Source organism: Glycine soja, chromosome 8 (genome assembly GCF_004193775.1).
Source record: "Glycine soja cultivar W05 chromosome 8, ASM419377v2, whole genome shotgun sequence".
Taxonomy (NCBI): Eukaryota; Viridiplantae; Streptophyta; class Magnoliopsida; order Fabales; family Fabaceae; genus Glycine; species Glycine soja.
In genome coordinates this window covers 5,929,169-5,999,866 of record NC_041009.1, presented here as the reverse complement: position 1 = coordinate 5,999,866, position 70,698 = coordinate 5,929,169, and the positions used below count along the sequence as shown (strand labels likewise).

General features: G+C 32.2%; 7 protein-coding genes across 10 annotated transcripts; 3 read left to right on the top strand and 4 right to left on the bottom strand.

Annotated features, from left to right (window-relative positions):
- Positions 1-2,362: 2,362 nt before the first annotated feature.
- On the bottom strand, positions 2,363-7,801 carry LOC114421439 (mitogen-activated protein kinase kinase kinase 1-like). Its single transcript, XM_028387350.1, has 8 exons — positions 7,017-7,801; positions 6,133-6,217; positions 5,981-6,043; positions 5,226-5,383; positions 4,064-4,136; positions 3,900-3,959; positions 3,530-3,643; positions 2,363-3,299 (listed from the first exon to the last, which is right to left on the bottom strand). The coding sequence occupies exons 1-8, from the start codon at positions 7,700-7,702 to the stop codon at positions 3,126-3,128; spliced, it is 1,413 nt and encodes a 470-aa protein (XP_028243151.1). The 5' UTR covers positions 7,703-7,801; the 3' UTR covers positions 2,363-3,125.
- A 4,572-nt stretch (positions 7,802-12,373) lies between these two features.
- LOC114423940 (probable WRKY transcription factor 9) lies at positions 12,374-15,490 on the bottom strand. The gene is made up of 5 exons (XM_028390842.1): positions 15,184-15,490; positions 14,755-14,892; positions 14,289-14,666; positions 14,058-14,171; positions 12,374-13,483 (listed from the first exon to the last, which is right to left on the bottom strand). The coding sequence occupies exons 1-5, from the start codon at positions 15,421-15,423 to the stop codon at positions 12,842-12,844; spliced, it is 1,512 nt and encodes a 503-aa protein (XP_028246643.1). The 5' UTR covers positions 15,424-15,490; the 3' UTR covers positions 12,374-12,841.
- A 9,148-nt stretch (positions 15,491-24,638) lies between these two features.
- LOC114421438 lies at positions 24,639-29,810 on the bottom strand. The gene is made up of 5 exons (XM_028387349.1): positions 28,492-29,810; positions 27,666-27,955; positions 27,493-27,582; positions 25,396-26,136; positions 24,639-25,293 (listed from the first exon to the last, which is right to left on the bottom strand). Exons 1-5 carry the CDS (start codon positions 28,595-28,597, stop codon positions 25,273-25,275), a joined length of 1,248 nt encoding a protein of 415 aa, XP_028243150.1. The 5' UTR covers positions 28,598-29,810; the 3' UTR covers positions 24,639-25,272.
- Positions 29,811-36,418: 6,608 nt separating this feature from the next.
- LOC114423429 lies at positions 36,419-39,459 on the top strand. Of its 2 annotated transcripts, none has more exons than XM_028390192.1 (2): positions 36,419-37,274; positions 38,750-39,459. In XM_028390192.1, the coding sequence occupies exons 1-2, from the start codon at positions 36,678-36,680 to the stop codon at positions 38,750-38,752; spliced, it is 600 nt and encodes a 199-aa protein (XP_028245993.1). In that variant the 5' UTR covers positions 36,419-36,677; the 3' UTR covers positions 38,753-39,459. The 2 variants fall into 2 exon arrangements, with proteins under 2 accessions (XP_028245993.1, XP_028245992.1); XM_028390191.1 differs by having other exon boundaries at positions 36,427-37,274; positions 38,561-39,459.
- Positions 39,460-40,857: 1,398 nt separating this feature from the next.
- Positions 40,858-43,368, top strand: LOC114421436 (SEC1 family transport protein SLY1-like). Its single transcript, XM_028387347.1, has 2 exons — positions 40,858-41,011; positions 41,127-43,368. The coding sequence occupies exons 1-2, from the start codon at positions 40,981-40,983 to the stop codon at positions 42,962-42,964; spliced, it is 1,869 nt and encodes a 622-aa protein (XP_028243148.1). The 5' UTR covers positions 40,858-40,980; the 3' UTR covers positions 42,965-43,368.
- Positions 43,369-44,821: 1,453 nt separating this feature from the next.
- Positions 44,822-47,808, bottom strand: LOC114422109 (pentatricopeptide repeat-containing protein At1g62260, mitochondrial-like). Of its 2 annotated transcripts, none has more exons than XM_028388314.1 (3): positions 45,522-47,808; positions 45,353-45,408; positions 44,822-45,179 (listed from the first exon to the last, which is right to left on the bottom strand). In XM_028388314.1, exon 1 carries the CDS (start codon positions 46,834-46,836, stop codon positions 45,733-45,735), a length of 1,104 nt encoding a protein of 367 aa, XP_028244115.1. In that variant the 5' UTR covers positions 46,837-47,808; the 3' UTR covers positions 44,822-45,179; positions 45,353-45,408; positions 45,522-45,732. Both variants share the same exon structure in this region, with proteins under 2 accessions (XP_028244115.1, XP_028244116.1).
- Positions 47,809-56,781: 8,973 nt separating this feature from the next.
- On the top strand, positions 56,782-70,232 carry LOC114421435 (probable helicase MAGATAMA 3). Of its 2 annotated transcripts, none has more exons than XM_028387345.1 (21): positions 56,782-57,000; positions 57,176-57,315; positions 57,408-57,564; positions 58,146-58,279; positions 58,372-58,581; positions 59,997-60,188; positions 61,340-61,375; positions 62,194-62,279; positions 62,501-62,545; positions 63,196-63,307; positions 63,381-63,486; positions 63,912-64,009; positions 65,371-65,487; positions 65,576-65,668; positions 66,708-66,761; positions 67,162-67,220; positions 67,321-67,405; positions 68,294-68,662; positions 69,143-69,265; positions 69,357-69,443; positions 69,703-70,232. In XM_028387345.1, the coding sequence occupies exons 2-21, from the start codon at positions 57,211-57,213 to the stop codon at positions 69,919-69,921; spliced, it is 2,487 nt and encodes an 828-aa protein (XP_028243146.1). In that variant the 5' UTR covers positions 56,782-57,000; positions 57,176-57,210; the 3' UTR covers positions 69,922-70,232. The 2 variants fall into 2 exon arrangements, with proteins under 2 accessions (XP_028243146.1, XP_028243147.1); XM_028387346.1 differs by having other exon boundaries at positions 56,813-57,000; positions 57,141-57,315.
- The last annotated feature ends 466 nt before the right edge of the window (positions 70,233-70,698 follow it).

The window sequence follows — 70,698 nt, the reverse complement described above, 5'->3', positions numbered from 1 at the left end:
GCCTCATAGTGCGCCTTCACGTGCTCTCTCACGTTCCAAGAAACCAAGCATATTCCATCGTACCAATTTTAAACTCATCTGGAATGATCTTTTCTTTCTTTTCTTTTTCTTTTTCTTTTTTTGAAAAACTAAAAATCATAAATATTGAAAAAAAAATCATGTTTTAACATATTAATTCATACAGATAAATTTTTAATAATAAGAATATTATAGTCTGTACAATATTATTAGGTTCGCCTAACTTTCACCCGAATAACATTTAAGTATTAAAATGGTAAATAGTTATTTTCATCCATAAATATATAAATGCTGATAAATTTATTCTTAAAAATGAAAATTTAATTATGAAAGTAAAAAAAAAAAAATTCATTCATTCATTAACTTTCATTAAAGTGACAAGAAAGAAAAGACAAGAAAGAGAAAGAGAAAGTACATTTTTGTAATAGATAAAAAAATAAAAAGTTTACATGACAAATTTGTTCTTATGACTCACTATTAGAGAGTCAATCAAAGAAGATGATGTTGGTAATCATTTTTGTAATATTTTTGTTCAAATGGATCGATCTGTCGTACTTTTTTCACTTTCAGGACAAATTTAAATTTTCATTTTTCGGGAACGAAATTGTTAACATTTTATACATTTAAAAACAAAAATAATTATTTATCCTTATTATAATGATTTTATTTTGAAATTAAATTTCAAAACTTGAGGATATATTTGTCATAAAAGTTAATGTGTAGATGTTAAACTTTTGTAGTGTGTTAGGATAACAAATAATAATTATATTTTTATTCTTAAAATATTTATTTAATTTTTTATTATTTTTATATCATTTTATATTTTTCATATACTTTTATCAAATATTTATAATTTAATGAATTAATTTAAAAGTTTTTAGATTAGTTATGTTTTCAATTTTGTGAAATATAATCTTATTATTAATCTTGTTCATAATAGACTTGAATACATTTATATTTTCTAATTAATTTATATCTTTAATTATTAATAATGAGAATTATCTCACTTGATATATACATTTTATTAGATAATTTTATTCTTAAATTATAATTTTTTTCCAACTTACATTAATTTTCTATTATTAATTTTGTTATTCTATTTTTTTATTAACTGTATTTAACTCCTATTTTTTCTATTATTTAAAAAATTTAGAGAGATACAGACTTACTCTTTTTCCCTGGTTTATATAAGAACAAAATGACCTTAAAAAAAACAAAATGACTGGTAGAACAGAACCAGTAGCTTTAATTGGAAAGTTTGATCTCACTATCTCACTATCTCACTATCTCATAAAAATGGAAGAGCACCCCACGGAACTTCAGCAGTCTTGTGTTGTCATTATGGCGGTTTGATGGAGTCCTGACTCCTGATCTGCACCAACCCGTATTCGCTGACCTTATCCCTTAACTCCGGAGACGGTTTTTTACGGTTTGTCATCAAGCAAAATCAATCATCCCATGTTTGAATTTTGACATGACTATACCATATCAAATAAAATAAAATAACAATTTTTTAAATGTATAGTATAAATTTTTTAAATAAAATAAAATAATGTATACAATTTTTTTATTTTAATATAACTTCATCTATTTTAATTTCTGTGAACAATGAAATGACAATTTTTTACAATATGATCGTCTGAAATTTCCCACGATTCATTTTTTTTTTACATCCTTTTGATATATACATCTTTGCATAAATATCATGAATGATTTAGAGAATAAAAATAAAATAAATAAAAATAAAAAAATTAATTAATGGAGAGGATAAAAGTTATAAGATTCATATAAAACTCATACTACAAAAATTTCTATTTTTCTCTTCTTTTCGTTTTTTCTATTCTTTCTCTTAACCAAATACACCCCAAGTGATAAAATAATAAATATATTAAGTTATATAATCACGAAGAGTGAACAAATAATAAATAAAAGGAGAAATATATTTAAAAGAATAATAAAATAATCGTGATTGAAAAAACAATATACTACTTTCATCAATATATTACAATTTCTAATTATTTAAATTGTTTCTACACTAGTATTATTGTAATCCTTTATCGTGACAAAAATGTTACAAAATCTGAATTTTGAATTTCACAAATTTGTCAAATTGTCGCGCTGTCTTGTTTTGGTCTTTCCTACCAATGGCAAGCAAGTCAAAACAACCAATAACTACTGTGTTTGTAACTTCCTTGGTTCCCACTAGGAACACCACCAAGGTCTTGATTTTGCCTTCAACTCTTCAACTTCTGAATGTTAGACTTGATAGTGGTAAATATTAAGTTGTTAAGTGCTGAAAAATTGAAATACATGTATACATGTGCCATCATTTTACAAAAAAAAATGGTAAATAAATACGAATGGTATTTCCTTGAAAAAGAAAAAAGTATTACAATTATATACAGTTTAATTGTGCTAAGGGGAAGAAGAAAAAAATCCAGAACTTCAACTTGCATTGTTGCTCTAACAGCACTTTGCTTGCACCCGTGCGCTTTACCCGAGTATTTACATGTTGGGCAGGCCACAGCTGAGACCAATTATCAGCAACCTGCTGATAGGATCAACAGAACATGAGCATGAGCTCCTGATGTACATTTTTTATGCAAGAACATGAGCTCTTGATAGGATCAAATCAAGTGAGTACAAGCAACATGGCCCGACAACTTCGCACCAGTGACCAACAACTGTTCTTAGCCTTGGCAATCTCCTGGTGGGTGCTTCTGCCTTGTAGAATAAAGAGCAACCAGTTGGAAATGAAAAGGTCCATATCCTCCTTAATTCTGCATTTCCCCAATCCAGTCATACCAAGATCCACACTGGGATTCAAAAAAGGCATTGCTCTCTCGTTTAGCATAGAGGTGAAAGTTTTGTGAAACACTTGATAATGCATTCTTCCCTTTCAATGAACCAACCTTTGGCATGGGATGGCAAGATAAGATGAAGTCCTTGAAATGTACTTGTCCTAGCTCCAGCAGATATCTGAAAACCCATTAAACTTGTCCCAGACATTCCACCAGTAAACCCAAGATGTGTATGGATAAAGTTCAGAAAAATAGGGGATAAACTTGGAAGTTCTCAGTGCCAATTTTTAGAGGTGATGCAAAACTTCAGGGAGATAGAACTGTTCTCCTTAGAAAAGAATGATAAAATAGCTGAGCTGCAGTTGGACGATCGTTTGGGTTAACTTGTAAGCATTCAAGGATGAAATCCCGGGCATCCTTAGATAAATATTCAGGAATAGGTGGAGGTTCACCCCGGCCAATCCGAAATAATGCTTGCATCTGTTGAGACAGAAAAGACATTTATATACATTAACCCAGTTATCCAAATTCAAAGAGAAGAGTAACCAACTAAATGAAAATCTTGAATATTTACGATTCAAAGGAGTGAAAAATAAAAAATGTAGGGTAAAATAAAATCCAGTCTCCAATAAATTAAAGAAGGAAAAATAGGAAAGTAACAAACTAGAGATTAAGAAAAGATGATATAAGAAGCATGACATAATACATACTCCTTCCAAATCAGAATAGGGAGGCTGTCTTGTCAACATCTCCAAAACTGTACACCCTAAGCTCCATATATCAGCTGCTAGCCCATAACCACCTTGATTCTTTAAGTTAACAACCTATAAACCAACAATTCAAAGTTAAACCAGTCACAATAAAAGCTCACTAGTCTAAAAATTCATTTGTCAGTTTACTGAAACATTTCTCGTAAATCACAAATGGGTGGAAAAACTACAGTTTCAAGATTCAGAATCTGCACTCTGTCAGAAGAAAATCAGCGGAAGCATATACCAAATTAGACAGCCATATGATTTCATCTAGTTCATTCCGTTGCAGGAATTACTCCAAACAAATTATACAAGAGCAGGGACAAACCTCTGGGGCCATCCAATATGGAGAGCCTTTGCTTGATTTAATATCATTAAATTTTGTTGCCTGAGAGAGCAAAAGACACAAAAAATATAAATTATAAGCAGACAGTATTTGGATTGTGTATGATAAGAAGCTGAAAAGAGAAATTCAGTGTTGTTGAAGATTACCTTTGCCAACCCAAAATCTGCAAGCTTGACTTGCCCCCTTACATTAACCAGTATATTAGCACACTTGATGTCCCTATAAAATTGAATATTTGAATTGAAACATTCAGAATGTAGCAAATCAATGCAAATTCAAGATATTTTTATATTTAAGAATTTAATTTCCAAGCACTGCATCAAACTTTCATCTTTGGCAATGATTGAAAGTCAAGCATTTTTCACTTCCAAATAAAATCTGTTAAAGCAAACTCATCTTCCCATGCAAAGAAACATACTCTGTATCTGGTTTCTCAACAATTTTCTCAACATAAATATGTGCAAATAGAGCTATAACATATAACATATCCTCTAATATAAGAACAGAAATACTATAACCATTGGTAACACGTCTTAAAGAAACTTCCAGGACTTAAGTAGCAAAATATTCTCTTATTCTAGGTCCTAAATAGGAACCTTGACCATTGATTTGTATTGTTGATGGCTTAATTCATAATGCATATTTAAGTTGCATCATCCGTAGGATTCAATAATTTCTTACATGAAATCAAGTTTTTAAGTGACCAAATAATTTATATGAATATGACCTAAGTTCATAAGTTACTTCTTACAGATACCTATTTCAGTTTTAAAATTTCAAATTCTTAGATGAGGTTGACTATAAGGTTAGGTTCTTAAATTTCTCACTTAACAAAACTCAAGGTTATTTCTAAAGGAAATCAGCATACTTTAACTTTTCTACATTTCCAGTGCATGTCAGACTTTGATAATAAGCTCCACACCCCAGTATACTTTGATCATGATAGACACTCTAAATAAGCTCCAAAGAAACTACAAATGCAGGATTTCTAAATGTCATAGTCATGCACTTTGAAAGGTATCTATTGTCATCCAGTTTCAAGCTGGTATAAAATATAGATGCACATATGCACAAACACACACACAGACTGCAGTTGTGAAGAACCCCTTTATTATCCAGAACATTCTACAATATATTTCCCTTTAACATTAAGAATGAAACAAAAATATACTGACTATTTACCACTAATCACTTTAACATCATTAACCAAACCACCTAACTTCCTCATGGAACTCACTCAAATGAGATTATTGTTATTATAGACACAATCATTGCTCGGTATCATGATAGGGAATTCGTCCATGTTACCTGTGGACCACATTATGATCATGAAGATACTTCAAGCCACATAAAATCTGCCTTGTGTATGCAGAAACTTGAGAATCGTTTAACCGATACTTTTGATAGAGACTTGCCAATGACCCTTTTGACATAAGCTCAAGGAATATATATAATTTACTTTTGTCCTGAAAAATATAAAAAATACAAATATATAATATCAAAGAGAAAGCAATGAAAACATAGGAAACACAATTTCTTTTAAATAAAAATAATTGAGCAATCCCTAATTTAGTCCTCAAAAAAACTTTTGAACACCAATTTTGTCTTCAAAAGCTTAGTGACATACCGACATTAACTGACCCTCCAATAATTTTTTTTATCAACACAAGACCATTTTTTTAACAGATTGGTAATTGAAAATTTTATGTTTTGCTTCATTAAATGTCAAAAAGAACAGTATTTATTTCTATCATCAAAACAATCCAAAGTATGAACAATGTATCTCCCTCCAATAGCCACATGATATCTCATCACTCTTTTTTTGTAGAATAAAGACATACCATTTCCTTCTCCCATGTACATATTAGTAAGTAAAAAAAATTGTTAGAAATGTCATAAACTCCAAGATGCTTAATGAACAAAGTGATTTTCAGCCATGTAAATGCTTTCAAATTTGAAAAATGCTTATGTCGATTGCCTAGGTCCTGGAAATCCAATTATTCTATCTAGAGTATCATATTCTGACAGAATAAAAGAGACCTGTTCCCTAGATAACTGCATACCTTGTTTGAGCCATAATATCGAACTATGTTTTTATGCTCAAACTTACTCAAAAGAGATATTTCCTGAAAGGGAGGCCACAGACATCATATATAAGAATACTGTCATATAAGAACTAATGGATAAATTATAAACTTTAATGAAGAACTCTGACCTGCTGAAGTTGAAAAAAGCTCTGTTTTCCCTGGCCACCTTCATCCAGCAAAGACACCTCCTTTACCGCAAAAAAGAATCCATCACTGCAAGAAAAGAAAATGCATATGTTACCCCTATAAGAACAAGGTAAACTATAAAGCTAAAAAACATGGACCTCCTAATGGTGTGTTTGAAAGAAGCTTGATAATATAATAATTGGACTCTTATGCTTTAACAGCTATGGATGCATAAGACATTCACGACCAGATAAGCCAACTTTCCAATGTCTTCAACTCCTCGTATGATAATTACCAAATGGACTCCTCAGTTCAATTTTTAGCACCACGATGGTTGTTGTTTCTCTTATGTGAAGAGATAAGCAATAAGACTCACTTGTAGATCAATGTATTAGACACATATCATTTCTTGTAAGTCACAAATTCTCTACTAAGGAGAAACTCTCCAAATCCATTTTCGTATAGAGCACTAGCTGAAGCAGTCAACCTAAGTCCTAAGTGCATGCCTTAGAATAAGTCTACACAAGAATCATCCTTAAAAACATACATGAAGGGGGCAGGGGCAGATAATAGCAATTATTAGATAATATTATCTGACTAGCACGCATTCAGTGGAAATTGAATGCAATCCGAACAAGATTATTTAAATCATGTTAGTCAGTAACCCTAACGAAAATAAGGTAGTCAGAGTGTCATTATTGGAAGCTGCAACTTAGTCCAAACAACACGGACAACTAATTAACTACCCTAATAAGTAATAACTACAAACCAAGTCAGATTTCAGAAGCTAGGGTTTCATTTCACCTAATAAGTCATTAAATAAACAACTAAACTAACCAATCAAAAAGCAAAGTACTAGAAAAAAGGGAGGAAAAAAAAAACTCACTCATTGAAGCCTTCATAGACAGTTCCGAAGGACCCATTTCCCAAGACGTCACCTTTCTGCCACGAAGCGAAAGTCTGTCTAAACCACTCGTTGGATGAGTTAAACGGAATAACCAACTCATCAGCGGCTGCAGAATTAGAAGCGAGACCCGCTCTCTCCCTCTCTCCACCAACATCACTGTCATCGTCGTGTGAAGTAGTGAAGGAATCGGAATCGGTGAAAAGCACGCTCCTTTCGCCGTGTCTCAAATTCAATCTACCGACACTGCCCCTGCCCACGTAGTGCTCCCCGGAAGACCAAGGGGAGGAAGAAGAAACCGCAGCGGGAACCGAAACGTCATCGTCTTGAATCTGGGAAGTGGGAGGAAGCGTGTGAGGGGGAGGAATGGTGGTGGGCCCAGATAAGCGGGCCTTGTGGGCTTCCCAGTCAGCGGTGGGGATGGAGAAGTCTTCTGGGCCGGAGAGGCCCAGGGTCTGGAAGATGCGGTCGAATTCGCCGTCGAAGCCGAAGAGGCGGAAGCTGGTTTGGCGATCCAAGTGAGAAGAAGAAGAAGAAGGGGAAGGAGGAGAAGGTGGTGATTGGTAATTGATGCCTTTTTTGGCGTTGAGGCGCTCCAAGCGCGGTTGCAGCTGCGGCGGAGGGTGGTGGTGGTTCTTCTTATTCTTAGTCCAGCGCCTCCAGTCCATTGGCGTGTTGCGTTGTACGGACGGGGTAGCTGCTAGCAACTCAAAACGAATAATCTGCTTAGCAGCTGCCTCTCTTTTTCTAAAGCATTTAATTATTTAATTCTCTATTTTTTTATGGTCTTTGCGCTTTCTTTTCATTTTCATTTAATCATATTCATACTACTTTTTATTATTGCCTTTCTTTGGCTTTATTTACTTCCACTTTTACTAACACTGTCACAGTGTCAGTCACCTTTTGCTTTGCCTTGCTAGTTGCTCCTTGGTAGACAATGATGTGTTTTTTTTTCTTCTAAAAAAGTGTATTCTTTCTACTATAGAGTTGTATTTTAATTCAAAAATATATTATGAAGGTAAAGTAATTTTATATTATTATTTAATTTATAAATTTATTAATTTTTTTTATAATAATTAACATAAAAGTTACCAAGAATTAATTTTGATGGGATTAAGGTATAAAGTAAGTTAAATAAAATCAAAATAATAATATTTATTACAGAGTAATTTTACTTTATTCTTTTTTCCAATTTTCATAGATATATTAAGTTTCCAAATTAATTATAGTTAGACAAATAATAATTGACATTGGTTAAAGAAATAAAATTATGTTCTTTTATAATTTTTAAATGCATTTTCATGTAATTTTTCAATAAAAACTTTATTTTTTAAAAATTCTTAACCAATGCTATGATACTAGTAGTTAGCAAGACACTGATTTTTAAGGCACTAATTATTAAAACTAAAAATAAAGATTAATATAATTTTTTTTAATGCTAAAGCTTCAGCCAAATTATTTATATATATAAAAAAGCTTCAGCCAATTTGAAATGAAGGAAATATATAGTTGAGATTTAATCTCTAGATTTGTATAGATCTGTTGTTTAATTAAGCTCTAACTTTAAACTAATAGATTTGTGTATATAAAAGACTCTTTAACTCTCAATCGATAACAAATATTCTAAAGTTTAAAAAATATAACTCACTTTTATTTGAAAGTATTTAGTATTTACTATTTTAATTGATTGGATAACTTTTTGTGTGTTTATTTAAGTTTGAAAATGTAATTTTGAAATAAATATTAAATTAGTTTCTCTATTTTTTATTTTAAATAAAATCTGTATGATAATTATAATTTTTAAATAATCCTTTAAATTAAAATTATTTTTCATTAAAAAAATTAAATAAATATACTCTTGTTTTAAAAAAGTGTTTATTTTATCATAAAACACATAAATCAATTAGTGTACCAAAAAAATCAACTAGTAAATACTATTTTTATTTAAAATTCACCAGTGATATCTAATTTAACTCTTAAGAATGCAATTGTTGTATATTAAAAAAAAGTTTAAGATCATCAATAGTCTTATCTCATTCAAGTTCGAACATGATTAATAAAATAAAAACTACTACTAGTTCTTTCCTGAGATATACAATATATTATTAGTATTTAAAAAAATGATATTCTTAATTTCTATATTTAAAGTTTATATGAAATTTACATATGATGAACGAGAAATTAAGTGGTTATTATGTTCGCTGGACTTGGACGTATATGTAAAAGGATGTTTCCACGATGCTGGAACCAACCAGTGGCAGCCAGCAGCTAAAAAGAAAAGAAAAGAAAATGATACAAAGTCTCTTTGCCTCTTTGGCACGATGTCCTTGGGTGCATACCAATTAGTCAAGGAAAAAGGGATTAGACTCGTGTTTTTATTTTGATTAATACATTTTCTTGGAACTTCTACATTTTGAATCCTTTTAACACATGAAGAATCGAGCTACGAATTCAGTATTATACACAGAATCTTAAATTTAGACAAAATAGGACATATCTAATAAAAATATTTTTTTTATTTTAAGAATGTGAGAGTTATAAATTAAGGTCATAAACATGAATAGTCAAAATAAATAAAAAATTAGTTAATAATCATTGATCATATGATTATTTTAAAAAGTTGTGTGCATTTATCTTTTCATCTTTATCATTTAAATATAATTTAATAATTTTTTATTTAGTGTTCTTATTTTTTCACGATAATAAAAGTTTACCCCTAATATGCTTCAAGAAAGTAAAAATTATTTAAAAGTAATGAATGTTATTATTTTATTTATAGATAGATATATACTGTATGTTAGATTTGTGAATTTGCTATAAGAACATGATTTTTAGAGAATATATTGTAAGAAATATTTTTTCTATAATCTTTCACCCACTTATATAAATATTCGTTGTGTGAATAAAACAAAACATTTTACTTTTACCTTTTTCGTATTCATCTTTCTTGATCCATTTTTAATACTAGGAGAAAACAAGGCATGAATGGCTTTCTATATTTTTTAAAAATAAAAATAAAAGAAAAGAGGAACAGTGAGGGTGAAGGTTAAATGGAAGTAACTCATGTCAGAGGTTGAAATTAAATACAGTGAGGTAATTTAACATGAATATATATAATGAGGTCCAATAATTTCAAAGAGTTATAAAATTAACATGGTGGTTTGAAAAAAATTTATAAAGTTAACATTGATGGGAGAAGGATAAAGAGATTGCGGGCTCAATTAATTGTTTTGTTAATATTTTGACAAAAACTAACAATTGATTATTAGGTCCTAGCTAGAGCCTAAAATTTATTAATCTAAAAGTTAAAACAGTAATTAGGTCATTAAGTTTTTGGTAACAAAAAGAGAATGATTAGGTATTTAAGTTAATTTGAGTTTAAAAGGAAAAATTCAAAAAACTAATCAATTATAATTCATCTAGTTCAAATTTTAAATGGAAAGAACTAATTAACTGAATCAATTCAAATAAACTTAATTAGTTTGATTTGAATTCTAGAGTTCATTGGGTCAATATGATCGGATGAAGATAAAATTTTCATTTTTTATTTTTATATTTTTTCAATTAATTATGTTATTTATGTTTGTAGTCACTTCTTTTCTCTTAAAATTTAGGTTGATTGAATAAACTAGTTCTCTTCTAAAAACTTCTGACAAAAAAATCATTTTAAAACATATTAGTCACATGTGACTCTTTTGATCATATCAACATGAACAAATGATGTATCATTTTTTGTGTTAATGTAAAATTTTACTATAACATTACTTAAGACTATATGGTATGTTACATGAGACATGTTAATCTAGTTAATGACATTTGAAGTCGATAGTTGAACTAATATGTTTCATGTGACATATTACCTGGACTTTTGAGTTTTTTTTTTTTTAAAAAATAACACGTGAGATAAATTTTTAAACTTTTTTTAGATTTAAAAAAACAATTAATAACTTGCCTATTCATTAGACAAACCAAGTTGAATGAAAACATGATAAAATTAAGTCGATCGGTTAGACCAATTTTTTTGGAATATCAAATAAGCTCTTGGATAATGAATTGTAGTTGCAGATTATTTTTAAATGAACAATTTCTCCTAGATTTGACATGCGGCACCAGATTTAGGTTTATATATATATATATATATATATATATATATATATATGGGTTTAATTACAATCAACACATGTTTGTTTTTTTAAGATATGTGCATTAATTAGCTATCAACATCATAATTATTAGACAGAAAAATTAATACTCTCTCACTTTAAGTTATTTGTTTTAGGATTATTTAAGTATAACTTGATGATAAATTTCTTTTTTTAAAAAAATATTCTCTCACCTGCCCCTTCTGCAATAAAAATTATAATTAGAAAAAAAGCTATTTTCTCTAATGGACTAAAATAAATGCAGTGCTTCAGTTTTTTTTTTTTATTTAAAAAAAACCATTTATTACATTTATTAAAAAGGGCAAACTTTATTCTCTATATAAAAAAGATTCCCGAAGCATCTGAATGAATAAGACAGCATTTTCTTATGTGTCTTATAAATTATATTATATGCAAATATTGTGACATGCATTTTCTAAATATATTAATTTTTATCTTCTAAATATAAAAGGATATATAGTTCATAAACATATATAGTAGCAGTGTATGTATGTTCCACACAAAGTATTTACTCATTATTTAACTACGGTTTGTTTGATTAATTTGTTTCTCACTTTTTAGTTTTATAATTTTTTTTTCAAAATATAATTCTATGTTACTAAACTATTAATTTCTTATTCAAAATCCATTAAGTTTTAAAATTGTTTGTAAAACAAGTGCTTACAAAACTGAGATGTTTTATCATCATCTGTGATCTTAATTCAAGGATATAAGTCATCTGAAATAATTCTCTATGTGTGACGAGGCATAAACTTATAGTATATATCAGTATCTATTTTCTTTATTTTCTTCAGCTAAAAATAATTCTTGAAATAAAAATCATACACACCCTATTCTTCCCCCCAATTCCTCCTTCTTAAAGGTAAGGTACCCCCCAATTCCTCCTTATATCTCTCAACTCAACTCAAAGTAAGGTACCCCCAATTCCTCCTTCTCGTATTCTAAATATCTAGAACTAGTTAGTGACAGATATTGTTATATATACTGTATCAACATGTACACATGCACATTAATTAACACATGCGCACTTGACCTTCACGTAGCAATTATGCTCATCAATTCATTAAATTAAGCACATAACCAATTTCATTATTTTTCGCTGAAGATATTGCTATTAGCTAGTCCCCATCCATCCAACAGAAAGGAAAACAAAAAATAATTTACTAGAACCAAATATTTCTTTAACTATCAACTTGATTCCACATGAGTACAATAAATTAAAAGACTTAAAACACAGTTAATTAAGAAAGGCTTTAATTTGCAGTACTTTAATAATTGAGCCTTGGCTAACTGCATTAGTTAAAAGTCCTTCACGTGTATGCCATATGACCATATCCAACTAATTAATCACGCAAACCTTAATTACTCCACAGCAATCAACAACAATAACAAAAAAAAAAAAAATTACAAGGAAAACAGAAAGACCCCCCCCCCCCCCTAAGATTATTTATATTATGAAGATACATATAAAATGTAATACCTGATAAGTCTAATATTGAATACTGTGGTAAACTTTGTCGTATAACATTCACTTTTTTTTTCTCTTCAAACTTATTCCTTTTATCATCAAGGTGAAAAATCAAGTGGAGCTAACCGAGATAGATTTCTACGACCCAATTGCTGTTACTAGCTAGAGATATATAGCTAGCTACCATTTTGGCTACTCCTAGGGCCAAAGGAAGTTCCTATAGGATGAGTAGTGTGGCTCTCTTTATTCATGAGAGATGTTATGGCCGCAGCAACAGCAACTCTAAATTTAGGATCTGAGGCAATTGCGGATACATTGTCATGATCTATTGGCTTATTATTATTATTGTTTTCTTCTCCTTTCCAAATTCTATCATGAATATCCAATGCCCTAGGCTTGTGAAAATTATTGTTGTTCATTGCACTTGCACCACCACCACCTTGGTATTTGTTTTGCATCCAGGAAAAACGAGGATCTGTAGTAGTATTAATATTAGAGGAGCTACCCGTGGAAAAACGTATGGGTGGTTCAGTGAGGTTGCTAGTGAGATCAAGAACAATCCCTTTGGATGGATCACTAGGGCTTATGCTCCTGAAATTTGAAGCTGGGTTTAGAGGGTTGAAGGTGTTGTAAGGAAATGGTGCTTGAGTGAAGCTTGAGGTGCCATCTGAAATGGGGTTGCTTGAGTCTAGCAACATGAAGGAAGCTGCTGCAGAAGCTGTGGAAGCCATAGCAGTTGCACCCACAGGGAGTGGATGGTTATGTGTCCCTTCATAGGTTGTGATTAGTATGGACATGTCATCTATACATCTTTGCACCTATACATATAAATATCATAAATATAAGAACTAGTAAAAAGTAAGGAGATTATTAGATAGGAGTTATAAAGTCGAGTTATAACGCTCAAGGGAGGAGAGAGGAAGGAAGATGTGGTGATTTTGAATCTTTCACTAATAAAAAATTAATAATTAATTTTTCAATAATTTTTTTATTAAATAGTATTTTTTTTTCCACAAAAACAATATAAAGGATATGGCTAGATTTCTATCTAGTTCCTTATTTTTATTTTGTTCTATGAATTATTATTTAGCCAAGTGAAATACATGCACAAACATTTGCCATGAATTTATAACTTTTTTATATTCTATAGCAATGCTCAAAATAAACCCGCATAATATATCATATGGATAAACATAATTTTGAATAGTTAAACATAATTAGGACATATGGATAAATTAAATTTTAATAAATAAAAAATACATTAGAATGTGTGTTTTTATTGAAAAGTGTGAGTGCTAATTTTCTAACATCAAAACAACCGGGTATAGTGTAAAAATTTCAGAACCTCTTAAACTCTAGAAAAGGAAAAAAAGAGAAGTGGAAATATAATACCTGTTTCCTAACAGGGCAGCCTGGGGCTACAGTGCAACGATAATAGGCTCGTGGACATGGATTTCCTTTTGCAATTTTCTGCCCATATTTTCTCCATTGGCACCCATCATTCATCTATCCCAATTAAGTTGATTAATTAGCACTTAATGTTAATCTAATTAATCATATAATATTGCTAACTTAAAGGATATATATTAATATTAATTATAAATATATAGATTTTGAACTCACTGTGGCAGCTTCACATCTTGCTCTAACCGAAACCCTAGCCTTTCTGTTAGGAGGGAAAGCAGCATGGGTAGTAATACCAGGCAACTCATGTGTCCGCTGTAGTTTGTTCTGCACTGATGCAAAACTTGCCAATTGTTGATCATTTTTGTCTTCCTTATTGTTATTTCCCACATTACTTTCTTTATGATGACTTGTGCTTGGTTGCAACCTTAGTGATAAACCCAATTCACTCTCGCTTAAACTATCATCATGATCAGTAGTGTGTGGAGGAGATGGAGCACTTTGACGAATTTGTTTGTTAAAGATCTCATTAATTCTCGATGGTCCTTCACCGCTGGTGGTCGCAATGTCTTGAAGTGAGAGAGAAATTTCATGATCCTATAAAAATGGGATCTGTGTATTATTATATATAAAAATATAGATGAAAGTCAATGAAGATCAATATTAAGGAAACAATTGGATTTACCTTTCTTTTATTGTTTTCCTGGATGGCAGAGAATTTCATTTGCAGATTATAATAGTCTTTCATTGTTTGTTCCACCACTTTCCTCAGAACTTTGTTTTCCTCTTTCATGCTCTCCATCTCCATTTGTAAGACACTTAACTGCAGGAAAATTATACCCTTGAAGTACTTCTAAACAAGTATAACATATCATATACAAGTAATTAATTAAACGTTATCAAGTGAATTATAGTGTGTCAAGAGTTACTCATGCATATACACATAAACAAACACTGATAGAAATTAACATGAGAATATATAGAGAAAAGAGTTGGTCAAATAATGCAATTTTAGCTGTTGATTTACTCAAATTAAGGAGGTAGAAGGAGGTAAGAAAGTAGTTATATATGCTTTTGGATCTGCTCATATTGATAATGAAAAATATATAATTACCTCTTTTGCTTTTGTGTTATCTTGCAAAGATGTTTCTACCACTGATGCATCGTCTTCTATTTCACCAGCTGTGGCTTCATGGACTTCTAATTCCTTGTTATTATCTGGAGTCTGTGCCATTTCTTCCTCGTTATCCTCTTTCACTCTCTCATCTACTTCTTCATTATGCTCATCATCTGTATCTATCTTCAAAGAGAGATCAATTTCCATCTTTGAAGGTTTTTCTCGACTTCTACCCATGATCAATATTTGAGGCCAAGGTTGAGCTTTTGGAGAATCTCTTCCTTTGTCCTCTCTTGTGATTATATATAAAAAGTATATACGCTACTTTTAAGGCACCAAAGTCAATTCCCTCGTCCCAAAGACGTTTCTTATCTTGGACACACAAGGACGCATCTATGATTTGACTTTAGTTGGCTTCTTAATGGAACCTCCAATTAAATTAATCAGTCTATAAGCTTCTATTTTAAAATTTAATAAAATAGGCAAGTGGGCACCCTACTATAATTTGATAAATGAGCCCTCGCATTACCAAAAAGACAAAATTAACCATTGATACTAAGTGAAGTTGAAGGTGGGTCATTGACCTTTTTTAATTGCCCTTTGTGTGATTAAGAATCAAATCAAGGTCTTATATAAAATCTCCAGTGCACTGAAAAAAAAAAGTGAGCTAGAAGCATCACATCACCTTCAATTGTTTGGAATTATTATTTACATAAAATAACATAGGCTTTTTTATCCTTTTAGACCACGTAATTAAGCCGCCTAAGATCATGTTTAATTGATGCCATCGTGCTAATTCGCCCCTACTGCATCGTGATAATAATAAAAACTTTTTCATTTCTAACACTAGGGCATACGCTAGGGCATGCACATCTTGGCACTCCTAGCATGAATTGCATGCTTCTCATTTTATCTTGGCACTCGTGCTACATGTGCCTGCCTGCTAACGGAGAACAATTTGACGAGATTCATTTGAGCTTTTTTATAAAGTGGAAATAGAGGAAAAATATTCCAAGGCTTAACATGCAGCTGATTATAATATATGAGTTAATATGACATCATCTATTACCATGGAATATGAGCCCCGTACGAAAGCCCATACATCTCAACTCCTACTTTATAGTTTAGTTGTATTTGTATATAGTTGTATACTACCTCCCACGTTATATAGTTTAATAATGAACAAAAAAACCTAAAGAAAAAGAACCCATTTTTTCGTAGTAAACTCTTTCAGTGTGTAAACGAATTTGTTTATGTTAGAGTATTCATATTAATAGTCTAAAAGTTTATACAACAAATTCATACCACATTTTTTATGATATTTTATTTCTACCTCTTTTTATCACATCAACAACTATCGTATATACTCTGTTTTCTTTTCATCGAACCTTAACTGGAAAGAGAACTTTCCCTTCTTCTTTTGGCAAATTATCTACAATTAGTCTTGAGTAGGGATTACTTTAATTTCTGCTTTAGTTAATTTTAAATGCCGTAGACCCACAACATCCGAAGGATTCTTATAGTTATAGGCTGCAGAAGTTACAAAGAATTATTATTTATAATTTCAATGATATAAAAAAACAAATATTTCTCCTATACGTGGATGCATATTTTTATAAATAAAACTTTATTAAGAAAAGAGTACAAGGGGTATTCTAACCAGAATACATTAGTCTAACAATGCATAATAAAAAAGATAAGAGAAGTGTTTGCAACATATTTTTTAACAAATTCTTTTATACCACACATCATGCCAAAAAAATATGTGGAACCGGACATAATTATTTTTCTTCTTATAAGAGAGCCAAACGAAATATATATGATAAAATATAAGTTTAAATATGTTTTAGGTCTATAATGAATGATCGATTAATTTTGTTTTTGGTCCATGATAAAAAAATTGTTGCATTAGATATTTGAGATATCAAAATTTTTATTTTGAATTTGTGTCATCAATTAAATGATTACATTATACTATTTCAACAATTTATGTATTAAAAAATTTATTCACTAGATATTACATTATTACTTAATTAATGATAGAGACTCAAAATAAAAATTTTAATATTTTAAAAATTTAATGCAACTAAATATTTGTATTAAGAACCAAAATAAAATATTGATCCTTTATTAAGGATTTAAAACATATTTAAGTGTAAAATATGCCATTAGGCAAAGCCATGAAAAAATGACATATCATATCTAAAGTGTCACCAAGAGATAAAAATAAGTGATTAATATTATTTTTCTTAGAAGAGAAACACAACACATGTCTTGTAACTAACTGAGACAATATACTTCTCGTAAGCATTAGTTGACTCATGTTGACAACCTTGGCTTGACATTTTTCTTTGTGCAATGAGGTATTAGTTTGTTTGTATGTAGATTCATGTTTAGGTGGTTCTTGAGATTTTTTTGATTCAAGACTTTTGGCTTTCTAATGAAAAAATGTCTAATGGTTATATGTTATTATGTGCCAGAGTATTGAATTTGACATATTTTGTGCTAATTTTATGTATATTTTTAATAAGGTAGATTGACTTAAATGTATTTTTTATTCTTATAAGTTAACATTTTTTCACAATATCATTTTGATATATTTAATTTCATTTGAAATAACTTGATGTCATTTGACTTGAAATTAAATAAATGGGAAAATTGCATATTACATGACCAAATTAATATACAAATCACTAGGTATATGGATCAACTGACATAAGGTTATTTTAACTTAATTAAATGTCTTGAATTTGAGTTTGATATTAAACAATTGTATTAATTAAATATTTAGAGAAAAAATTTTGTTGCATATAATAATCCTACTCGACTTAAAATAAGATTGTATGTGATAAAAAATACATGTATTCTAAAAAAAATCACAAGCACATGTACATGTGGGTCATTGAATTGGTGTGTTTTAAAAAAAATAAAAGTGGGAAAGACAAAATGAAAGATAAAAATAATAGTTATTTATAATATGACAAATCTCTTTTTAGTGCATGAAACATCACATAAAATGAAAGACACGAGAATAAAGAGGATATTCTGTCATCTTTGGAGCACTGCAAACACACATGGACCACCATTCCCAGAGTCTTGAGAAAAGCAAATGTTCTCATTATTTTTGTTAATTTGATTCCACGTCTGAATGATTTCTTGGCTTAATTTCCTACTCATTCAAAACTCAAGGTAATTTCAAGTTCTATTTCAATCCTTGAGTACTTACTTTTTAAGGGCGGGCGTGTTTGTATGGGGATATTATCAAAATTTGTCCATCATAGTCCAGTAGAGATTTTTTTAATCTTAATCATTCATCATGAGAAATAGACCCTAACTAATCCAAAATTCAATCAAATAAAATCTAACAAAGAATTATTTTCACTAAGGATCGAACTTAGATAATACTCAAACAATTTAATCTTAATTTTAGCACATTAATTATTTGTGTCCAATCATTTAGTTAGTCTATTAGAGATTAACACAACAATATATAGGATATATGAGTAGTTAAGGTATTTGAAATATTGCACAATGCAAATAAGCGTCTTTATATAAAAATTAGTTAATTTTTGTATTAATTATTTTTATAGAATAATTAATAAATGAGTAGTTAAGGTATTTGAAATATTACAATGCAAATAAGCGTCTTTATATAAAAATTAGTTAATTTTTGTATTAATTATTTTTATAGAATAATTAATCCCCCAATGGGTTTTTTTTTTCCTATAGTAGAAAGAAAACTCTAAAGAGAAAGGGACGGGAGTGATAGGAATGGTTGTGTTCAGAGAAGATGGGGAAGTCAGCTTTTGGGGGTGTATATTACACTAGAATTGATATTGACATGGTGAAAGAAAGAGACGAAGGGGAGATTTTTTTTTTGCTGAGCAATTAATGGTGAAAGAATTTTCAAGGTTTTGGGGGATTAATCTTAATTGTGGCCAAGATTTTAATTTCAACATAAGTAAATCTTGGTTAATTATAAACATTGATTTTCAACATAGTAGATAAAATTGAGTCGTGAACATAAATTTTTCAAGTTTATGTGTAGATTTTTTTATTCAACTTTATAGGTTTCAACTTTCATTCGCCTTCATGCATGGTTGGGACCATCCATGGACTCTTGAAATTAGTCTAAACATTGCCAAACTACCTTGACTTCGTTAAAGGGTTTTATTGGAAAACCTCTTCTGTCGGCAGCAACGAATAAGAGCTTGTATTGAACAGATTTTTTTTCCTTCTTCATCACACACCGTTGTCGGGGGTGGGAGGAACAACCAAATGACTCATACGACATTAAACAAGCTAAAAAGTAATAATACTGGGTGATTTTACCAGGTACAACAAAAGAATGTTACTCATGCAATATACAAGTTTGGCTTGATCTAAGATTCGTGAGGAATTATGGATTTTTTTTCCAGTATATGGGTATGTGATTTGGACATATAGAAACCAAGTAATCTTTTAATTCTAACAGTGAAACTCTGAAAAATCTCACATTCGATTAGATATGAGTAGAAGAATGTATATCATGAGTAGAGCAACCTTCAAACATGAATTATTCCCTCTGGACATAAATATAAGTAAAATTAATTAATTTTGTATTAATAAAAAAATTAATTAATATTATTTAATTTTACTAATCATATTTAAAAATAATTCTTTTAGTTAATATTAGAGCTAGTCTTCCGGAAATCACAATTGTGTGATTTTTTATAAAAAAAATTATACAATTGTAATACCTGTGTGTTTTATACATGTGTGTTTATCCTTGATCCATACACAATATGGTTAAGAATTATGTGGAGCTGATACGAATCAGCAAAATGAATTTTTTTTTTGCTAACTGACTTGGTCGGACCTGTTAAAATTACAAGCTAATGCAAATATAGTATAAACCGATTGAGCTATAGTTGTATATCAAACTATACCTATAACCAATTATTTTCAATTGCTCCATCATAAATAATTTTAGTTCTTCCCCACCCTAAGGTTTACTTTATTTTATTAGCCAAAACATGTATTAAATTGAGTGCAAGGCTGCTCAATTCTTTTTCACACAAAAGTATAAAAAAAAAAAAAAGTAACATTATAAAAATTGTGAAAAGTCACTATTTCTTAAGCCAAGTAATTCCAATTTCGTTCAGAACGTAGCCAAGACTTGCTCATTTGCATGTACTTAGAAATGCCTGTCAATGGTTGGAAACAAGTATCAAACCTAATGTTAGCGAAACGCTCCAATCTTTTTCTTGAATATATAGTTGAATAACCACACAGATCGAAAAATTATTAAGTATTTATCAAAACAAAATAAAAATATTATTATATGTCACATATATGGAGATTAATTAAAATCATAATAATCTTGAATTACATATTAATTTATCTCACAAATCCGTTTATTAATTTTGTCTTTTAAGATTAAAAAATAATTTTGTATCAGACTTTATTTATTTTATAGTCAAATTCTGAATTAATTAATTGCAGTATTTTTCTCATGATGAACCGGATGGTTAAAAAAAATTATCAAATTAGAAGAAGAATTGTCTGCATAAAATATAAGATTGGATCGATGAAAAGAAAATAATTTTTTTTTATGAAGTGTTTAGATCGATTCATATACATCCCTCAAGACTCGATAGTCAAAAATAAGATCATAAAATACAATGTCAAGCAATTGAATAAAGCGATAAGCAAATATACTTGGGTTTTTTTTCCCACTGGTTTTATTTATATGTGAGGAGAATTCAGTTCATAAGTAGTATATATGAATAATGATGCAACAAGAGAAATGGCTGCGGCGCCGCTTGCTGCCATTGCCATATAAGTCCACGCATGCACGAGCTTATGAGCTGTGGTGATGAATGATGTTAAATGCCTCACATGTCATTGTATAAACCTAGCTACTTATACAAATAAACCCCACAATTTCCGTTTTTGATGGAGACTCTTCATTTAATTCTTGGTAGGTGATGAATTTCTTCTTATTATTTTTTTTGGTGTACATTAGCGAGATCTACGAATCCATAGTTTGTGAGGTTTAAAGATTAGCAAAAGTGAGTTTGATTTCTCTAATAAATATTCCTTGTATACTCTCCATCAAGAGTCGAATTCTAATTTAGAGAACCGACCAATTAACTTTGTAAACTTAATTTGTTAAAAAAATTAGACTCTATGCAAATAAAGTTAATGTCACAGGCAATAGAGTCTATATATGCAAATTAATAAAGTTAATTTTAATTTATTGAATGTGAAATTGGAAATATCATCATTAGATAGTGGGAGGAGGGAGTATGGTGATGGAGATGGAAATAGAGGAGATTAGTTTTCAAATGGGAGCTAGGAATAGGATATGGTGAATGGGTGGAAAGCTTGTTGAACACTGCAATATAAACATGAGTGAAATTGATAAGTGTGTTTGAAAGGTGGAATCCAGTGAGGTTTTCTCAAAAAATTAGTATAAAGTGTTAAAGAATTCTATTATGTTTTACATTATTCTTTAAAAATCTCTAGGAGAGGATTATGTCAACAAAGGTAGAGGAATTTGTTCGGAAGTTAGCTATAAATTGTATTCCCTCTTTGTTGAATTTACCTGATAAAGCTCGATCAAAGACATTGTGTAAAAGGTATGAGACAAAAGAGGAATTAATTCACCTATTTTTTTAATGTGATTTCTTAAGAATTTTGTTTGCAACACACAATCCAAAACTGAAGAAACAGATAAAAAAATAAAATATTATTAATAAATCTCACCCCTGGTTAGTTTCGAGTATCCTGGTCCCCATCTCGTCCCCGGTTCAGATTTGTAAAAAAGTTTTTTTATAAAAAAATTATATTGAAGATTTGATTTTAAAAAAAATATGATTGTTATACATTTATTTTTAACTACTTGTATTTACATCTCATTTGTCTACAAAAATTATCAAGGAAAGAATCTTAAATTATCTAAAAATTATAAAAAAAAATTAACAAATAATTAATAAAATTTTAATAATTTCATTATCAGAACAAATACGGGAATGAATATGGGACGGGTGATGACATCTTCGTCTCCGACCCCAATTAAAAAGGTTGAGTAATTCCCGAACCCGAACCCATATCCGATAAACTTGAATATTCTCCGTCAAAATTGGGATGAATTTAAAAGGCCACAAATACGAATTTCATTGTCATGCCTAGGTAAATTAGGTAAATGAGGGTTTTAGAATTTGAATAATGTATATGAGATCCTAAATTCAATATTCATTATGATTGTAATTATTGTAAAAAAAAACAAATAGATAGAATAAACAGACCGTTGAAAGATATTGTATTTTCAATGGATATTTGAATAGATAAGAGTTGACTATACTAGAAATCATTTCTACAATTTGCTATAAATTGACTTCTAATTTCCACTTGGTTTGGTTGCGGAATGTTGACACGTTTAAGAGCAGTATGTAAGCACATGGTATGAACTTGGTTACTGCAAAATTGTTAATGATGAATGAGAAATTATTTATATAATTTCTTTATTAATTAAATATATAATAAAGAGAGAAAGAAAGAAAAAATATATAATAAAATAATTAATGTAACAAAAATAAAGAAAAATAATATTTAAAAATTGTATAAATAATGTAGCTTCATGTAAATTCACGTATCCCCACGGCCTCCACCCTACCTAATTAAAGAAGAAAATAATAGTTTAATTCAAATGTCCTTATATTCCCAGGTATAATATATATTCTAGATTTTTTTTTACTTTTTAAGTAGAATATATGTAAAAATATAAGTATATCTCAATTCTCAACCCAGTAACCCTGAGTCCCTGACCTAATAAATCAGTTCGAGATCTGGATCGAGTTTTTAGTAAAATACTAATTTAAAAAAATGAATCCAATTTTGTTATTTTTATATGTTTCAACTATAATTTATTTGAAATATTAAATTGATCTTAAATCTCTACAGACTACAGTTTCATTAAATTTTATATTTTTGTTGATAAATCTTCATAAAAAATTTTCTTGACCTAGTATTTGTGACCTGACAACCTCTATTTCTTCCATCATCACTTTCGATCTCTCTCATTTTCTCACAACATTGTTTCCTGAAAGCATTTGTCACGAAATCCCCACATCCTTGTGCTTAATTTATTCACGAGAAAGATTCAGTATGCCTTGGTGTCGAAGCATGAAAATTGAAAAGGAATTTTTTATCTACAACACAAGTTCCGGCATGCTTCCTACATATTGCACACTGCTGGATCTTATTTGAAGATAATAGATTGCATTTATTTAAAGATGTAAGATACGTCAACATTTTCTTATTTCTAATTCTAAATTCATCATAAATACTTAAGAGTTAAATTAAACAATGAGATGATCATACTAAAATATTTTGTCCTCAAATGTTGGATCTTACCTAGTCGTCCGTGGTACTATATATATTACTGTATATACAATAATTTTTACTTTATTTATTTTTTTGTATTGTTTATATACATACATTTCTAAAATATATTTTAAAAGAAAAAAGGACAACCATATATCACCCCATTCTAATGTTCAGAGAACGTTTTGCTTTACCTGTCCCACATCCATGTCAACGTGATTAGAGTCAATATTGGCATCAAACTACGGTTTCCTTGAATTATTTAATCCACTTTCATATTAAGGACACAATCACATATTCAATTAATTATACGTGTATTCAGTTCATTTGGCGGCTAACCAAAACTAGCAAAGTTTGAGTTCCCGGTCTATCATTGGAGAATAGTTTCTTATGGATAAATAATCAATTTTATGACATAAGCTGAAAATGGATCCACATAACTTGGTAAGTCTTATGGCTTTGACCGTGAAATGTGCTTTTGCAATCACGACATTGGAATTTGGAGGAGCAAATGGAATTCTTGTTGGGGTAGGTGAAACTCATTGTTGAGAAGCTAGTACCATACTTAGTGTACTATACATAAATGAGGAATAATTTTCATCTCACAATTTAGCTTTTTAGTGTCCAGTTGAGTTGAAATCTAAATTTTAAAATTGTGTTCAATTAGTTAGAGACATGAATTCAAGAAAATCTATTTGGAATATGATTCCAAGAGTGTGGCATAAGGTTTTCTTACTTTTGCTGTCCGAACACTCATTCCTTAGCTTCCCATTTTACATCAGATAACGAACATGCTAATCTGTGATTAGGTGGTTTCGTGCTCTAACTAACATCTTCAGAGAAAAGTAATTTAGTATACATGATGAATAAAGCAGCTCAGGAGTCTTACTTTTGGTAACGAAGCTTGTTTTATGGTAGTATTAATAAAATGATTAAGAAGGTAGTTCTGGTTCATGATATAAAGATAAAAATAAAGAAAACAAAATAAGGCACTGTCACCATAAAAGTCTTCCAGATATGGATAAGGTGATGGATTACCAAGAGTATTTCAGAAGAAAACAACAATAAAGGAGACTAAAGGCTAGGAAAGAACAAAACCACCGAATTTATTGACCTTTTTCCTTTTCTAATGATAATGAAGTATGGGAGTCATTTCTATGGTCCTACTTGAAACTGTAGCACAGTGTATATCTTAAAACAAATATCAATAATCAGTAATAATAAAAGGAAAACAAAGTAAAAGATCAGAGAGTAAGAGAAAAAAGAACTCTCATACTCTATTTCTTCTTTTTTGTTTCACTGTATACTATTCTACTAGCAGGGTCCTATTAAACAACAGGAAGTTCATCTTTGGTATCTTCATTTTCTCCTCATGCTCAGAAATTATATCCAGCATGATTATTTCACTAGTTCTTAGTAAAGAGTCTATGCTTTGCCTGTATATTAGTAGCTTTTTTCTGATAGAGCTTTCCAATTAACCAAAAGGAAAATCTCCTTATCTAACAGCCACCTTCGCCTAATTTTAACACTCATGCCCCTAAAGAGATATATTTAAAGCACATTTTTTGTCTCATCACTTTCATATTCCAAATCCTGCAATATCATAATTCTTAATTCTAAACATAACTCATGGAGCTCCAACACATCCCCCAGCATTCAAGTCAAGTGGCTGAGTAATGAATAATGTTTTTGACGTATATGTTGGAGAATATTTGATCACAGCTTCAATTTCATGTACTGCATGAGGAAACAAATGCATAGGTCATAAAAGCAATCATTTAACTGCAAACATCATTCCAAATTAAGCATAGCAAAAGAAAGTTCCAAAAGAATAATAACCTTCTCATAGAAGTCTTGTATCTCCTCTTCAGTGAGGCCTTCATCATATTCTCCAGCACTTTCCTCCCACCCAAGCGAACGTAAAAATGCAATCTCTTCCTCATCTGGATAAGGAAATGGGTTTCTGCTATCTTGCTTCTCACTGCTGCTTGAAAGTTTCAAAGGTTCATTGGCAGCATTGCCGTTCTCAGTAATTGTGGATCCGTAGTCAGTCAACATGTTCAAACCAGAGGTATCCACTAAAGAAGCATCTCTAGACTCCAGAATGGGACAACTAGAGACATTCCTCATGCTGGCTTCAGAATTCTCCAAGGCACAAGACATGTCAATAGACAAAACATCAGAACAAGGTTTTTCCAAGGAACTCTTCCTTGAAAGATTCTTGAAGAAATCATTCCTGCTCTGGATAGGAAAAGTAGGCCTCTTCTCCAATGTTATCCATGCAGAAGGGGTTGAATTGTTACCTAAGTTCCTAGAAGGAGCAGATAGAGAAGTGGATCTAGTGGCACTAACTGGACTAAGCACAACTCTACTATTGGGACTTAAGTTGTCCTTTGCAGCTGAAGAGACACCATTCCACTCTCGGGAAGTATTGACACTAAGGGAATTACCAGAACTAATTTTCTGTATATCTAAGTTCGGATGAGCACCATGCAAAGAATGATTGGGTCGACGTGAATGGGAGAAGGAATACTGCTGCTGCCCTGTCTTGACCTTTGATTTCTCTGAGGAGCTAGAAACCTACAAGATATATATGTATATTCCAAAGTTAGAAATATATCAAATACTTCCTACTATAATTAACTGCTAGCTAGTGATGCTAATTTTCCTTACAGCTATTGAACTTAAACTGCAAAGCAGGCCATAAATTTATGGATGTCCACAAGTTTTAATTGCTTAATTTCTTTTCTTTTTTGGAAAAAGACTTGTCTAAAAAGTTGTTGTTTACTTCTAAGAAATGAGTATCAATGCACCAAGTATGGGTCCTCAATCACCCTCTTCCAAAAATATTTGAAAGGTACAGTAATCAAATTTTCTCACCACCTCCATGCCTAAATAATTATGGCACTAAAACCTGTAAGTGCTCCCAAATGGGAGATTAGAGTACACCACTGAGTATTTGCCTTTATGCAATGGATAAGTTCAAACACTGCAATCCACACCAATAGCAAACATTTTATTACACAGAATTGATTCAGATGATACTCCTAAACTTTTCATGGTTAAGCTATTTATTGATTAATCTTCTAAAAAAATTCTTCTTACCTAGTGTTGATTGAAAATAAGCATATGCATCAAAGTAGACTGAAATTTAGAGCAATTACAATCCAACTGGCCCACATTGTCTTTTTAAGCTCCAACCTCAGTAAACAAATGTCTTTTGATGTATTATCCCATCATAGTTGGGTCCTGATTCCTTTTATTTTTCTTTCTTATTAATAAGTGAAAGGTGGGAAGGGATTAAGAAATGCAGGGCAGCCTTCACGTAGTCTTATTTATTCATTTTAATGTGTTTACTCTTTCTGTGCAAGTGTGCATTGAAATGAATGAAGTATAAAGAAAAAAAATTAAGGATTTTATGTCATGTAGACTACAACTACCAATTCCACAATAGAACAAAATCAAAGATAATTGTACAAGCCAATATCCATAGTATCTGACATCACATACTTCCCCTTACAGAGTAAAGAGAAGAATGACATCATCTATCCACAGTTTACTAATAAGAAAAATAATTAATTCTAGTAAGGCAAATGGCAATAAATTGAGTTAAATAAATCTGAACTAAAATATTCAAAAGTAAGCACCACAAATGGATACTTATGCCTTTAACACTCCCAAAATAATTCATCAATTAGTACAATTAAAACAAAGAACAAGAAATATACTTTACACATGGCATGTTGCTAGTTTAGCAGATTCTCAGGAGGAACATCAATCATGAATCATGATGCAACATATAATAGTACCATGAAATTTTCTATAGCACATAAAACTCTTAAGGAGTAGAAATAATAAATCAATATAAATTAAAAGGGAATGTCTTTCATAACTATATTAATAATTAAGAAAAAAGAAGCAGAAGAAACCCCTTACCAGGGATCTTGGTGTGGATGGTGTCACAGGGATTAATAACCTGGATTGCTTAAGGGCCAACGCTTCAAGCTTTTGAGTACTAGCAGATAACTGTATGGAAAAATATACCATAAGAGTAATGAAAACATTTCAACAGAAAAACAATTTAAAATAGAATTCAACATCAAACACACTTGTGGTGAGTGAGAGCGAGGTGGACCCTGAGCCAATGTCTCAGCCATACTGAGGCCCATTGTGCCAAGAGTAATAGAAGATGTGCTTGTAGGAACATTATACCGATGCATCATCATAGCCTTGCTAACTGTCATAGGAATATCATGTGATGCTGAGTTCAGGCCATCACTGCCAATATCTTTCTCCCAATATGTATCCTGCCAGCTTCTCTCAGAACTACTATATGACCTTGAGTGGCCAGGACCTTTGCTACTAGAACTCCATTGGCGACCAGAATAAGTAATATGATCTGGCACAAGATGGATATTTGAAAACATCAGAACTGTTCATAGATGTTTATTACCATGATGCCATATATTGGATGACAATATTTGCCAGACACAACATTTGGTGACTAAAAATATCATACATTGATGAATCAAAGTACAAGATTTCACTTTTTGGTATAAAATAGGCCACACTTCGAAATAACATCACTCATGTGTAGGAGAAAAAGAAACAAATGTGCATAAAACCAAAATTTATGTTGAAGAAAATAAGATCGCGACGAAATTTCCTTTCTAATGCCCTAGCAAGCATTAAAGTATTGTAGAGAATTTCCCTCTTTTTCCAACATGGCCGTGGGAATGGATGGAAAATTGGATACAATCATGAATCATACTTGAAGTTACTTCCCACCCCATATTATTTCTTTTATTTTTAACTAAAGGATAGAAAAGAAAAATGGACTCTCAATTTTGTCTTCCTTACTTTTCCTACTTTTTTTAAAAACAAAAGAAGATGCTATTAACTATCAGGTATTCACCACTAAGCATAAATAATTACCAGAGTATGACGATGATGTGAATTGGTTGTTTATACCAGCCACCCTACTGTCATTTCCACTGCCTTTCAGCCATTGTGGTACTAATGAATGATCACTTCCTTCCATTACTCATATCAAATACATCAATCCTTTTTCAGGGATGGAGTCAATTTGTGTTTCACGTTAAGCATCTGAATTATCCGAGCAATTCCTTTCTCTTTTTCTTAATGACCAATCCAATATTTCATAATATCACTCTGTTATAATCGTTGTTGCTAAAATAACCCACTTCTCAGAATTATTCACAAATTGAGGCCCTCCAATCCAAATTCCCAATTTACAGGTGATCAAAACTGTTGTTCTGCACACTGCAATAAGAACCAGTTCACTCTTTCTCTATGTACACAACTCACTGAAGGCTTGGTGATGATGATGGAACTTCAACCAAAAGCAACATCCCCCATTCTATACACACTTAAACAATTGTGCGCTCAAATAATCAAGGATTTGATTTCAGTCTCAAGTTCTTGTCACATGAAGCAATTTGGTTTACCAAAAAGAAAAAAAGCTAATGGAGATTTCTGAATCAGAGACACAGAATACAACAAAAAAATCATATTATATTATAAGAATTCCCTGCTCTATGTAATCACAAACCTAGTGTGTAATCCAATCTAATTAATCCAAAATTGAACCCCACAAAACCTTCAAACAATCAAGGTTTAATAAATCCTCCAAGAACCTAGAGAGAAGAATAGCAATAAGGAGCAGCAAGCCAGGTATAACAAGCAGAAAAACTGAACTAATAAACCAATAAACCGAAGGATTAAAAAGGGAAAAAGAACAAAAACAAAAGAATCAAACTTGTGGGAAACACAAGTCAAACGTTCTCAGCCATCAACAAAAACCAAGTAAGCACGACCCAGTTGCTCAATTTGAGGAATTAGACCAAAGAAGTGACATGGGGCACATATTGTACGGAGCTAAAGTGACAAAGTTAAAGCCTTTGGCAGGCAAAGAGCGAAAGAGGGCTAAAGGGGTGTCCCAGTTTCACGCAGAGGAGCACGCAGTAAAGAGAAAGAAGAAGGTTTTTTGATTGCTCGGAGAAGAGGACAAGGATATAATCAGAAAAGGGTGACAAAAAAATGAACTTGTGTGAGGCTGGGGCTCTGAAAACAGAAAAGTATTAAAAGGGCGGTGTTGAATTTGGTTTTTGGTTTCATGTGGTGTGCTTCTGCTTCACCCACCAGTCACTGCTGCCACCTTGTATTGTTGTTGTGTTGTAAATTGTAATTGTAAACGTCGTTGGCTTGTGCATCAAGTATTGGTTTGGTTTAGGCCTTTTCCTTTCCGCCGAAAAGATAAGTACACACTAATTAATATCTAAACCTCGTGGACTTCGTTCCATCCGTTGTCTCTCAATGCATGATTAGTTCCCAACAAGATAAACAAAACGTTTGGTTAATAAGTTGGCCTTGCACCCAATTTTTAGTTTTTATATGAGTAATGTTTTTTTATTATGATATTGGTATAAAATAATGAGAACTTTGAGTGCATATAAATATTTTTTTATATGATTTATTTCATACTTAATTAGATCAGAATTCAAAACCTAAACCACTTAGTTGAATAGATATAAACTTTTTATCACTTATGTTAACTATGATTCATTTTATATTTTATTTTTTGTTGTTAAATTTTTAATTATATGAAATTGTAATGGAAGCATAAGATTAAAATATAGTAAAAATTATTCTTACAAACACTAAAACCTAAAAATTTTAGGTATATAGACTAAAAGAAAAGTTGATGCAAACATAAGAAAAAAAATCATTAAACCTAAACAAAATCTATAAGAGTGTATTTATTAAGATTTTGAAAGATTATTTTATGATAAAAATATGTTATGGTGTCTAACTAAGATTTTAAAATATTATGTTTTGAACTTAATATAGTGATTGGTAGGATGAAAATAAAGGAAGATAGAAGGGATAAAATGATTTTTTAAATTTTTATTGTTTGGTTCAATAGTAAAATTTCTTTTCATCTAGTTTTTATTCCCCTCCAATAATGGGAGAATTTCAAGGGGGAGAAAAGGAAATTAAAACATTACAAGTATAATGATTACAATAATTTTATTTATGTTTTGAAATTTAAAATTATAAAGATTAATTTCTAAAATCTTTTTTCTTGTTTTTGTCATCCAAATATAATGTATAATCAAAATCTCTCTTCCTCCTTTTTCTTTTCCTCTCCTCCATTAAAATTTCTCTCTTCCTTTAACCTAATCAAGCCTTGATTTCACTACATTATTGGGTAACCATATCAAAATATTATTTGTTTTAATGTTAGTAGAAACTTTATGATTTGATCTTTAAAAGAAATCTAAAAGGATTAAAAAAACAATTGTATTTATAAACTACTATTGATCTTAAAAAAAAGTTAAGATTTAATATCATGTGAATTTAAAAAAAAAAATGTGACTTTTTAATATTAAACTTTAATATTTTATTTATGATTATACTATTCATATTTAATTATTGCATTTTCATATAAAATATTTTTTCTCATAAGATATAAGTTATATTTATATATAAATTGTGTAACGTGCTAGGTGTTGTTGTTAGATACACTATAGAATTATTTTTTATTTTTTAAATTCGGTCTTTTATTTTGTTTTTTCAATTTGATTTTCTTAAAAATTGTGCAAGATAGGGCCGCACCTAGTTTAAATTAAACATAAAATAAGGATAGATAAGTGTTGCATTTATCACTTTTCTTATGCTCAAATGACTTATGCATGACAGAGGATGATATGAAAGAGACATTCAACAATCAATCAACGTCATGCTTGGTAAGTTTGGACTTTAGTTTTGACGATGCTATAGCGTAAAATTAGTTTTCTTGAGATGCTTTAAGTTCATTCCATAGATAAGTTACAGCATTATATTCACACTTCTTATTTTGAAAAGATTAACTGCTGAATTAGGCCGGCCTTGACTGTTATCTGTTTTTTGCATTTGACTCACCTAATGCTAATAGCTTCGTAAGCACTTTCTAACTCATAATTTTTAATCCATAGATCACTAAAGACAGGGAATGGGATCCCCTGCAGTTTCAAAATGAATTGCAGATGAATTTATAATTAAACTTTTAAAAGATGAATTTATCATAAAATAAATTAAATCAATGGATCAGATTGATGCAATTTTTTTCACAACTTGAGACTATTTTGATCCCTAGAGAAAACTATGTGTTTTTTAAAAACTTAAATGAAGTATTAATTTAAAATTGTTTTATATAAAATGGTGATAATAATAAGGCTAAATTGAAATTTTTGTTTCTTATAATTTCAAATATATAATTCTAGCCTTCTTATTTTCTAAAATAAGTAATTTAGGTTTTTTCATTTCTTGACCATAAAAAATTTATTGACATAATATGCAAAAGAAGATTAAATGAAATAAAAACATCTTAATAGGAATTAAACTCATAATTTTTTTATTCACAAACAAAACAATAAATCACTAAGACAATTATTTTGTTTAGTTAGTTACATTAACATTATTCTTTTATGTATTATTAGTCAACAATTATTAATTTTTTTAAGTTATCAAAATTTATAAATTAAAAAATATTTTTAAAAAATATTTTTAATTTTTTATATCAATTTATATATTTTTATTTTAAATTGTTAACATATTTTTATTCTTATCTTACTAATTTATAATTAAATTTCATAAATAAATATGTAAATTATTTACATAATTTTTTTCTAAATTGATTTTAACGTACACATTATTTTTACATTGATTGTTTACGTAAAATTATTCACAGATAAAACAATAAAACACTTACTTTGTTTACTTAATTATATTAACATTATTTTTTATGTACAATAAATCATGAGTTATTAATTTTTTGAAATGATCAAAATTTATAAATTAAAAAATATTTAATATATAAATCTTATTAATGTTATGTAAATAATTAGAGTGAAAATAATTTTCATATTAAAACCAATTTACAAAAAAAAGAAAATTATTTACATATTAATTTATAAAATTTAATTATAAATTGGTAAAATAAAAAATATGTAAACTATTCAAAATAAAAACATATAAAATGATATAAAATAAAATTAAAAATATTTATGATTTAAATATTTTTTAATTTTAAAATTTTGGTGATTTGAAAAACAAATAGTTCTTGATTAATGAATGATACATAGAAAATAAAGATAATATATTTAACTAAACAAAACAAATGTGTTATTAGTTATTGTGTTATCTATGAATAAATGATTATAAGTTCAATTTTTATTAATATAATTTTTATTTTATTTAATTTTTTTCCACATAAAGTATCATGTCAAAACCCTAAGAAGCCTTTTAGTGAAAGCATATATACTAATAGGAGTGTTTGCAAGGATCGGTTTTAAAGAAAAAAACCATTCAATTCAATTATTTTGGTTTTGTTAATTTATCATCCAATTAGTTTAGTTCAACTTTTAATTCAATCTAATTTAAAGTAGTTTGGATTGGATCAGTTTTTAATTTTATTCCTACTTTAATTTTTTATTATAAATTATTACATAAAAGGTAAGATATATGATAAATATAATAAAAAATAATTTAAAATATCAAAAATTTTATTTATATATAATTATATAGCCAATAATATAATATTTGAGCATCTTAACTCAAACAATTAGTAAAAATATCTTTAGTTAAATACATTTTTCATAAATAGATATAAGTTATATATATGATAATTTCATAAATATAGAAAAAATAAAAATAAAAATGAATGATATTATAAATTTATGATTAAAAATATATACAAGTTCAGTTTGAATTAGTTTCTAAAATCAAATCAGAAATAAAAATTTTTGGTTTTACAATCTTTTGATCCATTTGATTTTTGGCTTTTTGGATCATTTTTTCGGTCCATGTTAAATTGAGCCAGTTTATGAACCAGTTTTCGGTCTTGGAACTTAAGTTGGAACTTTCAAAACTATTTAGAAGTTGCAAATAGAAAACAAGGAATGCCAAAAGAATGGGGCTTCCTTTTCACATGGAGTCACATTTATACATATATAAAAAAAAAAAAAAGAGCTAGAAAGACGGCAGGCCCATTCCCTTCGGACAGACACATGTTTAATAGGTTCTTGCCCTAGTAATTTAGTAAACACGCTCCCCTCATCTCTTTCTCCACCTGTACCAAGTAAACATACTTCCTCATCTCCTCCCTCTATACAACTCGTTTCTGAAAAGAAAAAAAAACACTCCACAACGATCAAATTCCAGGTAATTCCAATCTCAATATTCCTCACTTGGATCCATGTTTCTCATTATCTCTGAATTACATTCTTCTCATTTCACGCTTTCAGTAGGGATGCTGATAAAAATTCCAATTGTCATAGTTAAAGTCAAATGAAAAGGAATACACGGGTTAGAGGTGTAAGGTAAAGAGTTGTTCAAGAGTCAGCTTGCTCATAGAGACTTATTTGCGCTGAAGGGTGAAATTAGAGGGCATGCAATGGAGTAAATTCAGGAAAATGGTATTTGGGGGTGGGGGGAGGGTATCAAAATTAATAAATTATGAAAGTTGTGTGTACTTAGTAATTGGGAAAGATTGTTTAGCAATTTCCTTCACTTTAACCACTATACATCTATAATTTGATTAATTTCTTACATCATGACATGCTTTATTTCTTATTTCAAATTATGGTCCAAAGATATCCATATTTACATTTTCGTGAGACTAAGATAAGTTTTTCATGCTGTGTTGTAACTTGATGATTAGGTAATTAGGTATTCCCTGCTAATTATTTTAGGTAGAAATTAAATATGGAAGCTTTCGTTTGATAAATTTTGAAACTGTCAAAAAGTAATAATTCTGCATGATACAGATTACAAAGAAGAATATAGAGAAAATCAAATTGTATGAAGATCTTGTATCCTATGATCAAAATTTATGGGTAATTTTTACTTTTAAATCGATTTTGTGGGATTTAATTTAATTTAAACTCAAATTGTAAGATGATATCAGAATTTATTTTAATAATTATTGTTAGGTTTATATATAATCACTTACTATTAGACCATTATCAACTTACTCACAAATATTTAGTCTTATAAATTTTACAATTGAAATATTCCGTCCACAAAAATGTGATTTAATCCTTAAAAACGTTAAAACTTGAAGTGATTATCAAATTTACGTATACTTTAAGTTTTAATTTATTATGCTCTCCACATATGTTACATATATCATAAGACCATCTTTTGTAACCTTTCAGCCATTTACATACTTTTCCCCTTGTTTTCATATTAAAATTAAGGAGAAATATACAATTTATGCAAAAGAAAAATGCTAACAAGTGTCGGGCATTGATTAACATAATTAAAAGAAAAATATTATTATTGTGAAACATAAAATGCGTTTCTCTATGCCTTTTAAATACACTCTCATATGATTTTTAATAAATAAAAAAATTATCTTCTAATTTTTTATCTTGAATCTTAAAGATATTGATTAAAAAGATCCTTTGTAAACCAATAATAGTGAATCTTTATTTGACATATTTCTCTCGTTTCAATATGACCATGTTATATTAGTTAAGTGAAACAGATCAATATCCTTATAAATAAAATATAATTTGTGGGTTATACACTCAATCAATTCTATCCTACAGAAAATTTAAATTATTCACCTAATAATAATCAATTCTATCCACTACGTAATTGATTTTGGAAACTGAAAAATAAAATGCCAAACAAAATATGATACCGTAGGAACTAGGAATCAATTCCCATTTCCCACCACTACTTCTAGCTTAATTTTGGAGCTAGCAAACCAAAGAGCTGAGGCACAAAGTCTTTAGGGCACAAATAGAGTTTCGAGCAAAATATTCCTCGGCGCGCCTAGTCTTTCCCTAATGGATAGCTTAGTCATGGAAGGTGCAAAGGCATCTAGTTCTGCACCACACCCTCTGCTACCCGCTCATGTAGCTTTCAATATACTTATGGGATTCTTTCATATCATGCACGAGATGACACACAAAAAGAAAAGAAAAGAAAAAGACAGGAATTCTTTCATACGTACTTGTATATTGATCTCATAGGTATGGCTTTAAATGTATCCTACACACACACATATGGCTTTTCCGGAGAATTCAATTCATTTCTTACACTTAATAAACTGAAAAAGGATTGACACACACCTTGGTCACGTTTGCATTATTGTTGGGTTTGGATTTCTATATATATGAGCATGGACTTTTTTTAGTAGGTTGCACGTTGCAGCCATATTCCTCTAGCTAGACCCAAAGGGTTGTGTAAGAAATAAGAATCAATGTTTTAATTTAGACCGGGGTTTGAAGAGGGGATGAGGTAATCATACTTTAATTAACTTAGAAAGCAGTCTAGAGGCAACAGGTGGAAAGGAAGAAAAAATGTCTCGCTGGAAAGTTAGAGAAGCCACATTATATCAACTGGCTATAGTTTCAGTCTATAAATCATTATGCACCTGTATGTTAAAATTGATACGACTAAAATTAGCAGGAAATTATAGCAAAATATGGAGTTGGCGAAGTTTAAACTCGTAGCTTCAGCTAGTCAGGCGCATTATGATGACACTAAGATTAGTATCTAAAATTTCGTGCAAATTATTTAAATCTCATTGTTAGGCTGACCCCATTTTATTGGACAATGATATTTAGATATTTTTATATATCAAATAGGATTAATGTTTTTTTCTTCTTCTTATGCATCATAAATCATACAATATTTATATTTCTTTCTTACGAATTTTTCAAAAATGATTTGACACATTTAAAATATTTCTACAGAATAATTGTAACGGTTAAAAATATCATAAAATATAGTGCCTCATCATTTAGTGAAAAAACTTAGCAAGATGGATTAAAAGCCAAATTGAAAAATAGTATACGAGGATCAAAACTAGTCTATATTTTATTGAGAAACTTAAAAGAAAAATCGTAAATAGTTATTTTATAATATACGTTTGATGTTGCTCTTGTTTTATACCTTTCATTTTTTTAAAAGGATATTTCTTCATTAAATATCTTCACTCTTGATAGTAAGGTATCAGAACAGCAAAACACGTTCAGTTTTGTGGTTATTAGAGCAAAGAGCAGAAGAAAGAAGAAAGGGAAGCGCGCGAGTCATATAAGAAAAGTATGAACACAAGAGCGGGAGCTAACTCACAATCCCAGCCACAGCCATCAAGACGACAACAGCACCTCCACTACGCCAGCTCCCCAACGACGTCGTCTCATTCTTCATGCTGCTGCTGCCTCTTCCTCCTCTTCTCCTTCTTCGCTCTCTTAGTCCTCGCCGCGCTTCTCGTAATCGTGCTCGCCATCAAGCCCAAAAGCCCGCACCTGGACCTCCGCCAAGTGGGCCTCCAGTACATGGCCCTCGTGCCCAACCCAACTCGCCCAGGCCCATCGACCGCGAAGCTCTACCTCGTGATCCGGTTGGTGCTGGCGGTGGTGAACCCGAACGAGGTGGGGATCAGGTGCGGCGAGTCCAGAGTCACGGTCGTGTACCGGGACACACCCTTGGGCAGGACCTCCCTGCCCGCGTTCTGCCAGCGCGCTCACACCGTGAAGGAGGTGGTGGCCACCATGGCAGTGGATGACGTTAACTTGTCCAACGCCGATGGTGCTGACTTCGCCAGAGACGCGTTGCTCAATGACAGGGTCGAGCTGAGGGTGTTGGCCCATGTCGCCACCAAGATTCGCCTCTTCAACCTACCATCTCCTCCACTTCAGGTACATTTTCAATCCTTTTTTTTTTCTTGACCGTATCACACTGCTATACTCCTCTACCAGACTAAATCCTATTCAAGTCAAATTAATGAGATTATGTAGATATTTTGGATACAAGATATAAGATATAAGTATTTTTGAGAATTTTTTCTATTTAAACATACTCATACTATGTAATATTCAAAGAATTTCTAATCTATTTTAAATTAAAATACTTTTTCAAATTAATATATCAAGTCTTACTCTCTTGTTCTACCCTCGTGTGCTAATAGCTAGATTTTAGCAACCTCGAGCAAACTTTATTCAAATTTAAATTAAAGTAGCTTTTAGTATATTATTTGTGATGATTAACTTCTTCCACCCATTTCATAACATAACCATCACGTTTTTTTTCTCATTGTATTGGATGCACATTTTCTTCCTTTAAGAAAAAAACCTAGTTTCTGCTGCACCACCCTGATCAGTCATGTACACGTCCACATATTCTTTCATATATCCTTAATTCGGTCATATCCCTTTCCTTTCCACTTTATGTTTTTGGCTCGGTTCCTCTTGGGTTTTAATTTGTTTCTGCTTCCTATCTTTGGGTTTGTGGTTCTCTTTTGTGAATGGAATCAGAATTAGTTCATGTGGTGCACCCGGCTATACACAAATTTTTACCTTTTCATTATAATTTTTTCTTCACTCGTATTGGGTATACACATAATAAGTAAACTTCAACTTCAAGTTATACTTTCTGCAATATAAATTTATAACAATTGCGTTTTTTTTAATCAAAAGTGCACGTCAGATAGCACTAACATCTTTTTTGTTCTTCACTTTAATCATAAGATAGTAAGTTTCAGAATCAAATTCTAGATTTCTATGCAATGCTTTCTTTTCACGCTCCTTTATGCATTTGGTCTACAATATACCGTGGTGAAATATTCCAAATTTCTAATAGCCTCACTTCTTTACATTATTAGATTTTTTATTTTTATTTACCCAAATTTGAGTTTTTAGTTTGGTTATTTTAAGTTCAACTTCATACGGTTATATCTTTAATTTTAATTTTCAAATACTTACGTGTTAATTCAATAGAGAGGGTTAATTCAAATATTGTTTTCTTTTTACGTTGAGAAATGCAACTTTTTTTAGTGTTCTAAGTTTTTCTGGTAAGATGACTTAGCTGTGGTTTTGGTGCTAACTTATTTGCTGGAAGTTGTTGTGTTCTTCACAGTAACAACTTTTTTCTCATTCCTCTTTCTGTTTCAGCATTAGATCAATGATAATGAAACTCAATTTTACAGGTCTCAGTGAATTGTGTAATAGTGATAAGTCCAAGAAAGCAATCTCTAACTTACAAGCAGTGTGGATTCGAGGGATTGAATTAATGTTTAATGAGGGGTGTTCATCGATCTCATCTACTAAGACTTGACAGCATCAGTAAAATTCCTTATTTTTCACTCAATTTCTCATTTGACTCTCATTTCTTCCAGTAATTAACTTGAGGAAGATATTTGAATGCCAAAGGAGAAATTCAAAGATTGGATGGGAGAGGGGGAGGATTAAGGTGAGTTTGAATAGTAACTTAAGGAATTTACACAAAAATTGATTAACTGGAAAGGTGAGGAGGAAGATTTCAGAAAGGGTATCAAATGAAGATGTTCAGCAGTTGTCGAAGAATTTTGTTACTTCACTAGCTACTTGGAAGGAAGACCAAAAACTGAGGAAAGCTATGATGATGTGTATAATACAACCCAATGAATAGCTGAGGTATACTTTTCTTTCTTTATTTTGGGTCAGGCTAAGGCATTGCTGACTTTGATTCTTATGCTCTCAACTTGCTTGGACTCCTCGCTGAATGCCTTGGACATGCCCTCAACTTGAAGTATATTCAACGAGGAATCAATGTAAAGTTAAATGACTAGTGTTTATAATTCAAGATTGAATTTTATGTATTGTTAAGTGTAAAACATTTTAACATACACTTAATTGGAATTCACCTACTTTTACTTTTTTCTTACCGAGTTCTACCTTGTTCGATCTCCAAGATACTGGCCTCCGATGATTGGTCCAACGTGTACTCTCTGTTCTAATTCTCTTGCTTTGAGCGAGGTGTGAGACACCTGCAAGGGACTATGATGCATAAGTCAATAGGTGTTTAAATGAGTATTTGATCTATTGAATAGTACTTACCTTTCTCTTCTAAGAATGTCTTGTTTATAATGACAAAAGACAAAAGTTACTCAGTTGGTAACCATCAAGTAACGTTTATTATGAACGGTTGTCAGCAAATTATTATTGAGTAGTATGTGGGTCCCTTATAAAATATACACCTCATATTAATGAATTAGATGTGGTAAAATGATCAAATTTCACCAAATGTTTAATTGTATTCACATTAAATTTTATTGTATTTTTTATTATTATGAAATTAAAATAATTAAATAATATAGTTCTTGAATAAAAATATTCCCGTTGCAGCAATTCTTATTTAAGAACTTCAAAGCACAGAGGTTCTTAAACTGTTTTTTTACATAAAGTATAATTTCCAATAATAAATAATATTCATATAATGTGTAATGTGCAGTAATGAGACTCATTTAATTTGTAAAAAGTATATAAAAAAATGATGGGTTGGAGAAATTGAATACTTATAATAATTGACTTAAATAAAAAAATGTGAAAATGAGAAATATTTACAGATGAGAGATTCATTTAAGCATCCAAAGAGATACTCGGTTCGGATGCTCTTGGTCCCTCTTATCCATTTAACAAAAAAAAAATGTAATGAGTTACATTCAAACAAAAAAATTGTCTAGTCCATTTTGTGATTTTTAATTTGACAGCCCAAAGTATGTTAAAAAATATCTTGTTTGGTTTTTAGTTGAACCTGATTTTGAACTAAATTTTGTTACAACTTTATTTTGAAACTTGGTTTGAAATGGATGTAAAGAGAGAAACAAACTCAATTTGTAAAATGAATTTATTTCAAACTTTTTTCTAAAGGAATTTTATTCCAAATTTAAGTTTATAAATTTTAATCCAACAATAATAACAGCAACGCCTTAAAAACTAATTACCAGCTTGAGAGGAGAATTTAAATTTGATCTTTCTAGAATATATTATTAAAGAAAAATGAAAATTTTTAAATGTGAGTAAATATCAAATTAAAAATCATTTCTTGAAATATGTAAGATTTATCTTGAGATTTGATATTTTCATCAAAGACTTGAAAACTCTAATGACAATATTTAAAACTAATTAACAAAAAAATAGATGTATTTATTAAAAAATTAACAGCCTATGTAAGTTAAAAAAAAATTTATTTAAATCAAGTATATTTCATTAGAGACAATCATATTCAAATAACATATAATCATTATGAGAAATATAATCCTCTCTTTAAAGAGATAAAGGTAAAGAGTACTGATACTTAATTAAGAAAAAATCTCTATAAAAGTTTAAGTAAAAATATACTTATACAACTTGTCTAAATTTTCTTGACTAAAAAAGTCTTAATCCGTAACAATATTTTAAAAGAAAAAAAAAAGAAATTTCCGAATAATTGGGTGCTACTACTGTATTAGGAGTTTCATTGAGTAAAATTAAAATTAAAAAAAAAAAAAGATTACATATCTGAATCCCAGATCCATCATACTTCACTGATTCACACACCACCGTCACCACAATCCCAATTCCCCATCGCTCCTCCAACAACACCGCCATGTCTCTGAATCTCCGTCAGAAGCAAACAGGTAAATAATCACTAATCTCTCTCTCTCTCTCTGCATTTCCCAAAACGCACCGTCGTTTTCCATATTCACACTAACTAACGATCCCCTTCCTTCCTTCCATTGCCGTCGTTTCCAGAATGCATCGCGCGCATGCTGAACCTGAACCAGCCCTTAAACGCCGCCGGAACCGCGAACGAAGATGTCTACAAGATCCTCATCTACGACAAGTTCTGCCAGAACATCCTTTCCCCATTGATCCACGTCAAGGACCTCCGCAAGCACGGCGTGACCCTCTACTTCCTCATCGACAAGGATCGAAAACCTGTTCACGACGTTCCCGCGGTTTATTTCGTCCAACCCAACGTTTCCAACGTGCAACGCATCGTTTCGGACGCGTCCAAATCGCTCTACCAGAGCCTCCACCTCAACTTCTCCACCTCCATCCCGCGCCCCCTCCTCGAAGACCTCGCCGCCGGAACCCTAAATTCGGATTCGATTCAGCGAGTCTCGAAGGTTCACGATCAATATCTGGAATTTGTAACCCTAGAGGATAACCTTTTTTCACTGGCCCACAAGCCTTGTTATGTTCAACTCAACGATCCTTCCGCTGGGGACAAGGAAATTGAGGAGCTTGTTGAGAAGATCGTTGGTGGGTTGTTTTGTGTGTTGGCCACTCTTGCGGTTGTGCCGGTGATTCGGTGCCCGCGTGGCGGTCCTGCGGAGATGGTGGCTTCTGCATTGGATCAACGGATTAGGGATCATTTGTTGTCCAAGAATAACTTGTTTACTGAGGGTGGGAACTTTGTGAGCTCGTTTCAGCGTCCTGTGTTGTGTATTTTTGACCGGAATTTCGAGTTGCCGGTGGCAATTCAGCATGATTTTCGCTACCGGCCGCTTGTTCATGATGTGCTTGGGTTGAGGCTGAATAGGCTGAGTGTGCAGGGGGAGAAGGGTGGGATGAGGTCTTATGAGTTGGACAGTGCTGATTCGTTTTGGGTTGCAAATGGGTCGCTGGAGTTCCCGGAGGTTGCGGTGGAGATTGAGACGCAGTTGAATAAGTATAAGAAGGATGTGGATGAGGTGAACAAGAGGACTGGCGGGACTCATGGCGCGGAGTTTGATGGGACGGATTTGATTGGGAACACGAAGCATTTGATGAATGCTGTGAATTCTCTGCCTGAGTTGACTGAGAGGAAACAGGTGATTGATAAGCATACCAACATTGCGACTGTGTTGTTGGGCGAGATCAAGGAGAGGTCTCTTGATTCTTATGCTAAGAAGGAGAATGACATGATGGTTAGAGGGGGCATTGAACGGGGTGACCTGCTTGGTGTGCTCAGAGGGAAGGGAACGAAGATGGATAAGCTTAGGTTTGCCATCATATATCTCATTTCATCGGAAACCATTAATCTGTCGGAAGTGGAAGCTGTGGAAGCGGCACTGAGAGAGTCTGAGGTTGATACTGCTGCTTTTCAGTATGTGAAGAAGATCAAGTCGTTGAATGTGTCGTTGGCATCGGCAAATTCTGCCAGCAGAAGTAATATTGTTGATTGGGCTGAGAAGCTCTATGGGCAGTCAATTAGTGCAGTGACGGCTGGTGTCAAAAATCTTTTGTCTAATGACAGGCAGCTAGCGTTGGCGAGGACAGTCGAGGCCTTGATTGAAGGGAGGACAAATCCTGAAACAGATGTGTACCTTTCCTTTGATCCTCGTGCTCCGAAGTCTGGTTCGGGAGCAAGTAGCAGCCATTTGAAAGGGCCATTTAAGGAAGCAATTGTGTTCATGATTGGTGGTGGTAATTACGTTGAATATTGCAGTCTGCAAGAGCTTGCACAACATCAGCAACCTGCCAAACATATTATATATGGAACAACAGAAATGCTAACTGGAGTTGACTTTGTAGAGCAGCTAACATTGTTGGGGCAGAAGATGGGTTTGGGTAATGTTGGTTCTAGTTCTACCCCAGCTCAGTAGTTCAGAGGTGAATGTAATTCACATTTTAGTTTGCCAAATTATTCTTTAGTGTGCAAAGAAAATCTCTCTGACATTGAGGTAACAAAGGCAAAGTCAAATCTGTGTTTGATGTTCATCGTCTAGAAAAAAACAATGAAGGAATATAAACCTTCACTGCCTTCTTGATTATAAAGTTAGGGGGTTGCTTCTTGGTAGTTTCTGGTAGCACAGTGGTCTATGCTTTATCTTCATTGTAGTGAAAAGTTTTTTGAAAAGCATGATTTGCCATTTATGCTTTATTTTCACTCTGTAAGTGAGATGTTTTGGTTATTGAAAATCATTTTGTATTAATTAAAGATAGTCTGTAATTGGAGATATTTTGCTGCTCTTCCTACCATTCTTGAAGTGTCTGGTACTCTGGTTTATAGATTGATCTATTTGACAGAATAGGGAGTTTTGCCTAAATCATTAATGTCCATTCAACTCTGATCACAAAGATTGTTTATCAAGCTGATGTCTTTTTTATCTTTTTCAACCTGAGCATGAAGTCGAACTCTATAAATCTCAATATCATATTGTTCTGCTATCTTGTGTGTTACCAGTTGTGGCATCAATGTGTTATCATCTTAAACAGGTGACTAGCTTTTAGTCACAGCAAGCATAAGATACTATGATTCCACAAGGACCAGTGGTTCGATTTGATTATTTCTTGAGTTTTGTCTTGAAAATGACTTGTGTAAAGGTCTTGTTTTGTATGTATTGAATGCCTTATAGTTAAATCAGAACTTCCTCTCACCCCAAAAGAAAAAAAGAACTGTCTGATTTGTTTGTTTAAATTATAAGAAATCTTTTTCCGTGAAAACATTTTCTAAGTGAAGCCCAATTTTGAAAATGCTTGTTTTCAACGTTGTCCTTGTAATTTGAAAATGAAAACAAGGAAAATGCAGCTGTAAATTTGTAATTAACGTGAAAAGCTTCAGCCTCCATCTTTGTTTCATTCATAACACACCAAACTCTGCTGTGGAGGATTCCTGATAGGAAAGGCTTTTTTCCCTCTGATTGTTTGAATTGAAATATGTGCATTTTTCTGATGTTAAAAAAAAAAGAGGACAATTGAATGTTTTAAAGTTGTGGTGGTTCAGTGTTTCAGTGGTTGTTGCATTGCACTTTAAATAATAGGGAAAGGGTTTTGTATGGCCATCTGATTGATTAAAGGATGGAGATAGCTCAATCTGGGATTTGGTCCCAGACAACTAGGATTTTGAGTTAGGTTTTTAAATTAACGAATATTTCATGTTTGACCCCAAAAATAAGGCCACGCTTAGGTATGGGATTCTTTAACAGTATTCTCTTTCGTCTTACTTTCTTTCATCTATTACTCTTCTGGTTGAATCCTTTTGCTATAAAAAGAGGTAATCAAGTGTCCAATTGAAACTATTTTAAATCATGCAAAAATTAAAGATAAACATTTTCACTTGACAAAGAAATTATGAAAAGTATTTTCGTTTGCGAAGGTCAACCGTCAATTTGCCTGAGAAGAGTGTGATGCTTATTTTCCATCCAAGAATTTACTATCTGTTATGAGCTGCGCGCAAGCTTAGGGCGTTTTTAGTTTAAATGTTTTTATCATTTCTTGCATAAATATTTGAAAACGAGATACAAAGTGAAAATAATATAATATTTTTGTTATTTGAAAACAAAAAATGAAAATAGAAAATAGGGGTTAAAAAAGATTTTATCCCGTAGAATCTCAAATTTCGGAAGTTCATATAGGCTAAGTTCCCTTATTACGATTAGTTCTGTCTCCAATTTAAAGATCCCACCCCCTATATATTAAAAAAAATACCAGGGAATTCCTGTCAATTTCAAAAGCATATCTATTCAGTCTCATCATACTTCATTGATACGGGAATAGTAGTATTTGGTCGGGATACTTTCCCAGAAATAACATCGAGGACAGAGTAGTTATCTTGCAACTTTTTCTCTACCAAAAGAATGAACCTAGTTGAAGAAAATTGTTCATTGCCCTCCATATAAAGTTCTACCATTTTATACGCTGGCAAATCTAGATTGTAGATCCTGTCACTGTGACCTTGTACCATGCTCCACAGGCAACTTCAGCTGTCTCCATTCTCCAGTGTCCAGTGATAACCCGGAGCACTCCATTCTTGGTCCAATGCCATGACATTCTGCATCTCTAAATCGATGCATGGGTTGGGATTTGAAGTTTGATCTCCTTCAAGAAGCAAAAATTGAGTGAAAAATAGTTCTAATAATTGGCACCATATTAGTAATCCGTCCACTGACATGAAAAAGAAAAATATGCACAGGCACGCGCACACACAGTCACACACATATCTTAAAAAGAAAAAAAAACATTTGAGGAGCAATTGAAAAATTGCAACTTACCAATCTTCCAGCCATCCAAGGTTGAAATCACGTACTGTTGACACCAGCGAATTGATCTATTAAAAGCAACATGAAACGAGCTATGAGATTTATGACAGTTGTTTGTAAGGTACAAATTCACAAAGTTATACACCCATCCAAGAATAACAAACAACTACTACTTTCTTACCTCTGAATGTTTGCCAGAAGACAATTTCTTCCATGTCAATTGTCAAACCAACGGTTACAATTTTACATCAATACTTAGCCAGTCAAGATCATTTTTCCTATCTGACAGTATAAACATGGTTAAGTTGAATGCAAGCATCTCTAACAATGGCATGATCTGACATATATTGCTGATTGAAGTCCTTCAAAAACAGCGAAGTTCTCATTGGCAATCAGTCTACCCAACTATACCCTGCTTGCTTCTTGACATTCTTTTCTTCCATCAACACTCTCACACTCTCGGCATCATCCCATTGTCCTAAATTAGCATAAATATTATATAACAACACATATGGTGCTGAACTTTCTGGTTCAAGTCGGATCAAAGCATCAGCTGCTACTAGGGCCAATTCTACATTATTATGCACTCTACAAGCACCTAGTAGTGCACCCCACACAGCCTTATCTGGTTTAAATGGCATGGTATTTATCAAATCCATAGCTTCCTGAAGCTGCCCTTGCCGTCCCAAGATGTCCACAAGGGAGGCAAAGTGCTCAACCCGTGGCTCAATACCATAGTCATTAATCATGGATTTGAATTGCCTCCTTCCTTCTTCAACTAATCCTGCATGGGCGCATGCATTCATAACCGAAATAAAGGTTATATAGGTAGGATGAATTTTAAGCCTTTTCATCAGTTTGAAAAGCTCTAGGGCCTCTGCAGCTAAGCCATGAGATGCATAGCCTCCAATCATTGCATTCCAAGTGATCACATCTTTATAAAGCTTTATCTCATTAAATACAGTGCATGCATCAACTATTGCCCCACATCTCGAGTACATGGTAATTAGGGAATTATTTATTGGTGAATCTGGAATGACAATCTTTGTGACAAGCTGATGTATCTGCTTACCAAGGTAAAGATTCACCAACCCAGTACACACACTCATAACTGAAGATAATGTGTGTCTATCTGGCCTCTCTCCCTCAAATTGCATGCGAGAAAATAGCTGAATAGCCCCCTTATAGTCTTCATTTTTCTCATAGCCAGCTATTATCGAGTTCCATGAGATCAGATTTTTGAGTGGCATCCTCTCAAAGAAATCTTTTGCAAGATTCAAGTCACCCTTCTGTGCAAACCCAGATACTATCAAATTCCATGAAAGTACATCAGGAATTGGCATTTCCCTGAAAAGCTTTGAAGCCTCTTCCATGTTGGAGATTTGAACATAGCCACTGATCATAGTGTTCCAAGAACACGTATCCTGCTCCACCATCCTATCAAAGAGTTCCCTGGCAGAAACTATATCTCCCGCTTTCACATAGCACATCATCATCGAATTCCAAGAGACCACATTTCACCTGAATCTCCTTTGACCTCCATCACCATCACTGCGATCATCTGGAATCCCATCAAAAAGGCGCCGAGCCTCTTCCACGTGCCCTCTTTGGCCATAACCCGCAATCAGGGTGTTATAAGCATGCACCAAATCATCATCCCCATTCCCACATTCACACAGAATCCCAGCAGCCATATCCAATTCACCATTCCTAACAAGCCCCGATATAAGAGCACTGAGTGAGGTTGAATAATGCTCAGGCATCGTCCTGAAAAAATCAACAGCTGAATCCACATCACCATTCAGCAAGAACCCAGTGATCACAGCGTTGGAGGACACAGCATTACGCTCTGGCATGGCGTTAAAGAGCTTCAAAGCCTGGTCCATCCTTCCATTCTTAGCATACCCACTGATGACCGTGTTCCAAGAGACACAATCTCTCTGGGGCATCAGCTCAAACAGCCTTCTTCCTTCCTCCACAAACCTGCTTCCGCGACACGAAAAGTAACCCGAAACAATGAGGTTCCAAGACACAACATCCCTTCGGGGCATTTCGTCGAACAGTTGGCGCGCCCTGGCGATCTCTCTCCGATGCACGTACCCAGTAATCAAGGAATTCCAAGTAACGGTGTCTCGGTGCTTCATGGAATCAAATAGTGCTCTCGCTTCGCTTAGTCTACCACTTCGAATCAGATTCGATATTTTTTTGTTGGATCGGTTTAACGGTGACGAGTTATTGTAGTTATGGGTTGGAGAAGCTGATGCATGACAATAGCGGATACGAGGTAGTTGATGGAATATGTTTCTCCTACTTAGTCTTCCGTACAAAGTTGCCATTAACAAAACGGAGATACTGTCACCGATTATTAGAGCTTCTCTGGTTTTCCTAGGTAACGATTGTGTTTGAAGTTTTCAGGTTTTACTAATACGTGTGACCAAACCGAAGAGATACTAGGCGTTCTGTTCCATATTGGACTGGACCAATCAAAAGTTTCAAATAAATTAATGGAATATTTATTATATCACAAACGACAAATCAAATCATGAAACTTGTTTAAATAAATCATTGATAAGCTTTAGCACTAACTAGTAATTTATTCAAATCAATTAAAATAAAAAATATAAAGAAAATACATATTGTTTTCATGTATTCAAATAAGTTTTATAAAATTTCATCTAAACATTTTCTTAATTTTATAGAAATTATTTATAATCTTTTTATAAGTTCTTTAAGGTTTATTTTTATAAGCTTCAAATATTTTTTTAATTTATTTTAAAAACAATCCCATTTAATAACAAATTATTAAATAAATGTTTGATTAAATTAGTCATCAAGATTATTTATTTTTTCTTTGAAATAAATCCCACTACAACTCAATTTAGAAGAAAAAACACGTGTAAAATTATTTTATATTTTTTTATCTATAAATGTTAATGATTAATTATTTTTTGAATATTATTAAGGAGATTAAAACTTGTAACCTTATTTCACTTCTTCCTTCTACTTTTAAACTTTTATTCTCAATCATCAAGTTAATTTTATAATTTTATTTTGCCGAAAAAATATAATATTTCTTTGTTTTTTTCAACTTCAATGTCTCTTTGAATTATCCCTTACAGTTCAAGTTATTCATGTATATATACAAAACCTGTTTGACATGTTGTAATAGACATAATAAGTTAAACTAAATACAATATAAAGTAGCTTTATTCATTTAGCGGGAAAAAAAGTAACTTTATTCGTTATTTGTACGAGTATTATATTGTATAAGTTTATCCACAATTTTTTTTATATACTAAAACAATAATTCTGTAAAAAAAGTAATTAAATTAGGCATTGGACGGTGGAAGTAAGCCTAATTGATTTTTCATGTGTAAGTTTAATTACGTGCAAACTTTGCAACCCTAAAGGCTTAGCACAGACCAACAAACCCTCACACTATTTAATGGTCGGTGTGCAACTACTTTTAGAGTTTTAGTTTATAACACTTCATATTTCTTACCCTGTTGTTAGGTTATTTTTCTCCATCCCTGAGTCATTCATGGCATTTTTTTTAATGGTTTTTTCATGTTGTAATTCAATGGTAATATTTCTCGTATATATTCATTTTAACGTTTGTGAATTAAAATTTCTAGTATCTTGTACATTTCCCAAACGGCATAATATATTCAAATCCTATCTTTTTTTTTCAAGGAACTCACATTTAGAGTCAAACATTTTTTTTAATTGCACTAAGAAGAGGAACTAAAAGTCTCTAGGAACAAATTTGAGTTATATCAGCTCATCCATTCTCAAGAACAAAGTTAGAGATGAAATCAAAGACATGGAAATTAAAATCTTCCTCTATAGCGTGTTTTGTCATACCATTTACTACTTGGTTGGCTTCTCGAAAAATATGGTTCCAAGTGATGTCTCCTCCATTGCTGTGAATTGAGTGAATTTGTCCGATGAGTGCATGGTATGGATGCAACATACATAGTGTGCTTTGCCACACCATCTGCTACTTGGTTGGCTTCTCGAAAAATATGGTTCCAAGTAATGTCTCCTTCATTGCTATGAACTGAGTGAATTTATCTGATGAGTGCATGACATTGATGCAACATACAACACCCTTTGGACAAAAGCTTAACCGCCAACTGTGAATCAGAGTCTACATGAATCTTCCAAAATCCCCTAGACCAGGCTAGAGTAAGACTACACCAATTTGCCTTCAACTCCTCAACAAGGACTAAACAACCACCTAGATCAGCACCAAATCCATAGATAAAGGAGCCATTGTGGTCCCGCAACACACCTCCACAACCATATTGCAATCCCCCTTCCTCGATAGATCACAATTTAGAGCAACTTTCCCTTCTATTGAGAATTTCCACTTGATACATTCGATACTGGCCTTTACCTGATTCGAGTTAGCAAGAAGTTTATGAAAAATTATACTAGCATTATATGAGCTAGCTAGATGACAAACTTTATCAATAACCTCCTGGATCATCGACTTCTCATCCTGGAACACATTTTTGTTGCACTTCCACTGTTACAATTTTATTTCACGTTAGATTCAGCTTATAGGTTAAGTGTAACTTACTCATGATATAATAAAAGAGAGATTTCATATAATTATTTAATTAAAAACTAAATTTTTGTATTTTTGTTTTGTGATTGTCACAAAATAAATAATATAAAATAAATAACAATAAAATAATTAAGTAAAAATAGAAATACTAGACTTTGATGGTGACGTCGATCTTTGATGAATGAATGTCTAGGTTTGAACTTGAACTTCGTTCAATTCATTGTAACTTCACAACTCTCCACTCATCTCTCTTGTTCATCACCAATTCACTGATGTATTCTACCCCAACTATCACATGGTTAAAGATTCTAAACTACTTGTTTGATACCAAATCCCTTGAACATACTAACACAAGCAATCAATATTAATAGTCGAGAATTAGTGAGATTTAACCAAGATTATTTTATTCCTAGAGATAATTCTAATTAAGTACTTGATTCATGTTTGTGTTTCAATAAGGTTCGCTAAAGCGCAAGTTAATTATTGAATTCATCTATAAGATAACAAATAAAATAAAAACATTAAGTACAAAAATAAATAAAGAACTAAAGATGAAATATTGAATCGATAAAATTAAAGCAAAACAAGGTTCATCTTTTGCTCTCTTGAGTGGAAGAAATTACACTAATAAAAATAATACATCAAAATCTAGAGTGTCTAATGGAATACTGGAGACATTTAGTAGGTGGAAGTCTAAAATATAATTTTAAGACTTGTTCTAGACTTCTACACTACTGTTAGAATGAATCTCTAGCCTTCTATTTATAGAATTGTAGTTAGGTTTAATTAAGAAGATAATCATAAGAAATTACAAACAAATAATATCCCTAATTAATTCAAGTAATTATCTTCTTCTTTAGTTGATTTATCCTTGAAAAATATATTGCTCTTGATTTTTCTAACTTTTATTTCCAATTTTCACAATTTTTCTTTTCAAAACTTTATGTTAATTTTAGGTATCCTCTTGCCATAATGACCTGTTTTTCTGAAAAACTATCAAAAATTAATTAAAAATAACTAAAACATAAAATTCTTTTAAAGTTATTTTGTTTCAAAACAAAGCCTAAAGTTAATTAAAATATCAAATAAATGTCACAAAATACATATTAAAATCCGATAAATTTGACTTTTATCAACCAAATATAATTTAGAGCCAAACATGTTGATAGCATTTGAATAAGTTTGATTTTTAATTGTTAATTAATAGATTTTTCACTTTCTAGTCGCATTAGAGAACAACAACAAAAGTGTGTGAAGAACTCCTTAGACAGAGAAGCTCTATGCACTTCCTGCAACAATGTCTAACCATAAACATGAGGAAGGCTACACTTTCCTCCTTATATAATGGGTTCTCTATAATGATTTCGCTAGACATTGTCCTATGTTTCATTCTTTTGACGACACATCCATAGGGGATGTTTGTTGGTATCCTATGCGTCTCGTCAATATTCTCTTGCATGAACACTTTCTTATGTTTTTAAATAAATATTATTGGTGGTATATATACCACAATTTTGTATGAAAGTCTCTTGGTTATAGTATATTGATTATGATTAATTGGGAACAAAACCTTCATGTAATGTGCATTGTGCAACCACGTCAAAATTGTTGTTGTACTGCATTTTCTTATGTTTTTTTCACCGTAGGTAAAAAATATCTTATTCTATTTCTAATATGACTTATTGTTGAATTTGTGTATTTCAAATAGAAGGCGTTTGAATATATTCTAAGTCTTTCTTGAGGCCCGAGACTTTAATTTTTGTAAAAATAGGACCTTGACTCTCAAATGATTAGTGAAGAAACTAGATTCCAGTTTCTGATAGAATACGTCTTCATGAAAGAATTTTGTTAAGAAATAGATTGCAGAAAAAATATATCATATTTGTATAATAAAATTATATATTTTATATTTATAATATACCTTTTTATCTTTTATATTTTTCCATCACATAGTTCATCATATCTCACATGGAATGCTATTAATTTGCCGAAAAGCCGTAACTGTGGTATTCACGTGTGGTAGCTTAAACACATATACATGTATGTTAATACTTAATACTGGCTACGTGGCATGCATTAATTTACACCTTATTTCGTTGTAATTAAGTAATTGTTGAACAATTAATTACTTGAATTGAAGCCTTTCTCTTGGGTATTGGCAAAGCATTGTTAAACTTACATATCATAACTATAAGTGCTTTTGAAGAGGATTTTGAGTCTCGTTATATAAATGTGTTAAAGATTGTATCATTAGTGTGTCCTCTTTCTGACAAGTTAGTACGAGTCTTTTTGTAAGGTGTACTGTAGGTGATGATATCAATGATTTACACTTATTATCATTTTAATGTGATCTATTATGATTCCATTAGCACAAGAATATGGAACAGCAAATAGTGCAGTTTCAGTGCTCAAAGTCGATCCCATTGCCATTACCATATAAAAAGAAAGGTAACACTCTACTTTCTTGTATTAAATGAGTAACCGCAATGTCGTTCTCGTACAGAACCGATAACATTGAGATTTGGTAAATGTCAATTGTCACCCAACATTATTAAGCTGGTAAACGGTGGCGTTTAACGTGTGAAATCCGTAGTCTTTTAATTATCACTTGTACGACAACGATCGTAACTAGCATATCGACCAACAAAATCTATTCTAGCAAATTTTTAATAAGCAAGCTTTCGAACACAATTGGTCACTGTCCTAATCGCCCTCTTGAACTGTTCAAAACTCAAAATTGGGGGTTTCGATCCCCAATTACCCTACATAGAATGTTTTATTCTGATTTCTGAAAATGAAAATTCCAAAAGGATACGCGATAATAATAGGACACAAATACACAATGTTATTCACTACCCGTAAATTCTTTTCGGTAATCTTAATTGCATCCTCCTCTCCGATTATAGGATAGTAGAAACACACTTTTGTTCAATACCCAAAACAAGGTTAATCTTAACTAAATTCTTTTCTGCTATATGAATTCCAAAACGATTCTGAATTTTTCAAGGGCGATCTATCCCGTTTTCATGTTCAAATCAGCTATTAGATAAAACACTATGACTTGATGAGGAATTATGATTCAAACTATAGTTGAAATCATAGTATGAAAAAATTCAGATTAGGGTGAGACACACTTCTTTGTAAGGTCATGGAAGATCACTAACTGCAGTTACGATTTATAGTGAAATTTACATATAGTGTATCATCAAACTCAAGTCACAACTAGTGTAAGCGGAAGACTCGATATGATATGCACACTAAAACAACTATTCTATTACTTAGAAAGAGAAGAAAAAAAAACAGAATAAAATTTGAAATTTCAGCCCTACTTCTTGAAAATTCCAGAGCTTTCTCATTAACAAGCATGCAAACAGTCTTAAAAGCAGTGGAAAATTACTACGTACAACTTTACAACTTGCTTGCAACCTTGGACAGTTAGATTATAAGTTATTATAACACTAATCAACATGTTAACGTCATCACTTCCTAGTTCCGACACACTTGTTCCTCTTCCTCTTCGCTTTCACCACAGGAGTTGTAGCGCTATACAAATCTTTAATACAACGATACCTCTTATTCTTTCTCGCAAAGCTTTCATCTTCGGACTCCACCGCAGTGGTAACTGCGACGGACGAAACATCGCCGCCGGAATCAACCTTGCTCTGTTGGGGTGGTTTCCCTTGCACCACGCTGTAGCTGCAGCTGTTGCTGCTGCTGTGGTGATCTTCCTCAGAATCTCCGCTGCTGAGTTGGATGAGTTGCTTCGCGGCTTCGATCTCCGATTGGGAAAACGGAATTGGGTTCTGGATGGGCTTGATTTGGCGTGCAGAGAGAAATGTGGCCATGGTTTATGGAACAGAGAAGAGAACGTACGATGATGATGAATCGGAACTGCTCTTTACGAGAGATCGATGTTTTTATATTGTTTAAAACAGTAGGTCGGTTAATTGCTATTGATTTTTTTTATTTTTTATTTTTTTGGATTCTATTTTTTTTAGATACTACTTTATTTGTATTTTTAATTGGGGCAATTTTTTTTATAATCATAATTAGGGTAAATTGTTTGGATTTATTTCATACCCAAAGACTAATAATTAAAAGTAAATTTTATGCACTTGATAGCATTATAAGATTCCTCAACTCAACAAAAAAAACAAATCAACATCAACCAATAATGGAGGAGATCAATAAAATCAATATTAAATCATTATTTATTACAAAAATTGAAGTTGTACGGCCAATATTAACCAAACAAATAGAAATTTTAAAATCATTACAATATGAAGAGGAAAAAAAATAAAAGGCAGCTTTAAGAAAAAAAAATATAACTCAAATCTAAGTTGTGCCAATTCACTTAACTGTGTAAACTACTATTGTGTCACCACCATTTTGTGTTAGTTGACAATAAAGTCTCTAAAAGATTTTGTTGAACAGTGATTTTGTGGTGATGCCTTGAGTTTAGGTTTTGTGGTTGTGTGTGGCATTGGTCGGCATGGAGCAAGATGTATCTCGTAGATTCATTGCTTCTGTGATTGGTTCGATGGAAAGCAATCTTGCTCAAGCACACTAGCTTTGCCACCACGCTCTTTCTCGTTGGCCCCCCACCATTGAACACCATGCACCATTGACCACTGATTGAAGCTCAGATCCACAAATTAGCAAAAATCGTCGCCATCAAAATATCATCGATTCTTCACCGCCATCATCAGTTGTCACCAAAAAGATGGGGGAGGTGTTAGAGAGGGAAGGGTGGTTGGAAACTATGAAAGAGATAGGTCGACGAGAAAGAAAATAAAGTGATGACAAAGAGAGGTGGTGGTAAGAGTAGCCGAGGAGAACAAAGGTGGTGATAAGGTGTGAATGGTACACAAATTTTTTTTATGCAAGATCAATCTAAAGGTCGTTATTTTTTGTGCAACATGCACAAAAAAAATTACTTTTCCACTATATGTAGTCTACACTTATAAAAGTGTTCAAAATAATCAGTCAACTATTTAAATATATTCAACTTTAATTTTCAAATAATGTTCATATAAAGTACCATTTTAAATATATTTAAATAGTTAAATGATCATTTTTAAAATTTTAAATAAGAGGAGGTACCAAAACAAATTTTTTAAAATATAAATGATCATTTTAAATCTTTTAAATAAGATAAAATATTAAATTGAATTTTTTAAAAATGAATAACCAAACTGAAGAAAAAAAAAGGATAAATTACAAAAATAATCATTTATGGTATATTTGATTCGCTAAAAAGTAAAAAAGATGGACAACACAAAAATACAATTTCTTTCTTGTTACTCAATGGGACAGAAAATTGTCCCAGGTACAAACTATTAAAAGAGACAAATATCATTTTTAATTTCCCACTTCTCTATACTCTCTCCCCACTCCCTCCCCTTTCTAGCCTCCCACTCCCTGACTCATTCTTAATTTATTTTGTAACCGCTGATCTTGTTTTTTTTTTTTTTTAACATAATGGACTAGAAGCCCAAACTTAAAACCACGAAACATCTGCCAACATAGCAATATGAATCCATGTATGAGGATGGAGGAAGACATGCAGACCATCCATCATAGACAATTTAATTATTCATCACAACTTCAAAAAAGACTAAAGCAATTCATAATGTACAATAAAGACTAAAGTGGGTGCATGTTTTTCCCAATAAATTCTTGCATCAAGCACCAGTTCTTACAATCACTCTTGCGTCTGATTCTCCTTTGTGTTGGCGAAGTATGCTCAAATGGAGGGACCTTCTTTGTAATGACTCCTCATCCAAGGGTTGGACAACCGTCGTTTTGGTTCTTGGATTGGATAAGTATAGGAAGCCTTTGTTATGGAGGTTCCTCGGAATCCGAATGGTTGTGACATTGTTGCATGGCCAGGTGAGTCCTTATCATTCTACAAATGGTTGCTTAATGAGGATACTTTACTTTCGAACCCTTTGTGGAGGAGAATTTGGAAGTTTCCTATTTCTTTCTGTGGCAGGTTACACATGCAACATTCCAAACGAAATTCCAAGAGATACCATAATCATTTGTCAACCACTAGGACTTGCTCAGGGACTCAAGTAAATTAAGGTGTAGATGGTAGTTGGATCTCATATTCTTGTCAAATGAGAGTTGGAGGGGTCATTCAGGACTCATTGTTAGCTGAAATTCGGGATATCAATAAAGAGCTTCAACATTATTGCAAGTCATATATAGATAACATAAATGACTGTGTTGCTCTCTAGATTATTAGAACCTGGGTTTTGAGGGAGGGAAGTGAATACTGTGGTTGATTCTCTAGCCAAAATATGCTGCTGATATGGACGCTTTATAGTTGGCTCTGGAGGATAGAATTCTGGACCATTTTAGAAAGGACCCCTCTTTTAATTTTGCTTTGTTTTTCCTTTCCCATGTAAAAATACATAAATCTTGTACAATAAACTCCACTTTATGATTTTATTAATTTTAAGAATCAATTTAATCAACTATTATAATTACTAAACTAGTAAGTCACTCATTTAATTAATAACTATAATTCAAGCCTTATCTAACGTGAAGTAAAAGTCAAGGACTTATTTACAATAAAAAATATATTATAAATAATCTTATTATCAGATGTCTATATCTTTTATCATATATATTATTATTTATTTATAATCTTTCTTTATTTATGTTTATCTTTTTGTATCTTATTCAATTATTTTTTTATTTATAAATAATATATTTCTTTTGAAAATAATAAACACAATAATTATTCTCTTTAATTTTTTTTATTTTATCTCTATTATTTTTTCGAGTCATTTTATAAGAATAAAATTGTATTAATAGTATTTCTCCATATTAATTAAAAACAAATACACTATGTAAAATTCCATCAATTCACACGTAAAAATTCCCGTGAAAATTAATAAGAAGACATCAATATTCAGTACTACTTCTAAGACTGAAGTCCCGCGCCGTTGCACGACCACAACCTCCAACCGCCGTCGAAGCTTGGTCGTCCTCCCACCGCCGTCGCACGAGGGAGCACCCCACGCCACTGTACGTCGTCGCGCCAACCACCAGGCCGCCGCCGCCTTGATTTTTGCAGGTAATCACACTCTCAAGTCTCAGGAACCGTAGTGTTTATGTTGATTGCACGTACTGTAGATAAAAAAAAAATTCTTTCTTTTACATTGACAATAGTATTGGCTTTAGTTTTGTTTTAAAAGGGTGTTTTTTTTTTTTTAGTCTTAAACCCTGTCTCTCTCTCTTCTCTCGTTCAGTGATTGTTACTGCTGCTGCTGCTGCTGTTGTTGTTATGGCAGTGGTGGAGAAGGAAAAGCTTCAGGAAGAATCTGTAATCCGCCGCTTCTACCAGATTATTCTTAGTTGGGACTACTTTGCTCTCCTCAAGGAATCTAAGGCAAATTCACTTCTTTCCCTTACTCTTTTTCCTTTCTTGGTTCCTTTGTTTTTTGCATTCAATAACAAGTCTTTCAAATTTGATGCTTTCAGAAGCTGAAAAACAAGGAGAAGAAAGGGACTGCGGTGTCGACACTCGTGAAGGTGAAGCAACGCTACAAAGATGTTGATGATTACATTGCCACATACGAACCCCTCGTCTTTGAAGAAGCCAAATCCCAGATCATTAAGGAGAAAGAGGAGGAAGAGGGTATTTTTTAATTTCAAGTTTTCAACTATTTTCGCATCTATTTTTTCAGTGAATTATTATTCATTCTAGCAGTAGCAATGTAGCATTGTCAATAGTTAATGGCATTGTAGCACTTGCCAGTGGAGAGTGGACTATTAAAGCTCTCGGCCAGTGGAGATATAGGGCTGGTTGGGTGGATAAGAAAGAAGGGAATGAGGAAAAGGTTGCGGGTTCGATTCTTCCAGCTAACAAAAACTAACAAACTAACAATTAACATTTGCCGATAAAAAAAAAAGCTCTGTCTAAATTGTGGTTCTCCCTTTCAAAAAATGGGTATTCCTTTCGATGTTTTAAAGTTTGGAGGGTTAACCAGTATGGTGTGGTATGGTTGAAATATAAGTATTCTGCTTTAGCATGTAGTTAGGAGTTTGACCTCAAGTCTCTGTGTATGTGAGAACACCTAATTAGGAGAGACTAGCCCCTTAAATAAATCTCTATATTAATCTCCAGCTCTAGGCTGAGATACCCAGGCACCAAAAAAAAAGTTTGGAGGGTCTCTTTTTGTTGTTGCTAAAGAACTTTTTTCGTTTGCCTGACTACAGTGACTGAATGGAAATTGGGGGTGGTAAAAAGTTGGAGCGAGGCGGACGATTTTCACTTTATAGAATTTCCGTGTGAAATCAATGAGGGAGAATCAATATCACAGAATGATCTTTTGCTGCTTTCGAAAGAGAAGGTACTACTAGTGATAAGAGATTTTTTGATTTCGGACTTTGAATTGTTTGCCTATTTTGAACTGATTTCCTATCAATATTTGTCACTGCACAGTTTTTGGATGACAAAAGATTACCTACTGTTTATGCATTTGCCTTGGTGGAACATGTGCGGAAATTTTTTGAAACAAGGCTTCTTCGAGTTAGACTCTATCTTGCCGGAGAGTTCTCAAATTTTAATACAGATAATGTACAATCTTGCCCCAGACTGTTTAACATGCGTTCTCATATATGCGAGACAGAGAGACAGTTATATTTTATGAAGGTAACTTGTTCTATCTTGTATTCTTGCCAGAGGAAAGAAGTAGTTTGCCTATCAACTATGAATTTTAATGTTTTTATTACCATGACATTTCTTGGATATTATTATTTTCATTTAAGAATAAAAATATTCCTTTGTAGACATGTTTGCAAATAATAATATTGATGAAGTTCTGTGGCATTGTTCTTTGTTGTATATGCATTCTTTAGTTTTATCTTGAGCAGTGCAATTAGATGTAGACTTTACATGTCAGGTACTATTATGATATTTGGTTTTTGTTCTATTCAAGGGTGCTTGGAGTTTCACTTGATAAAATCAGGCTACAAATGGCAAAAAGAACATATTGATTTCAAATACATTCTTTTATTCTTGGCAGTTGCTTCCATTGACAATGTGTGTGTGTTTCAATTACATGAAAATAATTAAATTTACATTTTTATATATTTCAAATACATGTAAGCATTTTTACACATATTAGGTGTAATTTGAGGACCGAGAAGGAAGGGATTAGCTACTCTAAAAAAGATAAAATATCATTATATTTAATTCCCTCCTCCACTTGATATTTCATATTTGATTGTTTATTATATAAAAATGGTCGTGGATTTGATTGATCCTCCATTGGCAGGTTATTCACTTTTCTGTAAGTACTGCTATATGTCCTTGTTGAGGCTTGTGTTGTGGTATGCTTTGACATAGGAAATGGGGCAACCTCCCTTCCGACTTAACTTCTTTGTTCACATTTTTTTAAAATCTTGTCAGTATAAGGTTTAGTGTTTAAAGAAAGTGGAATTTTAACATTAACTTTTTTAAATGTTTATTTCTTTTTGTTTATTAATCAACCAATCACACACATATATTTCACATTCACTGATGTAGACTTGTAGCCTTTTTTTTAAATGTTAATTATTATCCCGGTGAGACTTGGTTGTTGTTGTAATGTTAATTATTATATTTTTTTTAACATTTAAAACACTTTGTTTTCTAGTTATTTCAAGTTTTCTCGTATTAGTAGCGATTCTAGCGAATGGTATTGAATACTTAGTGTGACTCCTTGTTCACTACTTCACTCCTATGTTATTATGTGACTCCTTCTTACCTGTTTCCTTCACTTCTGCTATTTGATAAAGTTTTGAAATTCATCCTTTTCTATTTAGCCGTGTTTAATTTTACAGGGAATAGATTCCTCAAGTTCATGTAGTTCCACTTTTTTGGTCTAGTTTCCCCCCTTTCTTTGTATAGAATTAAGTGATATCAATTGTGTGCTTTTTATACTTGGGGTTTCATCCTTGACTAATGAATTGCTTTTATTAATTTATAAAAGAAGGTATAGAGGTTTTCATTATTTTTTTCTTAGCAGCAGAAAAATGGTTCTTATAAATTAGTTTGGCCTTTGATCCAATGTGAAAACCATGCAGCTGTGCAGCTTATCTACCATTGCTCGTGAGTATTTGGCTGTACGAACTATAAGCTGTCTCCCATACAAGGATTTAATATTAAATGCAGTTGGAGAGAATTTTGGCACAGAAGCCGAGGGTTGGAAAATCCCAATCCCTTTGAAGGAATATGTTGAAAGTACTTTCAATCAGTACCAACGTGAGGCCATAACAGTAAGTTTTTACCTTTGAAGTTCAATAAAGTAACAAAAACTTATTCATCAACTGAGTTTCAGGTTTATTAATTATCTTTTTGCCTTTTTCTTTTTTGCAATCCAGTGTTCTTTATGTTTGTATCCTTGTTAGATGCTGATATATTGTTTGGAAAGGATAAATATAGGATTCTGGCAATTACTTAAGATGACATATTTTCAAGTTTGGATTTGGCATTCAGTCATAATTAAAATTCAGGATGTAGTACTTAAGTTAAGGATGCTATAATTAAAATTCAGGATGTAGTACTTAAGTTAAGGATGCTATAATTAAAATTCAGGATGTAGTACTTAAGTTAAGGATGCTATAATTAAAATTCAGGATGTAGTACTTCAAGCGTATTATCATATATAACATCATTCAGAGTCCTGTTTCTCATTTTCTTGCTTCCAAGTTTTCCCTATTTGAACATGCTCCTTGTTTTCCCTCATTTTCTTTTCTTCTGTACATGTTAAAGGCTTAGATTCTACAATTTCAATCTCATCTCAATCAATTATACCAAAAAAATCTCATCTCAATTTCTTTTTGTTTTGATATAGGAGTTAAAAAACAAATGCAAGAGCAAGTGACCTCTAAAGCCAACAACCTAAAATCAATATTAAAATGAACAGTAACACAGAAACCTTTAAAAGCTCACCAATCTCTTCCCATCTTCGTGTGTGCTTTCTTTATCATTTTGTTTTATGAAACTCTCAGTGCTTAATTGAAAGAGAAAATACCTTTTTGTTGATGAACCTGTTAGAAAGATCTTTTGAAAAAAAGTAAAAGCTATTTTACATTTGAAAGCTATTTTACATTTGGATGCAATTTTCAAAAAATACTTTTTAATGCTTGAATAGCTTCTCCTTTCTCGATATTAACTTTTGTAAGGTCTTTCCAGAAGCATAAAAGTTTAGCTATTTTTTGCTTTTTTAGTTTAAAGCTCTTCCAAGCATGCTCAATTATAAGAAAAATCTCCACTGAATTATTTATTCAAACAACTAAGGAGAGAAAAAAGGACCAAAAAATCTTTATAAGAGAGTAAAGATCGATCAAAAGTTTTTATTCTTTTACAACACATAAAGCTCATCTAGCATTATTTATTCAACAGTAACATTTTATTTCTGTTGCAGGCTGGTCTATCATCAAAAGCCTTTGTCTTGATACAGGTTGGCCTCTATGTCTGGCTTTTTTTCTGCTGTAAAATTTGTTTAATGTTTTGCATACTTGCCTTTTCTTTTAGGTAATATTTGATGTTATGTTTATCAGTGTATGCTGAATTATTTTGTACAAAGACTTATTTTTTATAGTTGGGAATTGGGAGAAATTTATTACAAAGAACTGCCGATTTCAAGCTTTCATGCTGCCAGTTTTTTCTCTGATTTTAGGCAAAATTAGTTGTGATATTCTTTTTGAGCTTCAAAAAGCCTAAGCATTATTTTTTTAAAGTTCTGTAAGAAACAGACTAACTAGTTAGACTGGTTGAATTGTGAACTGGTTCAGTTCCTGATTTCTTGTAAAAAACTTCGTACCCCATTGTCCAGAGGCTCTTCGCTATGCGAAGGTATGGGGGAGAGATGTTGTACGCAGCCTTACCCTTGCATATGCAAAGAGACTGTTTCCGGATTCGAACCCATGACCAGCAAGTCACCAAGGCACAACTTTACCGCTGCACCAGGGCTCGCCCTCTCCTGATTTCTTGTAATGAATATAATTTATCCTTTGCTATTTTGTGTTTCTTATCATGCAAAGCTTGAAAGCTAGGCGATTGAGTTAGAGTTTGTAATTTTTTACTACACAAAAACAGGTTATAATGTCCATTTATATCATGTCACTAGGTCCTTTCCAGATTTTTTTGCTGGAGCATTATCCCCTTGCTAGATATCTATGAGACAGATATCTGGGTTGTTATCAATGTATAGTAGTTTTTTTTAATATATATATATATATATATAATTGTAATTGAGCCTAACCAACTCCCATTCAGGGGCCCCCAGGGACTGGGAAGACTCAGACCATACTTGGGATTCTAAGTACCATTTTGCATGCTACTCCTACAAGAATGCATTCAAAGTAAGTATAATATTTTTATATATTTCTGTAGTCTTCTATGTCTAAAAATTCTGTTTTTGGTTTTGATTGTTGTCTTGAGCAAAGCATTATAAGAGTGTGCCTGGTAGAGGTGAGATTTTGAAGCATTTTTTGCTTCTACCAAGCAATTTATGGTCACATTTTTGCCTAATGTTTCTCTTTGCTCATACATATGTTTATTGATATTTGTTTCTTGGAAACAGGACCTATGAGCTAAGGCAGGGACCACAATTACCTATTGAGGAGAAGTAAGATTTGCTTTGAGAATATCTAGGCTTCACTTATTCTAGACAACCTCATGTCATGGATGTTGGTTATTTCCTGTGATTCTGATATGATATTTCTTTTTATTCCCCATCTGGAACATCTTTAAATTTTTTGTTCTTTACATTATTGGTTTCTTCTAGCTTCGTGTTGTACATGTTTCCTCTCTGGCTGTGCCTATCTTCCAGTAGTTCATATTTAAATAGTTTTAAATCAAAGTAGAAGTGCAACAAGGAGGGTAAAAATTGATATTAATATTATATCATAAAGTAAACATCAAGAAAATAGTTGTAATTAAGTGCACATTTTCTTGGTTTCTCTTCACATAAGTTGGTTTAACTTTACATTGGCATCATAAGAAGCTGGGAGGATTGTTTAAAGCTAAGGGCATGATATCTGGAAGTGATCTGGATGATTACTTATTTGATATCTAAAGTAGAGTTAAGCCAGTTGTTTTTCAGATCTTCTGTTATATTGCTGTACCATCTAGTCTTATTCATTTATAATCAATTTGGATTGTGACCATTCTTCCCCGAGAACAAAGATGGTTTTTATACTAGCTTTGTTGCACTTTTCATATTTCATCTTGGTAGAAGATTTTTTTGATTTTTTCTATTCCCTTTTCCTTTGGCAGACAAAGGCATTGGGCACTAGCGTCTCCATGGCTTAATGGTATTAATCCAAGGGATAGTTTGATGCCGAAAGATGGCAATGATGGTTTTTTTCCAACCACTGGAAATGAACTAGTAAGTACTTTTTCGTTGGCTAAAATTGTTGATTTTGCAAAATAATATCTTCTCTAATGATGGGTTTTATCAGAAACCTGAAGCTATAACTTCAAATCGCAAGTATCGTGTAAGAGTGTTAGTATGCGCCCCATCAAACTCTGCCCTTGATGAGATTGTGTTGAGGGTTTTCAATGGAGGTATGAAGTTTCTCTAATGCATTTAATATGGGGAAAAAGTTTTTTCTTTTGCAATACATTTCCTTGCATTATGCAACAATGCTACTAGAGCAAAAGAATGCCAAGGATTATTTGTTTAGATAGCATGCAGAATTTGGCAATTAGTCAGCTGAAAGTATTTCTGTAATAAATTTTAATGCTAAAAGTTCTGAAGCTTGCAGAATCGAGATTTCTTATATAAAAATTAAAAATGATGCATTTAGTGCAGTATGATGTTTGTCCCTCTTATTTTTCTATTTGGGGTGGGGGTTATAAGATTTCAACTGGGGCATCTTTACTAGGGAGATGTCATTGTCATCTTGGTTGTGTGGCCTTATTTCTATGCTATCTTAATCTTATAATGATTGCATACTTATTTTTTAACTGTTGTTCATGCATGTTCTCAGGTATACATGATGAAAATGACCGTGTTTATTGCCCTAAAATTGTGCGGATTGGTCTCAAAGCACATCATTCTATCAAGGCTGTTTCCCTGGATGAACTTGTATGTGGAAGATTAGACTGAATGTGTTTTAATTAGCTATGCTGCCACTGTTGTTATTTAATCTTCCATACCACTTCTGTAAAATTTGGTTATAATGCCATAATCATGCCTGGCAGGTCAGAGGGGAGCTTAGCTGTTAAATTAATGGTTTTATTAACATCAACACTTGGGGCTGATTTATGCATCTAAAAGTGGTTAGTTTTTATTGAGAAAGAAAACATTTATTGATTTGAAAATATAAAAAATTAATGTTTTTTTTTCTTTTTCAATAAAAAACTTGCCACTTTTAGATGTTAAAAATCAGCCTAAGGGGATGCTAACATTTTCCTTAAATTAATGAAGAGCCGTAATATAATGCATGATGTAAAATTAGATGAAAAGGCTGCAACATTTGTTACTATAAAGAATATCGATTCTTTGGAGTTAATTATGCTGGTGAATGTGTTGCAGGCATCTGTGAAGGAGGTTATATTTCATTTCATTTAAGATTACTTTAGCTTCTCACCATCCTTAACTAGGTTAGATATCCTATTTCAGCCTTATTGTTAAGTGTCTGTACGGATGTCCAGAGTGACAGTGATAGATGACCCCATTACTTAGTTGTAGGTGCCAAGGGATGCAGTGGACTAATCCACGGAAACAAGGGCAGAATGGGGAACATGGAGAATAGTTGTGCTAATATAGCTGAGCCTAACAGATTGCTGATGTGGCAGGTGAGAGTGGGGAAGGAAATAATTTAGAATAAGTGAAAGGGAGAGAGAGGATTTTGATGGGGTGCATTATTCTGTAGGCTTTTGACCAATAGGTATCCATGTAGTGCATCTTAGGTCAACATTGAGAACTGTGCCAAAATTGCATTGGCACTTGAAGATGTTTAAGCTTCATCACTTCCCTAGGACTGAAAACTTATTTACATCTTTTGCTTTTGGCTAGGATCTCTGATCACTGAAATGATTTTAATTTGTGTTCAAGCTTCATATATCTTATAATTGGGCCATCCAATCATACTGTATAATTTACTAATTAACCCAAAACACATTAGTATGTAGATTTCAAGCCCAAAGCATATTCATCACCCCTAGCTTTATTTATGATGTGTATCAACCAATGAAGAGATGGTGATGACTGAAGAACTTTTATGACCTTTGAGGAAAATAATGTTGTTAAAGAAAATAAATTGAGCTTAATACATATTTCTTGAACTTGGTTCAAACCTGCCAATTTTGACTGTAATTTTTTACTAATGAATTAATAGTCTAAATTTTATTTACAGGGTATCTGTTTATATTGCAATTTGTATTGTTAATCTGTACTTAAATGTAATTTGGGTCAAATTTTGATGTTTAAAATTTTACGTGCAGATGAAACAAAAACGTTCCAGTGCCAACAAATCATCTACCAATAAACAGAGTAACAACGGTCCCGCAGGAAGTAATGATGATAGTCTCCGGGCTGCAATTTTAGATGAGGCCACAATTGTATATATTTCATGCTTATATTGATTGAATGCAAAAGGAATAGCAAAAAACAATTTGATTTTCTTAGTCTTTTCTTTGTGCTTGGCAGGTCTTCTCAACTCTCAGCTTTAGTGGTTCCCATGTTTTCAGTAAACTAAACCGCAGCTTTGATGTTGTGATTATAGATGAAGCAGCACAAGCTGTAAGTGTGAAATCTTCTTCTTCTTCAGTTTAGTTACTGAATCACTTGTTAGATGCTTGTATTATAAACTAACTTGACAAAGTTTGGTCTAAAGAAGTTTCTGCGGTTCCTGAAAACATTCCTGCAACTAATTTTGAATTGTAGTATGCTGATGGAATAACTGTCATCCACCATTCCTAAAACTTAAGCTATTAGGTGAAGACATATGATTAATTTTATGTTATAAATATAACTTGTCCTCAACCCCTCTCACAAGAGTCCTTTGGGCTTGAATCCTGGATAATGCATGTCCCCAGCCATATTGTGCTATAATTTAACTTTTTTATTAGAAAAGAATAGGGTAAGTCAGTGTGAGATTCAGGTGGGGACTAGAACAGGTGAAGACGCTTAAGCAGGAGATGAATCAATAGACTATAGAACAGGGGCAACTTCTGGAGGCATCTGATGAGGATGACACTGATAAGAAGTGAGTGGGCAAGGAGAGAACTGCTGTGGTTGGGAAGAGGTTGTTGACTTTTGAGGATTCAAAAGCTGAGGATTAAAATAGGGTTGCTTAGATAAGGCAGTGATAAGCCCTAAGATCTTGAATCTGGTTCCACTTGTGTACTGAAGAAAGGTGTATCCTTGAAAAAGGTGACATCAACAGAACTGAAGAATCTATTTGTAGGAGAGTTAGTAACTCCAGTCTCCCAAGTCAAGAAGGCCCAAGAAAGATATTTGATAATATGAGCAAATAATTTATCTTTACTTTGAGAAAGATCATACATGAAACAAGTAGAACCAAATACATGAGGAGGGACTTCGTAAAGAGATTCTTTAGGAAGCAGGATTTATTTCCTAAATTAGACTAATAATTCTAACACTTGTTTCCTAAGTTACAATGAAAATAGGCAATCTTGGAATGTTGAAATGATTTAATATTATGTGGTTTCTAACAGTATTCTTTACTTGTTATTATTTGTAATGAGAAGATTAAGGATTGTCAATATCTAATGTAAAACTGATGTTGCTTATTTTATTTCAACTCTTTATATGACAGGTGGAGCCTGCGACTCTTGTTCCTTTAGCCAATCAATGCAAAAAAGTTTTTCTGGTAATTTCCATCGCTGATCCTTGCATTATGGAGGCCTACACTATTTTACTTTTTACTGTATTTAAGTTGCAGCTATGTCTTAATTTACATGTTAACTATCCATCATTTATAAAATACGAATTTCAAGGGAAAAGATACCGTTTTGACAGCATCTGTAAAGAAAGCAAATTCATTATTCATTGTAACTCTCAATTCAAAAGATATGAAATGGTATACAGGAATGAGATTGATAATTCATGTCTATTGATTTACTAATTGACTAGACAAGACCTGGAAAATGGAAATATTATTTTAAAACAATTATTGAACCCTTTCAAAAACATGTTGGACTGAAACTTTTCAAATCATTTTGGGTGAATGTTGTCCTTATTGATGCTACATTTTCTTGCTATTTTATAAGGTTGGCGATCCAGCTCAACTGCCAGCTACTGTAATTTCAGACGTTGCTAAGAATCATGGGTAAACTATATTTTGATGATGGTTATCAATTAATACATTAAACCATTCTTTTGGCTAACATCAGATTTTTTTTTTTTGTCTTTTGTTTCATGAATTTAAGATATGGCACAAGCTTATTTGAAAGATTGAAGCAGGCTGGTTATCCAGTTAAAATGTTGAAGACTCAATACAGAATGCATCCTGAGGTTGGTGCATATTGTTAAGATGTTCTATATTGGTTAGGAATATGGCTAAAATACTGTTTAGAAGGCTTGGGCTATCCTTCCCCCCTGAATTAGGTTTTAGAGTTGAGTTAGGCCTTACTCAACCCATTTCTAATGCATATGCTAAGCAGAATCTTGCAAAGTTAATTTGTTTAATATGTGTGATCTTTCTGTGTCCAAATAAGTATCAAGAGGTTGAGACTCAAGGGAATTGCCTCTGAAGCAAGAGGTTGAAACACAACAGAATTGCCTCCAAAACTAACTAGATACTTCATACTTATAATTTATTTTTTGGGCTTGTCATTTTGTTGCATCAAGGTAAAAAATAGGGATTATATAATTCTCATTTGGATTTGAACCTTGAGTACTCAACGTTTTTCCTTTTATAATTATTTTAGATTTTTTTTCTCTTTTAAGATTATGATGCTAGGTCTATAAATATAAGTTCTTGAGATGAGAAGAATCACCCAACCTGAAGAAGAGGTCACCATCCTAAGTGAGAAAGGAGGGTCATGTGAAGGGAGGATTTACAAGTTTGTCCAGAAAACATGTGATGAGGTTGTTGATGTAGAGATGAAGGACCGCACCACGTTAAACAAATTTGTGTTGTGGATGTAGGGATGAAGGCCTGAACCACGTTAAGCAAATAAATCATTGTGGATATAGGCATGAAGGGCCGAACCACGTTAAATAAATTTTTAATCTTTTCTATTTTTCTTTATGGTGATGCCTTCTTAATTTTATTGTGTGTTCTTCAATCATTGTGCATGAAGTTTTGTGTTGTGTTCCTTTCTTCTATTACTGTTATATATTTTTTTTAATTTCCTATCAATTTTGCTAAGAGGGTTTTATCTTGTTATGATCAAACAGATAAGAAGCTTTCCCTCCAGGGAGTTTTATGAAGACTCCTTGGAAGATGGGGATGAGGTAAAATCACGAACAATACGTGCATGGCATGATTACCGCTGCTTTGGCCCCTTCTGCTTCTTTGACATTCATGAGGGAAAAGAGGCTCGACCACCTGGGAGTGGTTCATGGATAAATGTTGAAGAAGTTGACTTTGTTCTATTTTTGTATCAAAAACTTATTTCACTTTATCCGACACTGAAGTCTGGTAACCAAGTTGCAATTATATCACCCTATAGTCAACAAGTCAAGCTCTTCCAAAAACGTTTTGAAGAGACCTTTGGAATGTCAGCTGAGAAAGTAGTGGATATATGTACTGTTGATGGTTGCCAGGTAAACTAGCTTAATGCTATTTATATGATGTCCTTCATTTTCAATTTTGCTTTTAATATTGATTATTTAATAATAAATTGTGAAAATATTAAAATAAGGTTTTGATTGTTTATCATCTGGAATACAATAAACCTGGCATTTGCAAGACTAAGATTCTGAGTGTTCTAAATAGCTGGTTATGGATATACATCCACATGAACTGTTGCACACTTGCACTGCACCATAGACGACATTTTTTGTGTAGTTTCACATGATTAAATTATAAAAAAATTCAAAAATTGGGCAAATAAATCATGGTTAAATAAAGTGTATATTTTATAATACGATATAATATAATATAATATAATATAATATTTCTTTCATTTCAATGGGTTGCTACTTTAAGGATTGGCCTGTAACTTGGGCTTCTCTCTCTAAAGATGATTCTTACATGGTTGGCACATTAGGTTTGATATTAAAGAATACTCTCCTCTCTTTCAGGGACGGGAAAAGGACATTGCAATATTTTCATGTGTCAGGGCGAGCAAAGATAAAGGTATAGGGTTTGTGGAGGATATCCGGCGAATGAATGTTGGGATCACTAGAGCAAAGTCTGCTGTGTTGGTACTGTATCTTTTGGGGTTAATGTGATGATTTCGAGAATTTTATTTGATCCATACACCTGAACGTGATCCATTTTTTGTTGTTGATATAGGTGGTTGGATCTGCCTCAACATTAAGGAGGAGTGAACAATGGAACAAGCTAGTGGAAAGTGCAGAGAAAAGGAACTGTTTACTCAAAGTAAATGCGCTGAGAAATCTTTTTATGTCTACTATTAGCAATGCAGTGAATTTGATCCAATAAGCTAAGAATTTTATTTGAGGCCAATTGATCAAAATTTGCACGCTCTATTAGTACATGGTCCTTTTATCTATAATGTTTACATAAATATTCATTTGTTGGTCTACCTGAATCTATGCATAATACATTCATAATTAGATTATGGACCCAACAAATTTTGCACCGAGCTGAAGACCAACTAAACAACTTTCATCTGCAGGTTTCACAGCCATATTCCTCATTCTTCAGTGATGAAAGTCTGACATCCATGCAAACAAAGGTGGCTGAACCATCACAAGTGACTGGACCTGATGATATGGTAGATAATGATGTGCAGCCTGACAATGCTGCAGCATTTGATGCTCAAGCACAAACTGAGGACAATGACGATGGAGAAGGCGACATCGACATGAATGATGCAGGTTTTGACGACGATTAGGATTTAGATATATGTTTCACATTATTTGATCTGCATCCATTCCAATGCCTAGTGCTGTAGCTTCCACGTTTTTATCTTTGATTGGACGTGGAAATCTTGTTTTACGTGCATCTTTGACACCTGCCCAAACACACTTGTTAAATAGATGTGTAGTTGAGCAAACTGGTATAATTTATGTTTTTTTTTCCTGTAATGAGGACAAGGAAAATTGTAACCTGCACCAGCTTGAACAGTGGATACTGAGAAATGATAGCATGTCATATTTAATGCAGAAAAGGGTACCTGAAATATTGGTCACCAAAAGTAAGAAACTTCTCATCCCTTACCTCTGATGTCTACTGGAACTGGGGTTGTTAAAAGCAAATTAAACCAAACTGAATTGTTAAGAATTGAACCAAACTGAACTATAAAAATTTAATTGAGATCTTAAAAAAAATTGAATTGTTTTTGTAAAATAGTACGGTATTCATTAATTTCTTAATCAGAGCATTGATTAACTAAATCAGGTTTTGTTAATTTGCAATAATTGTTTTACGTTAAAGGTTAATCAAACATGAATTATGATGATCAATCATAATCATTTCTTTTCAACCTTTATTATTTTGGTACGAAACCGTGCTAAGCCTCACAACTGGACCTTTATTTATGGGTAAAGGAATTCTTTTTGTTATTGATGTGTGGTGCTCTACTATTTTTTCCTCATGTTGTTTACTTATTTTGCTCAATCTTTGCATTACTTAAGTATAAAGTTGATATCACTTCAACATCATTTTCACA

What these genes read in the sequence shown, in the direction of transcription:
- LOC114421439 (XM_028387350.1), bottom strand. Translation starts at nt 7,702, where the DNA reads ATGGACTGGAGGCGCTGGACTAAGAATAAGAAGAACCACCACCACCCT. An exon ending in GATCATAATGTGGTCCACAG is followed by an intron (nt 4,137 to 5,225) that starts GTAACATGGACG and finishes TCAATTTTATAG; the next exon opens with GGACATCAAGTGTGCTAATA. An exon ending in CCTATTCTGATTTGGAAGGA is followed by an intron (nt 3,300 to 3,529) that starts GTATGTATTATG and finishes CTGTCTCAACAG; the next exon opens with ATGCAAGCATTATTTCGGAT.
- LOC114423940 (XM_028390842.1), bottom strand. Translation starts at nt 15,423, where the DNA reads ATGGGTAGAAGTCGAGAAAAACCTTCAAAGATGGAAATTGATCTCTCT. An exon ending in AGGAAAACAATAAAAGAAAG is followed by an intron (nt 14,667 to 14,754) that starts GTAAATCCAATT and finishes CCATTTTTATAG; the next exon opens with GATCATGAAATTTCTCTCTC. An exon ending in CAAGATGTGAAGCTGCCACA is followed by an intron (nt 14,172 to 14,288) that starts GTGAGTTCAAAA and finishes TAATTGGGATAG; the next exon opens with ATGAATGATGGGTGCCAATG.
- LOC114421438 (XM_028387349.1), bottom strand. Translation starts at nt 28,597, where the DNA reads ATGGAAGGAAGTGATCATTCATTAGTACCACAATGGCTGAAAGGCAGT. An exon ending in CATCCACACCAAGATCCCTG is followed by an intron (nt 26,137 to 27,492) that starts GTAAGGGGTTTC and finishes TATATCTTGTAG; the next exon opens with GTTTCTAGCTCCTCAGAGAA. An exon ending in TACAAGACTTCTATGAGAAG is followed by an intron (nt 25,294 to 25,395) that starts GTTATTATTCTT and finishes TTCCTCATGCAG; the next exon opens with TACATGAAATTGAAGCTGTG.
- LOC114423429 (XM_028390191.1), top strand. Translation starts at nt 36,678, where the DNA reads ATGAACACAAGAGCGGGAGCTAACTCACAATCCCAGCCACAGCCATCA. An exon ending in TACCATCTCCTCCACTTCAG is followed by an intron (nt 37,275 to 38,560) that starts GTACATTTTCAA and finishes TCAATTTTACAG; the next exon opens with GTCTCAGTGAATTGTGTAAT.
- LOC114421436 (XM_028387347.1), top strand. Translation starts at nt 40,981, where the DNA reads ATGTCTCTGAATCTCCGTCAGAAGCAAACAG. An exon ending in TCTCCGTCAGAAGCAAACAG is followed by an intron (nt 41,012 to 41,126) that starts GTAAATAATCAC and finishes CGTCGTTTCCAG; the next exon opens with AATGCATCGCGCGCATGCTG.
- LOC114422109 (XM_028388314.1), bottom strand. Translation starts at nt 46,836, where the DNA reads ATGATGATGTGCTATGTGAAAGCGGGAGATATAGTTTCTGCCAGGGAA.
- LOC114421435 (XM_028387345.1), top strand. Translation starts at nt 57,211, where the DNA reads ATGGCAGTGGTGGAGAAGGAAAAGCTTCAGGAAGAATCTGTAATCCGC. An exon ending in TAGATGAAGCAGCACAAGCT is followed by an intron (nt 65,669 to 66,707) that starts GTAAGTGTGAAA and finishes TTTATATGACAG; the next exon opens with GTGGAGCCTGCGACTCTTGT. An exon ending in AAAGGAACTGTTTACTCAAA is followed by an intron (nt 69,444 to 69,702) that starts GTAAATGCGCTG and finishes TTTCATCTGCAG; the next exon opens with GTTTCACAGCCATATTCCTC.